Source organism: Cydia strobilella, chromosome 9 (genome assembly GCF_947568885.1).
Source record: "Cydia strobilella chromosome 9, ilCydStro3.1, whole genome shotgun sequence".
Taxonomy (NCBI): domain Eukaryota; kingdom Metazoa; phylum Arthropoda; class Insecta; order Lepidoptera; family Tortricidae; genus Cydia; species Cydia strobilella.
In genome coordinates this window covers 17999532-18058156 of record NC_086049.1, presented here as the reverse complement: position 1 = coordinate 18058156, position 58625 = coordinate 17999532, and the positions used below count along the sequence as shown (strand labels likewise).

Here is a 58625-nt window from a genome sequence, read left to right as displayed (position 1 = left end):
TCAGATCCGGATATTTCGAATATTAAAATTTGACGAATCCGGATATACGGATAATACGGATATATATAAAAAAAGTTACGTTCTACAAGGATTCGGTATAAAAATGCTATTTTCATGGATAGTAGGATTTATTTGAAATTCACGTACTGAAATCGGTGTAGAAAAGTATGACATTTAATTACAAATTAACAATTAAATAATAACAATCAGTCTTTATAGATTTTTTTTACAATGCTATTATATAGCACATCAAGCACGTGTTATTCATTTTAACAGAAGATGGGGAACCGACACGATAACACAAAAAAGTCAATGATAACAACACGACACGCACAAGCACTAATGACATTCCAGGTAGACGACCCACAGGCGACTGGGCGAAAGCCTGATAACAATAGGGTATTCTACTACCTAGTCAAATCAGTTTCTTTTTTTAAACTGTCAAAACGATTTGCTAATATAGAATTTATATAAAAAATTACATCGTGCCGTCACGGTTAACTAACCTACTTTTTATACTTCAATCCAATTAATTAAATAGAAATTGTGTTTACAAAATAACTGATATCTATGTTTTTTCTAATAATTATCTGGTGCTTTATTTCATGCATGGTGTGAAATAATTTATTTTAAATACAGTGTAATACCCTATTACTTTAAAACATACTAATACTTACCCTTATTCCAGTCAGATGGTATCCAGATAGCTAGCTTTAAATGTTACTAGTACTACTGTTTCGTTAAAGCAATATTTGTATTTATTTTATGACGTTATCGCGTGATGTACCTAGCTTGAGGTATTTGAATTTAAACTAAATAAATGTACAATAATGTTTTTTTATGACAAAATGTACGAAATCATTCATTAATTTTATTCGTAAGTTGTTTGTGCTATAGGTCCATGAGTTCCATGACCAATATTTAACGGATCCGTGAGATCCGAAATATTCGGATCCTATGAGACGTTGGATCCGGATTCTAGATTCGACGGATATCCGGATATCCGGATTGCAAACCCTAGTTAAGAGACTTAGGAGAGACTCACCGCTTTAAAGTACGGCATGTTGGGGTCTAGCAGCCTGCCCTTAGGGAACTCGCCCTTCCAGTTGATCTCATCTAGGATATCTATGGTACCATCTCCAGCTCCAACTATTAAGCATCCGTCGGACATTATCAGGATTGCCTCCACCCCTGCAAGATGAGAAAATGAGATGTTCTTTAACACCGTTGGGTGATGTGCAGTTTGCAATAAATAACCTTAGAAAATATTATGACAGTGATGCACTTTGCAACCCCGAGTAGGGTTGCCGTACGTCAGGATTTGTCCGGACAAGTCAGGATTTTTGACCCTTTGTCCGGATTGCGCATTGGCAAGTGTCAGGATTTTTAGGAATGATCCACCGAAGAGCGCAGCGCGCCGCCGGGGCGTCTTTCAAGCTAAGTACTTTCTCTGTTACAAGAAATGTCAGGTTTTTTGGGGTGATGTCAGGATTTTTATGAGGACATTTATAGGTAATTCTTCCATGTGGCAACCCTAACCCCGAGGGGTGTTCTGGCAGAACAGATTCTTTAAAGGTACTAGCGTGTACTATCATATCGATCGTAGTGATCATACTGTTAATCAAACTAAAAAAAAACGTATTAAAAAGTAAATCTCCACGTTGTCGTCGCCGATAGTTGCTAAGCTAAAGTTGCCTTGCCTTCTCTGAGCCAAAAGTATGAAACACGTACATATAGGTACACCCCTCTTATCTTGGCTGCGATTGACTGCGAACATTGCGATTCTGGTCACTTCCCTTCCTTTCAAGGTCCACATTTAGCCAAACAACCTATAAGGGCCGGCTAGACACAAGGATAGACGATTGACAACCTAATAGTTAAGTGTATTAGAGTTGGTTTCACCTTGGCTGTAACACTGAGACTCCGGTCGCTTCCCTTTCTTCCAAGGTCCACATTTAGCCAAACAACCTATAAGAGCCGGCTTGCAGCCCGCTACATCTGCGCCTGGGTCGGAAGGGTACTTGATGGAGAATTTCACCATGTCTCCCGTCCTGAGAAATATAATAAAATCATTCCAATTAAAGAAATATAACATGTAAGCACTCCTAATAGTGATAGTTGCTCCTGTTTTAGTCTAAGGAAGTTGAAAGGGTGGGATCTATGTATCTTGATGGATAAATGGATGGATGGCGGGATGGATGGTTGGATGGATAGACTCACGTGGTCCCCGCAATGCCGTAGGAGTCGTCGCCACTGACTGCGATACATCGGACGCTTCTCCTTAGCTTGCCTAGCGCCACGTCCACCACGTCCAGCGCCTTGCTTTGGGCGCGGATGTTCCATACGCGAAGGTTTGCTGTAACACGTTATTATTAGAAGGTGCAGTGCCACAACGTCATGCCCCGAGATGCCTCGCGTCGAGGCTAATAGCAGGCGAAGCCATGCCAAGATGAATAAAATATAGATGTAATGTTGGATTACTAGATCGATAGGTGGGATGTGGATTGGAGTTAAATTGAGAGACAGAATCAGGAACAAGTACATTAGATCTAAAACACGTGTATAAGATGTAACCATTAAAGTTAAAACACTCAAATGGAGGTGGACACGACATATGATCAGGGGCAAAGAAAAATGGAGCAAGAGAATTATATGGTGGTTCCTGAAAGATAGAAAAAGAAAACAAGGACCACCAAAAATGAGATGGGAAGACGAAATTGTAAAATTCGCAGGGAGACGTTGGACCAGACTGGCGAGAGACAGGGAAAAATGGAAAGGGATGGAAGAGGCCTTTGCCAAACGGCACACAGACCAAACCGAAACCGATGTTGTCTGAAACATTAATATTATGTTAAATTTATACTTGGATAAGTTGTGTACAATAATATTTAAACTCTCAATTTGTAAAAAAAAATGTCTGAATAAAAGGCTTATATTATTTTTTATTTTTATTTTATTTTATTATGGCAACAAACAGTCATTACATAGAAAGATACAATAAATAGACTACAGAGAAGACAAACAGTGCCGAAATTTTTTACATGTGATATTATAGAAACATTATAAGAGTTGATACTGAGTGGTAGAGAGATTCATCGTGCAACCCAACGGACAGGTTTACAACATTTAAACTGATAACTGAGTACTTTGTATACATACGTATATGTAATGAATTTTGAAAACCTTCCACTGTCAGTTAAGTTGTCGACGAATCCGAGTAACAGTTTAATTAAATGACAATTTATAGGAAATACTTATTAAATGGAAAGTAGCAAACTGAAGGTTCTTAAAATCTATATCCTTATAATCGATAATACGATTATTATTTATGAACAGAACCCTATGGAGGAACCTGGTCTTCAGCAGAAGGACATGATGTCACGATCCTCAGTATTGAGGGACCGACTGAAGAAGAAGATTATTATTTATAGGTGGGATGTTTGGTGGACAGATGGATTGCTAGATGGAGAGTTGAATTGCTGGATAATAAGTTGGATTGATGGATACTCACAGTCCCCGCCAGTAATGAACGAGTTAGGCCGGCACGACAACGCAGTAAGAGTAACTGCATCCCCAGTAGTCAGTCGTGCAGCGGGCGCCGTGCCTGTCGCCGCGCCCGCGACGCAGTCCCAAAGGACTACGCAGCCGTCATCTCGGCCGCCTAGGGAGATCATGTAGCGCTCGTCCGAAGTGAACATTAGGGCTTCCACACGGACCTGAGAAAAACATTGAAGATATTGATAGCAGGACTAGGTCTTTGCTGCGCTTGTAAATTTTAGAGGCTTAGGTTTTCGTCACGTAGTTGATATCCTCTAGGGAAACATCATTTTTTGAGCTATGTTCAAATGCGGCGTGCAGCGCCTAGCGTGTAAAAAACTTGTAAAAAAAACCGGCCAAGTGCGAGTCGGACTCGCACGAAGGGTTCCGTACCATTACGAAAAAAAAAACAGCAAAAAAATCACGTTTGTTGTATGGGAGCCCCATTTAAATATTTATATTATTCTGTTTTTAGTATTTGTTGTTATAGCGGCAACAGAAATACATCATCTGTGAAAAATTCAACTGTCTAGCTATCACGGTTCATGAGATACAGCCTGGTGACAGACAGACAGACGGACTGCGGAGTCTTAGTAATAAGGTCCCGTTTTTACCCTTTGGGTACGGAACCCTAAAAAGTAGTTGACGTAGTATGAGTATGTTACCTAACATCTTCATAAAGTCACACTGCTTTACGCTCTTAAATCGTAGTTGAACTAGTTAATGACAAAGTAATAAAATAAGAGTAAGTATAATAAACGCAGCGTAAGTACCTTATGCAGTTCATGGCTCCCGAGTAACGTCTTCTTCTTAAAGTCCCACAGCTTCGCTGCTGCCTTGAATCCTACGTGGTTGATCTGACCTGAGCCAACGTATCGCCCGCCACTGGACACGCCCACCTGCTCAAAGTAGGTACATAATAGTTAGACAATGTGCAAACTGCAGCGATTTTGCTGTGCAAGTGTTATTTTAAACGTCAAACTTCGATGAAATTATGACGTTTAGAAATACACTTTTACAGTCTGTGCTATCAAAATCGTTGCAGAGTTAGCTTGGCCTGACTCTAGTGTTGACAAGACAGGGATTAAAGATCAGAATGGTAATCAATGTCATGAATTTACTATCACTTATTATTTACAAAATAAAAATAAAATACTAACCGTCGACTCGCTGTTGGTGTGTCCGCTTGCTGGTCCAGTGCTGGATGCAGACCTTGTTGCCCATCGGGTAGATATGCCACTGTCACTGTATTAACAAACAACACAACTAACCGCCGACACGCTGTTGGTGTGCCCGCTTAGGAACCACATCATCTGCTTGCTGGCCCAGTGCTGGATGCAGTATAGTTTAAAAACAACTAACCGCCGACACGCTGTTGGTGTGCCCGCTTAGGAACCACATCATCTGCTTGCTGGTCCAGTGCTGGATGCAGTATAGTTTAAAAACAACTAACCGCCGACACGCTGTTGGTATGCCCGCTCAGGAACCACATCTCTGCTTGCTGGATGCAGTAGTTACCCGTCACTGTATTAACCTACAAAACAACTAACCGCCGACACGCTGTTGGTGTGCCCGCTCAGGAACCACATCTGCTTGCTGGATGCATCAGTAGTTGCCCATCGGGTAGATGTGCCACTATCACTGTATTAACCTACAAAACAACTAACCGCCGACACGCTGTTGGTGTGTCCGCTCAGGAACCACATCTGCTTGCTGGATGCATCAGTAGTTGCCCATCGGGTAGATGTGCCACTGTCACTGTATTAACCTACAAAACAACTAACCGCCGACACGCTGTTGGTGTGTCCGCTCAGGAACCACATCTGCTTGCTGGATGCAGTAGTTGCCCATCGGCTAGATGTGCCACTGTCACTGTATTAACCTACAAAACAACTAACCGCCGACACGCTGTTGGTGTGCCCGCTCAGGAACCACATCTGCTTGCTGGTCCAGTGCTGGATGCAGACCTTGTTGCCCATCGGGTAGATGACATGGTCACCGTCGGGATGCACTTTCAGGCCACGGATCGCGGAACCTGATGAAATTGTGTAAGTCTCGACATCGTTGACGGAAAATTTTGATTGAAGTGCAATTTAGCTGTATTGTGTGATATGTTTATGTATGTATGTATGAATATATATATATATATTTATTGTATATATTACATTTATGCATGTATTGATATTGTTATATATTTAGTTGTGCTGATATATATTTTTTTCCTGTACTCGTTCTCCATTTATTTTTGCTACCCTTATACATATTTCTTCCTTGCGCTAATTTCTACTACCTGAAGGTTGTCTGGAAGAGATCGCTTTTAAGCGATAAGACCGCCTGTTGCTGCTTAGTTTTTTATGTTAATTTGCTGTATTTAATCATGTTTCATTGTGCACAATAAAGAATATTATTATTATTATTATATCTCCTTGGATATCACGGGCCTATAAATCCCGGTCTTTTGATAGGCTTGCGTGGGGATATAGATCCAACACGTAGAGGCCCCTTGGAGAGCTTTAATGTCATGTAGAACGCCTGCTGGAACCCGTTCACAGGCGCAACAATAGACACCCATGAACCGGTCGCAGCAGGCATTGGGACTATTGCAGAAAAAGTGAACAGTATACCGGTCTATGGATTGAAGTTTGGGTGGGCAATGAGACTGGGCTATTGTAAAGAACTCCGGACACCTGCCATAACAATGTTAATACACGTTATCGCGGCAGGTGGTGACTTGCCGCTGACTAGATGGGCCCCTGAAACTGCCGTCGTGAAGACGACCAGGAGCAACACCGGTGTGAGCGGCTCAGGGGTGTCGAGAGGTGTGCGCCGCTTTCTACCCAGTGACTGTTAACATGCCAACTCGTGTCTTATGCATCTTTCACTTCCACCCCTGGAGCATATAGCTCTTACGACTCCCCTCTGGACGGCCAATGAAGGCAAGCCAGAGCTGAGAGTCCTGCGGGTCCCCTTGGGGTCCACTCCGACCGACGAAGACACGCCGGAGACGGAGACCCTGACCGACTCTCTGGAGCACTCGGGTCCGTGGGGTCGTCACTCCCCAACAGCTCGCCACAAGCTGCCCTTATTATTATTATTATTATTTAGGGCGCTTTTTTACTCCACGTCAAAGGCATGTTTTACCTAATACTGTCACGATAAAGCAAGGAAAATACATAAGTATTAATAATTCCGAAAATCACCCAAAATTCCATCATATTGATATATCTAAACTTTGTCGGAATTTTCCGACTGTTTTCGATATTCGGAATTACCCGAATCGCCTTATATGAGATTGTCTGGATTGTAACTATAGGGTAGTGGACCCGGTAATGGGCGTGGAACCGGTAATGGGTCATAAAACTACAAATCTTGTAAAATAAGTATCTTAAACTAGTTTATAAACACTGGTAATATTTGACCATAAACAAGAGTCATAGAGCTGCTTAAGTTTGACTTTTTATGAAATTCGGTTATTATTTAAGGAATTGGCGCCAACCCAAAAGTTGTCGTGTCACTGAAAAAAGTAACGAGTGAGAATTCTTAACAACTTTGCTAAGAGAGGTGAGTTCATATATTTAATTTTAATTAATTATTAGTTGGTGTAAACTAGAATGTGTTTTGTTAATTGCATTCACCATGAGATAAGGTATACAACACACTATTTTCTGACTCCAGAGATGTAAAAAAATAGTAGTATTTTGCCCAATCCCATCATAGGAGCTGTAAAACTACATGCCTCCTATGATGGGACAATTTACATAATGATGCTTCCCATGCCGTCATTTCATGTTTAAACAATAAAATGTAGTATTGAAATTTGTCAGGAGGTATGCTCGGACTTCAGATAAAATTAATATAGTTTTTACAAACTATTATTAACTTGCCCTATTAGTTATAGACCGCGAGCCAGACGCAAATTTCGTCAGTCATCGCCTCCCGGGCGAAAACTCGTAGAGTAGAAGTGCTAGTTTCGAAAATGATGACCATTTTGGAATCCAAGATGGCGGACATGCACTATGTCATAAAAGTCGTCATGGATGTCGTTTTATAGGTTTAAGGGAGTGTAGATTTCAAAAATTATATCCATTTTGGAATCCAAGATGGCGGACATGCACTATGTCATAAAAGTCGTCATGGATGTCGTTTTATAGGTTTAAGGGAGTGCAGATTTCAAAAATTATGACCATTTTGGAATCCAAGATGGCGGACATGCACTATGTCATAAAAGTCGTCATGGATGTCGTTTTATAGGTTTAAGGGAGTGCAGATTTCAAAAATTATGACCATTTTGGAATCCAAGATGGCGGACATGCACTATGTCATAAAAGTCGTCATGGATGTCGTTTTATGGGTTTTAGGGAGTGCTAGTTTCGAAAATGATGACCATTTTGTAATCCAAGATGGCGGACATGCACTATGTCATAAAAGTCGTCATGGATGTCGTTATATGGGTTTTAGGGAGTGCAATAAGCGGCCATTACTGTAAAGTGGATACGCCTATTGGGGAAGATGTGGTAGATATTTAAACATAGAGGATTGATCTTCAATGTATTATTTTTTTCTCACAGGTTAGCTAATTGACAAATCATCTATACAGAATGACTGCCTCTTCAGGAATGGCGATCACGCACCCCCGTTCCATTTGACAGGGCGATACGATACTAAATTCAAAACGTGGCTGTCACCAGTTACTGATAAAAAAGGCTGTAAAGGTTACAAAACCTTTACAGTACCTATCAAAAGAAGCTATGTGTATGTAAAAAACGGATTAAGCAATATCAGACCAATTTGTCGCGGGGCCCTCTATGACATTTGGTCAAGCACCGTTCACCCATCTCGCACCGTTAAGAAGTTGCTATACAAAATAAGTGGTAATTTTTTCCATCTTGGAATTTAAAAAAAAAAAATTTTTATAGCAATCCATGGGACCCCGAGTTTCCGTGACCAACATTTAGCGCGCTAGGACAAACTTGAAAATCGGGCGCCATTTAGAATCAGCCATTTTGAAATAAAAATGGCGACGTCAGAAACTGCCAGGGTCCCTCTATGACATTTGGTCGAGCAAGCCCCACCTAATTTTGACCGTATGGCTGAGCCGTCGTAAATTTGCCATCTTGGATTCCAAAATGGTCATTGTAATGTCCTGTATTTACCACAGTAAATCATACGATGTAATGTATTTCCAACGGCTCGTCAACCCAAACATCACGTGATACGACTGCTCTGCTCGCGGTCTATCATCGACTAACACCTAACTGTCAGTGACGTCACTATGACGTAAGTGCTCGAGACGCCAATACACTAATCATCATTTTCGAAATCGACACTCCCCAAAACCCATATAACGACATCCATGACGACTTATGACATAGTGCATGTCCGCCATCTTGGATTCCAAAATGGTCATCATTTTTGAAATCTGCACTCCCTAAAACCCATAAAACGACATCCATGACGACTTAAACCTATAAAACGACATCCATGACGACTTTTATGACATAGTGCATGTCCGCCATCTTGGATTCCAAAATGGTCATCATTTTCGAAACTAGCACTCCCTAAAACCCATAAAACGACATCCATGACGACTTTTATGACATAGTGCATGTCCGCCATCTTGGATTCCAAAATGGTCATAATTTTTGAAATCTGCACTCGCTTAAACCTATAAAACGACATCCATGACGACTTTTATGACATAGTGCATGTCCGCCATCTTGGATTCCAAAATGGTCATCATTTTCGAAACTAGCACTCCCTAAAACCCATAAAACGCCATCCATGACGACTTTTATGACATAGTGCATGTCCGCCATCTTGGATTCCAAGATGGTTATCAGTTTCGAAATCCAGTCCCTAAAACCTATAAAACAACCATGATCATAATTATTCCTAAAATTAATCGAGACAAAATTATTCGATGTACATACGAGTTTTCGCTCGGGAGGCGATTGGTCATGGAAATCCGTTCCTGGCTCCCGGTCTATTAGTGTGGGTCAAATTTTGGAAGCTGAATTTGCCAAATCTTATTTCCTATTCCAATATTTTATACTCATAGGGATGCCCATTCTAGGGGCACCATTACTGGATCCACGCCCATTACCGGGGTACCATTACTGGAGCTTTGCCGACCATGACTGGAGAAAAAACACATAGTTTTAATTTGTTAATTATGTGGAAACTAATTGCTGAATTTTTGATACAACACGTCTGAAACATAAAAGACGGATGGGACATTCAACTTCTAACACGCAAGGCGGTAACATTTTACATGTATCAGGGAAATATCACAAATACTCCAAATTTCCTCTTACAAGTCCCATGACTGGTGCCGTTACTATACCTACTGTCCGCGCGCGAATTCCGTGCACGGCTGAAGAATGTTAGGAATGTTGGGCGTCATGAGCGAGTGGTGTCATTTTGTACGTACGGGCGCGGCGCACACCCTCCCACTTCCTCGACCTCCGAATGCACGGAATTGGCGCGCCGGACAGTACTTATAGTCACATGGACGTTGTACTTTCACCACCCTGATTCTTGCCATTCTGATTTTTCCTAATAAAACAAAGAAGTCCCCCGCCGCGCCTGTCTGTTTTTGTGTATGTATGTTCGCGATAAAGTCAAAAACTACCTACTGAATGGATTTTCATGCGGTTTCCACCTATCGATAGAGTGATTCTTGAGGAAGGTTTAAGTGTATAATTTGTATAATTCAAATTGTAACATTAAATAAGGTGAACCTACACGACACGAATGAAAACATTTTTTACAAATAAAATTACACTTACCATCAAATCCGATTATGGCATATGTCTCCAAATTCTTTACATCCATTGTTAACTATATTAATTCACTAGTTCATATACTAAATAAAATAAAAATATTAATAATTATGATTTCAAAAACAATTCTTTCTGTCAAATTTGATGCTGTTTATTTTTTTGGCGGTTGCTAGGAAACAGTTTGTATATTGATGTAACAAGTAGGTTGTTACGGCAATCGGTTTGTTTATGGTTACAAAGAGAACGGAGTATTTAGGTCAGGGGTTCCCAAAGTTGACTAGGCTCCGACCAAAGAGTAAAGTAAGTATATGGGAAATGCTGATTTAGGTAAATAAAATACCTAATGATTTGATAAGCAGGGGCGTAGCTAGAGGATATGGCGCCCGGGGCAGTCACCAAATTTGCGCCCCCTGACGACTGACAAAAGTTTCCCTGCTGCTGCCTTTTGCCCATTTTGGCGCCCCCCCCTGGATGGCGCCCGGGGCACTTGCCCCCTCTGCCCCCCCCCCCCCCTAGTAACGCCACTGTTGATAAGTAGTGCTTTTGGTGTTGTGCCATTCAATTTGAGCTTTAAATGCATATGTATATATAAACCATAATAATATGGCCCCATATGTGAAGATATATAGAAAAGAAAATATGTCTGCTTCCTAGATATCTTGTGACTTGTCCTAAACCAATTTACCATGTTTTATTTAATTTAAAACGTTTTAGGCTTCAAAAATATGATAAAAACCAATTATATTATAAATAATTCAGCCCAAAATGCCCTTGTATCTAAAGAAACAATAGTTTTAAAGTCATAATGAATTTATTAATATAAAATTATTCATTATTCAGTCATCTATTACTATAAAATTACAGTATACATATTCAGTTTATATTTAAAATACAATTATGTTTTGTTTGTATAGGTATCACACCACTTTAATTTGATGGAATCTAAGTAACACATACATGAAATGAACATGTCTTTAAGGTATTTGAGTACTATAGCTGGTCAAGCAAATCTTGTCAGTACAAAAAGGCGGCAAATTTAAAAAATGTAGGCGCGAAGAGATATCGTCCCATAGAAAATTTAAATTTCGCGCCTTTTTCTACCGACAAGATTTGCTTGACCAGCTATAATTATAGAGCAAATACAACTTAAGAGGAAAGGGGACAATCTATTCGCCATACAAACATAGTCCTCATTTTCCAACCTGGATATTGACATGATGAAAGTTAGGAACGAAAAACAGGTTTCATACAAATTTTTAAATAGAAGTATTTATAATAACTTATAATAATGAAAAAAAAATAAATGGCTATGATTAAAATACATCAAACTGTGTAAAATTATATTCAATAATGTTAATATCCAGAGGAAATGGGGACTATGTTAGTATGGAAAGGTAGTTTCGGGGCAGTCGTCCCAGTCTTAAAATTTAAATTAAATTTAACATGTTGAGAGTAGGGTGTGCCTTTGGTGGTTTTCTATACAAAATCAGTCGCTAAGAATTCCTGGTTCTTGCCCTAAAAATCCTAGTTAAAAAATTTACCAAACATAAATGTCCTTACCGGGATTTGAACCCAGGACCATCGGCGTCACAGGCAGGGTCACTACCCACTATGCCATGCCAAACCGGTCATCTAAAGAATGAATGGTTTTTGAAAGTCCTATTGCCGACGACTTTATGTCACCTTCAGTCACTTGATGGCTAGTTAACCTTTCATATGCCCATGTCAAAAAATTGCGATATAAATAGCAATCATGACAACTTCATGTTTAAGTTGAATATTCAATTGGACATATGGAGCAGATCTGCTCCTAAGCATACAAAAGGTTAATAAGCGACTGGATTAAAGCTTTAAGCAAGTTCTCCGTACTGTTTTGGCCTTATTGTCAAGTTGTGATTTGATGGCTTCAGCTTGTTGATTCAGCTCATTGATCATATACTGTTTTATCACAGACAGGAACTCTGAACACTGCAACAATCATTTTTTATTTTATTTTATTTTATTGATAAGAATGTTTACATGACATTACAGTAAAAAAAAAGAAATGTTTATTTAAAGATCTTACTTACAACTAAATACATATGTTCTTCTGCCAAACCACACAGTGGTTTGTTGGCAGACGAACCAATGTGTCACGAAACTAAAACTAACAGCAATAATAATACATAAAACAGCAACAATTATAACAACAATAATAGCACATTACATTAGTATAGACAGACAGACAAATTATATTGGAACAGTTGAGCACCTAGCATCCATCGCCTCACAGAATCGCAGGCATTCATTATACACTGCCGTCCATCGCCACGCATCATATTATAGTGTTAGTTTATAAATGGTCTCGCCGGATGATCAGCGCTGACTTTTGGGTTAGCATTATGCTGAGGCGGGTCCATTTCGTGGTAAACTATTTATTTCTTTTTATGTTTATATCTCTTTGTTGTTTTTATACTTTTGTATGTTATAGTTTATCACGAATAAATGCGATGATTTCTGATTTATAATACATTACTAACAGAATAACATCCGGCAATCTTGCAACAAATCATTGGGTACATCAATACAATTGAACTAATGCCAAGACCTTGTAATAACTAAACGTACAGTCGCCATCAGATATATCGGAGCGGACAAGGTGCTCACAAATATCTGAACACGCCTTTGTGTCAAGGTATTAGAGTGCCAGATTTTTGAACACCTTGGCGGCTCCGATATAGCTGATGGCGACTGTACGTACAGATAAGAACCTTTTAGAAACCTCGATTTCACATAATTTAAAACCTAAGTACATACTAGCTCAATTTTTAAAACTGACGAAATTAACTTGTTTACGTACCAAAAGTTCGTCTTCTGTCTTCCCAAGCTGTGCAAAAGCGCACTTTGGTGCGTGACTTTTGTGCTCCGACCAAGGGTCATCGTTGGGCTCCCAACCGTCCAGCTCCTTGCCGCAGAGAAAACACTTGGCGGCATCGGCATCGTCGTCTCCCGTAGAAACCGAATAAAATCCTGCTTCCGCCATGTTTCGGACGTTGCATCTGTTTTTATCGTTAAAGGGCCAGTTTTTAAAAGTTTTCAGTCTTACATCAACTGAGTATAATTTACTCCCTTGTATTTCGTTTGTTTTCATTTTAGCAAATTCACAACAAGATGAGTCCGATAGTCGTTTTCGGCAGTTAAAATTTTTGATTTGAATATACAGTTGTCAAATTCAAACATCAATAAAAAAAATAGCCGTCATATAAAATATTGTCTATGATGAATATTGTATAGGTCTCTCCACACTCGCATTCGCGGCTTTGCGCCGTGATTCGCGCATGAATGTGGAGGACCTTAAAGTTTGTCAAAGGACTGTCTCATTTCAAACATAGACAGAGAGACTCATACTATCTTTGTCTTATACTAGTACTAGCACCCAAAAGAAAAGGATGAGTATAGTTTATTTTGTTCTTATTTACTAACAGTTTGGTTTGACGAGGTTTGACCAACTATAAACTCAAAGAGTAGTATAATATATATGCTATAACTTCATCAGACAAATACAGCCACTGACTCATGGAGACTATATAAAGGAGCCAAATCTCTATGTATGAAAAGTGTCCATCAAAAAACACAGTGACAATTTTGTTCTTATTTACTGACAGTTTGGTTCTCAGAATAATGACTGTTTGGTTTGTCGAGGTTTGACCAACTATAACTCAAAGAGTAGTATAATATATAGTATAATATATAAGCTATAACTTCATCAGACAAATACAGCCACTGACTCATCATGGAGACTATATAGGGCCCTCCACACTCGTGCGCGAATCGCGGCGCGAAGCCGCGTAGTCTGGAGCGCAGCTTATAATCCATACACTGACTGTCAAAGTAAACCATAGAGCACAAAAAAAGTAGTTTACTTTTATCTTTTAGTTGCGAGGTTTTTTGCCAAGACATTTGAGACCTTGTTATAACTGTTGTATTTCTTTCACATTAAGGACAGATTTTATATGGCAATAATAATTCAACCAATCACCTTCTAGAGTCAGATTGGCCAATCACAGCGCTAGAGGAGACAATTTCCATGCAATTTCCGATTGTATTCCGAACCGAGCTTTGCCGAATCGCCGATCCGATTACCCGAAGACCCCGAAGTACCCGAACCGAACAATCGAGTCGAATACGAGCAGTTTAGCTGTCGCTGAAGTCTGCAAGCCTTTATTTGCGATTTAATTTCCATACAATCACATAAGATAGTAAAATCGTGCAAAACCAACTGATAAACCATTTCTATATTGTTCATATAGTCAGTATTTACGAGTTCTTCCTATAAAATAACGAACCAGTGCCTACCGTTTAGCTATCCTCTGTTATTTTTTGTAAATAATTAGCGCTTTCTTTTGTTTTCGTGTGTGTATTGTGATTCCCGCGGGTTCTGCGATGGTCGGAGCTGTTTTCTAGCACAGTCCGGGTTTCAAAAGTATTTTGGTGAGTACTTTAAAATATTTTTCACATTGTCGGTTCGTCATCTAGCTATAGACTGTAACGAATGTAAAAGGAAAAGTGTTAAATTTACATAAATTTAGTTTGTCCGTTTAGGCCGTAGCAAGTACTTATTATGTTTTCATAATTATGTAAAAGTATGTAGCGGTTAATTCAGAACACGTGCTATTTTGGCCCGTATTTATATTTATCTGTAGTTAGGGAATTCGGCCTTCCTTATGATTTGAAAAGCACTGCCACGAACTAATTAGATTTATGAGAAACGTTCATGACTTTTGTTTATATTTAAATCTCTTTAAGCTCAGGGCTCTGACTGTCTATTATTAGCTGCTTATCATGAATGACCTTAATTCTATGTCATTATGAATTTCTTTAAGCAAAATATTCCTTTTGTGAATTAAAAAAAAAATCTGGCTAAGTGCCATGCACTTGCTCCATCCCACTAACCGTTAACCCGTTGACCGGTTAAACCTGAGTTACCATGGTTACCAGTACAATTCCACAGTTCCACACTGGGTTAACGGTTTAACCGGTTAGTCCCGGGTTAGTGGAATGGTGCAAGTGGCACTAATAAGAACAATAGTTATCATGACAATTATTATAGCTTTAATTTTGGCTGTTCAAAAAAATTAAATGAACGGGAGTCCCCTTGACTGTACTATATCAGTCAAATCATAGGAGAGCTCATTCCACAGCTAAAGCACTTTTTAAGAGATTTTCTTTTACCACCGGGTTAGAATTTATAAGATATCCTACGTCTATCCACCATATGCTGACAATGGTTGCTGTCTTACTTTGGCCATGTCATGCGTAGAGGTATTGAAAGCTTGAAGAAAATGGTCGTGCTCAGAAAAGTGGAAGGCGTAAGACCGCAGGGCCCCCCACCAACTAGATGGTCCGACCAAGTTAAGAAGGCCACCTCAGGCAAACTCCATCAAGCGGTGAGGGCTACGGGAGATCGAGACTGATGGAGACAAATTACAGGAGCTGCAAAACCAAGTGGTCACGATCCTCAGTAATGAGGGACCGACAAGGAAGACAACTAGGAAGTAACATTCAGATACCTAAAAAAAAATTCAACTAAGTATACACAACCAATGGAGTGGTGACATTCAAGACTGATATAATACACATTTCTTTTTTTTAAAGCCTATAACTATCCATTAGTTGCAAAATGTGTCCAAATTGTCATGCCATCTCTCTCTGACTTACATTGTGACACCATGGCCACCTTTTTGGCCAGTTTAGCTAATCTCTGCGGGTGCATAGGTTGTATATGACCTGCCCAGTTTCTCTTTAGCCTAGTAGTTTTGCCCTAAGTCGACAATGCCTGTTTTGGAACACATTATTCATTGCAAATTTGAAAATAAAAACTTAATGAACCAGTGTTTTGAAAATTTGTGACGTTTTCAATCAAAAGGTACCACATTGTCGCTTACCATAACGACGAAAATTGCTTATATCTTCATACGAAAAACCTGTCAGAGCATCTTTATGGCGAGCGACAATGTGGAACCTTTTGCTTGAAAGTGACACATTTGTTTCTAAAACTACATACATAAATATTAAAATTTACACCTAGCAGTACCATTGTAGGTATTCTAATCTTTTAATCTATTGGCAGCTATTGATATTGGTAATAAAAATCCTAACATTAATTTGTTATTTGTTACTGTTTAGAACTGATAAGATTACAACTGCGAGGATTACATTGGATTAACTTTTTATTTGAAATGAATAATGAATAACTACTTTGAGTACCATAAAGTAGAAGCCATATTTTCTTTAGTCAACTTTTCAACCAGGAAAAGCATGTCTATTAGTATGAGGTGTGAGACCCCTTTCATTTTCAATTTGTGACATTCCACGGGTAAAGATACCTTATGGCGGTCGGCGCTTACGCTGTTACTAGCGACGCTCCAATACAAAAGTGGTGCTACGTGACGTATTAGACGTCAACCGCCATAAGGTACCTTTATCCGTGGAACGTCACAATTCACACACAAAGTTAGTAACTTTCTAGCCTGGCCTAGATAGAGATAGCTGTATATAAAAGAGTAAGAAGGGTTTTCTCACGTTAATCCTTTGTTTATTATACTACCTGAGCTTATCCTTTGTAACCCTGAACAATCTTTCATGTGTCAGAACAAATATTCACCAAAAACGAGTCATATTAAACGTGTTATTATTCGTGTTTTTATTTGAGTGGAATAAGCAAAATACTTAAATATTTTTCCTGAACTTATTCGAATCAAATAACGAATATTTAAATTATTCGTCATTCATCCGCGAATAAATTATTTTTGAATAAAAAAAACGTGAATTATTGTTTATTAGAATGATTATTCCGATAAAAATTATTCGAATAATGCCCATCTCCTGCGGCAGCTGACGTCCACGAGGGTTCATCATACATAGCTGTTAACCACTATACGAGTTATCGCCCGGAAGGCGATTGGTCATGGAAATCTGTTCCTGGCTCGCGGTCTATAAAACTATAGTTGTCAAACCTATTTTTTAATTTTTTTTTCTCACCTTTGTATGAAAGAGCGAATACCTCCTAACACAAGTGTCAAACTTAAAAGGAGGATTCGACACCCAGGATAAACCTTGTTAAAAAATAAACGAATTTTGAATTTTTGAATTTTATAAAAGCTATATGCATGCCAAGTTTCGTGCTTTCTGCCGGATGGGACCATACCTCCATACTAAATCGAGCTAAGGAGCCGCACTACAACGAATTATAAGAATAAGAACCTCCATCATAATCTTGAAGCCAGTTGAGCTAAAAAAACTGCATTTTTTTTATTCATGCACATAATTTTATACTTGTATTGTAATAAATATTTTTTTAATTTTTTATTATTTTTTAGGAGAACTTACAGCTAGAGTAACAAGTTAGGTAATAACATAGAAACACATTGATACACATTGAGTATTAATTTCAAGTTTTGTTGTACTTACTAACACTATGTATATGGATAAAAATGATTCGAAATAAGTAATTGAATTGAATTGAAACAGTTTCCACAGATAGATAATATCGTAGGTATAAAGCAAATCTGAATCCCCACGGAAACTACGATAAGTTGTCTAAGTTATTCCATTTGAGTCAACACTAAATCTGCGTGATTTATTTCTACGGCCCCACGTTAAAGTTCTATGTTGAACTCACAAATCTCACAATGGTAGGGATTCGAAAGCTTTTTCCAAATGTGAATCTTAAGATAATATTCCTGTAAAGGGGCCCACTGATTACCAGTCCGCCGGACGATATCGGCGATACTTATTACGATATATATATATACGATATTTATTGCACTAATCAACTCCTCGGTAAACTAGTTTTTCTTTGAGGTTCTAACCTTCATTAAACTTGAAGAAAAGAGAACCTCCATTTGTGTAATCATCATCATCATCATCATGTCAGCCGATAGACGTCCACTGCTGGACATAGCGTTACTTTGCGGAAATCCATAATATCCATTATAATTTAAAAAAGAAGTTATTTTGCAAATACGCAAATTTAACCCATGATTTAAATGCATGATTTTTTTCTTTTTGCCTGACATTAATATATGGCTTACATAATTGTTTACTGATTCTGAAAAAAAAAAAAATTCAAACATCGATTTTCACTGCTAAACCAGTGTTAGAATAGAATGTACATAATTTATGTAAATTTATATAATTATTGGTAAAAGATACATAAAAAATCTTACTACCATAAGAAATTTAAACTAATAATATTTAATTTAATTTATACTATTTGTAATATACCTATAATAAAGATTTTAAATATAAATAATTGCAAACCCCGAAAAAACCTCCTAAATTGCATACTAAAAATCATCAACTTTCCAAATTTTCCCAATTTTGCGCCATTTCGTCATAAAAGAAATGTAATTTTTTTAAACTTAAATAAGGCAAAGAATAAAACAACGGAAAATGTATTAATTTACGATAAAAATACAGGACCAAATTGATTTTATCTAATTATGCATGAAATTATATGTTTTTTGTTGTGTACATACATACATCACAATGCATATAAGGGTTAATTCTAGGGTTGCCACCTTTTTTCTATACACATATAGTATTTTTGTCAAAATATTGAAAAAATATAGTATTTACTGGGAAATTAAAAAAAAGTAGGACGCCGATTTGAGGCGAATTAAAAATCCAAGTCGCATACGATGCGATATCGGTGACATTTGTATACCCCATTCTTGAGTGATGAAAATATAGTATTTTTTGTACTATATCGCTTTTGTATAATATATTGTACAAGTGACTAAAATATAGTACGATACTATATATTATAGTATGGGTGGCAACCCTAGTTAATTCCATTCCACTTGCTCGAAAATCTTATTTTTAGGTGTACACATATGCATTTACGTTTTTTTAGACTTCTATGCTTCATAGTTACATAGGTAGGTACTATAATAGCTTCACAGTAGGTAATACTTATTGAGTCTTATTGCGAAGTAATTAAAGGTCCTCGCAATAATGCGACAAGGTCCTACCCGAGGTCCAATACGTGAACCATTTAACCCGTCTATATTGTCCAAAGGACCTTTGCTAAGGTTAAATTACACGTCCAATTGTTTGTTCCATGTTCCATATATCAGGCCGAAATTAGGTACATCAAGTGTATAAATATCGGTGCACTCATCATACTCAAAAATATGTCCCAATTGTCCCATAGCTCTTATGTCAGCGAATTAATAACTATGGGATATATATTTGAGTAAGTTGTACCAAATGGATGCCAGAAGAGGGGCCCGGCAGGCCCAGACGGAGATGGCGGGACGACCTGGACACCTTTCTCAACAACTGGCCGGAGGAGGCACTATATCGGGAGTCGTGGAAGACAAGGGGAGAGGCCTTTGCCCAGCAGTGGCACACCATAATAGGCTAGTAAAAAAAAAAAGTTGTATGCACCCATATTTTTACACTTACGATGTTTTTAGGGTTCTTTACCCAAACGGTAAAAACGGGACCCTATTACTAAGACTCCACTGTCTGTCTGTCTTTTTACCTGTGCAATTGAACTGTACAGGCAAAACTGCATACCCTCTAGTGTGTACTGTGTATGGCCAGCTTAATGTAATAAATGCGAGTAAATCCATGGTATAGTACACTCCGCCAGGTACTCTCTTCCGAGACTCGCGAACCACGTGATTGACACAAGCGACGTAGGCTTGTGTCAATCACGTGGTTCGCGAGTCTCGGAAGAGAGTACCAGGCGGAGTATATTATTATACCATAAGTAAATCCTATTTCACATTTCACTGCAGCTCTTTAACGCTGTAGCAGATCCGACTGAGACATTTTCTTGATTCATAAACGTACAACCGCCGCGGACACTCGTTCCCAAAGAATCCGAAACATGTCGCCAAAAGCGACTAAAAATAATAGTGAGTAAAAACCGTACTGATAAATATTTTGTCATAAATGTCATAATACCAATCAACCCACCAACCTAATACCAACCAACCGATATACGTAAGTGTAAGTGACAATTTTCTTCGTTACTGTATACTACCTATGCACGTGTAACAATAAATATCCAACACCATATTGTGCAAACATTTCTTTATTACTCTTTGTTACTACCACTTTATATGAAGTAATTGATAGAGCATGTACGGAGCTGATCAGTTGCAACTTTGTACCTTAGTATTATGGGCATAAGTTTTAGTTTACATAAAATAAACCTATGACCTATGACGTTAGATAATGTAATTATGCTTTGTTTACTTTCGGACGGTACAGTCGCCGTCAGATATATCGGAGCGGCCGAGGTGCTCAAAAATATCTGAACACGCACTCTAGCGTCTTGACAATAGTGGCGTGTCTGGCGTGTACAGATATTTGTGAGCACCTAGGCCACTCAGATTCTAATATAAAAGGCAACAAATGTTTCTTTGTACACAAGTTGCGGTTTCGCGAAATTGTACTTATTAGTAACATGATAATAAAGACCGAGGTCAGTGACATCACGAAACTATACTTCATAAATCATAATATATGTTCACAAGTCGTCAGGCCAATTCGAGTTTTAGTTATTCGATCTGTTTCCGGTATGATACTATATATAAAACCGAGCACAAGTATTTTATATTTATAAAATACCTGTGCTGTGACAGAAGACCCCGCTCTTTCATAACATCACGTGATATAAACAATAAAATCTTTGAAGTGGCATACGTCATGTGAGAGTTGAAGGAATTTCGATTTTAATTTAATTAATCAAATTCCAAATTTAAATGACGTTAATTGTCCCCGAGGCGGTTCCTGCCACTTCAAGAAGTATATAAATAACACTTTTACAAAATGTAGGTAATTAAAAATTAAAACTACAATCATTTACCTATCTTCAAATTTTCCTTTAGCTTTGATACACAAACGCCGTTGTTAAACTTATCAACTACTAAATTTCGCCAGCGACTTCGTCTGCGTGGAGTTAGTAATTTGCGTAGTTTATTTTTTACCCTGCAATCTGCTTTTTATCGATTCCCCATACAAACTTCCACCCCTCTTTTCACCCTCTTAAAGGATGATTTCTGGGATAAAAACTACCCTATGTCCTTCCCCGGGACTCAAACTATCTCTATACCAAATTTCAACTAAATCAGACAAACAAAAATGGACCTTGTTGTAAATACCATGCCGCGCGACACTGTGCGGCGTAAGCGCCAACGACAATAAGGTTTTCATAGAAAATGCCCCATATTAGTATGGATGTATATGCTGCAGAAAATCGTTCCCGACCCCGTACTCCTTTACAATGTCACCGAAAAATCACAGACCTCTGATAGGACCTCATTCACAGACCTGCATATCTGGCACTGGTACGCTTGTTTGCCATCGTGGTATAAAAAACCGGACAAGTGCGAGTCGGACTCGCCCACAGAGGGTTTCGTACTTTTTAGTATTTGTTGTTGTAGCGGCAACAGAAATACATCGTCTGTGAAAATTTCAACTGTCTAGCTATCACGGTTCATGAGATACAGCCTGGTGACAGACAGACAGACGGACAGCGGAGTCTTAGTAATAGGGTCACGTTTTTACCCTTTGGGTACGGAACCCTAAAAAGGAGCAACCCTGTATGAGGTAAACAGTGCTCCCTGGATGATACGGGACAGCGCGATCGATGCGGCCGCCGCACTGCGGCTCGCACTACGATTACGGCAGCTTGGCCATTTACACATTACGACTTTTATTTAATTTTAATAAAATGCATAGTTTCACAAAAAAAAATTGTTGTTTTATAAATTTTGGCTGGGCCTTTTTCTATGGGAGGGTTTTTTTTTTCGCGATTTCGTGGTTGGTCCAATAGTAAAAGTTGCTCAGTATAATCTCAAAACCTCCTTGGTAACGGGAATGCACTTATTTATAAGCCACCCTGTATAGGTACAAATGCCAATCACAATCCACTAGTCACTATCTTTTTAATCTCTGAATGGCCGAGTGACAGTCTCGAAAAATAACAATATCACATCAGCACCGGAATGTGATGTATTTGCAAGTAGTTGGATGGATCTATGTATAGAGTATTACAACCAATGCTTGATTTTTGGTTGATTCCTCCACGTCTCGTTTCCTTTCATCTCCGCCTCAGTAGAAAGGTAGACTATTTCTCGCATTTCAGAACACCTATGCTGTGTTAATCACATGCCTGGCATTCGACCAATCAATTGCCTGCTAATAGACCAATTGGCCCCCGACCCCCGACCCGAACCAATGCCAACACGACGGACAAAATTAAAAACAATCAAACGACCAATCGCGTTCTTGCAATGATAATTAAAATCTTGTCACAAAACCGTATGTTGTCATTTTACGGACTTCCCCAGCAGTTCCACATCACCAAATGTTGCTTTCCGACAGAAAATGTACGGGTTTACATAATAAATACAAAACCTTGTATAATAGTTGAAGAGTTCAGATACAAATGATGACAAATAAGTCCTGGCCTTCCGGCATCTTCGAAAAATCTGGAATAATGCATAAAAAACTGAGATCTCAACGATTTAAGGATCTCCTGCGAATGCTTATAATCGGGTAATAAGTAATTGAAAACTTCGCGCGTATCTCAAGATATGGCCAGTTTTTCGTGATAATGTCACTTACTTGCCTGTTTGCAGTCCTTGAGGCTGAAAATTGTCAGGTAAAATGTTTCAGAATTTCTTGACCATTTTTAAAGTCAATGTAAATCGTGTTGTACCTATTAATATCACCACTATCTGCTTGGTTTGGTATATTTTTAAGACCCACTCTCCGTATTTTGATTAGTTATACATGCGATGCGACAAGATGCGATCATTGAATGAGATACATGTGTTCCATTAAATGGCATCGTTTAAGCCTCAAAGACTTTCATAAGCAAATATAGCACTTGCACACTGAAAATATTAAGGCTACACTGTCAAATTCTCGATTTCAAATTACACCACGTGTTAATTGCAGTACTGACAATATATCCTTTATTCAAAATTTGTTTTCCATTCCACTTATGACTCACAAACACATATCGACCTTGATTGAAAACACAAGCCTCTCAATCAAGATTTCCTCGGACATGTGCTTGTAATGGATCCCTGCTGCGTTGCGGCGTCGCTAATAGCTTTTCCTGGTTGAGCTTGCGTTATAAATGACTGGGATTAGGAAAGCTGTAACTGCTTATGACCCAATACGGAGCAGTGTGTGTAAAATAACCGTCGAAAGAACCTGAATGGGCCAAACATAGAAAAAAAGAGCCGCGGCAAAAATGCCGGGACAACGCGAGGAAGATGATGACACAAAACGGAAAAAAACACCCCCCTCCGGATACTAGAAAAAACGATGGATATGTACTGGAGCCTAGTACCGGTACTGATACTGACATAGTTTTCATTTCATCATTAGGGAGTATCAAAATTGTAGGCATTTATATTAAGAAAGAACTACTTTCGCATACAGAAAACACATGTAAACGCTAAATCAGCGCATGACCGTAGAATTAAAAAAAATACTTTATCATTAATTTTTGGCTAGAATCTGATGATTGATCGTTGTGCTCTTGAAAAGGAAAGTTCTAAGTAGGTAATCAAAATAGCAGACTATCCAACTAACTCAGGTTAATTATCCCTAAACTAAGACACTTAACCACCAAAACTCAAAAACAATCCAAAAACCACACGTCGAACGCTAAAACAATTGACCTACATGCAGAAGCGTATTTTAAAGATTTGGCGCCCCGGGCTAGTTAGATTTGTCGCCCCATTAAGTAATGATAATGTATCTCATATCTCATATAAGGAAAAAAAATCCTATTTTGCCGCCCCGGGCCATGGCCCCCGACATGTGGCATGTGGCATATCTGGACAATGGAACTAATATCAAAGCCTAATCAAATAAAGCCGATAGGAATAGCTGACCCAGATCCAGGCCTCGATTTTATGTAGATCCGCTGAGAGGCTGTCCGCTTAAATGGAGTGTATTGAGCGCTTTGAGTTTCATTTGATATAAAGCTTTATGGAGACAATTATTCAACGAGTTTTGTCGTTAGAATAGGGTATTTTATTTATTGTCAATTTGATTTCTGTGTCGCTTCGTGGGTCAAACACATTTCAGAAAAAGGTCACTTCTGTAAACAATTCAATAAAAGTTAACGACCCTGGTATGCACCATAATATGTGGTATTTTATATAAAAAGGGACCTTATTGTCGATGGCGCTTACGCTGTTACTCGTATAAACGATGCTTCGATATAAATACAATGCCGCGCGACGCTGTGCGGCGTAAGCGCCATCGACAATAAGGTCCCTTTTCATAGAAAATGCCCCGTATTATGTGTACACATTCCTCTTATTTGAGTCTCAAGTACTGAATAAATGCTTGTGCACCATAATTCCATCTGAAACCTGTAGTTTCTTCTGCGATTGTAAAAAATTGGCGGGGGCACTCCCGTGCCCCCAGATTTGAAGGAGTTTTTGAGATCTTGTAAAAACGGGACCCTATTACTAAGACTCCTCTGTCCGTCTCTCTGTCACCAGGCTGTATCTCATCAACCGTGATAGCTAGACAGCTGAAATTTTCACTGATGATGTATTTCTGTTGCCGCTATAACAACAAATACTAAAAAGTACGGAACCCTCGGTGGGCGAGTGAGACATTTGATAAAGTGGAACTGCTGTGTTGTGAACCTTTTTTTTGTTAAAGGTTATTTAGTTAAAAACTAAAAGTAAAAGCTTCAAACTTTTTGTGTTGTTGCACAGTGCACACCTTGTTATTGGTGCAAAAATATTATGTGTCCACTATATTTATGTTACTTGCTTACATTGTTTAAATGTGTCTTTTAAAATAAAAGAAAACACGACATAAACACGTCGTTGAAATATAAAGTCTTTCAGACATCGCAGTTTTACAAATACCGAATGAACAAACTCGTCAGTTACTCGCCATTCAAGAGATACCCATTGTTCTGTTACTGGCATTAAACATGGCCTCATTGTCTGCTCACAATAACACTGCTGTTTTAAGTATGTATTCAGAGGCGAATCGATTGACTGACCCATCTTTGCGTCTTGAAAATAATCTAACTGCTTTTATTTATTTATTTTATTTATTGGGGGCATCAACAGCAATACAAAAAATAATACAAAGCATAGTAAACAGAAAATATAGCCAATAACAGATGTCCACAAAAGAACAACTAACATGCAATAACTAAGTGTTTAAGTGTGTTTTAAGTAGATTCGTTACTATGTGACAGCACAGAATAATAGTATTAGGTACAGAAGATTCACTCTCTAATAAAACGCGTCTACTACGCGCAAGGCGGCGCAAGCGCGTGCAGGCGTCCGTTCCGTAGCGGTGCGCGGCAATTACTATGGCAAAACCCCAAAATTGGGGCGGCCGCAGGTACTTGTAGCGACGCGACGAAATCGCGGAGTGAGACACGCCTGCCCTTAGAGGCATTTCTCAAGAAGATCTACTTTGTGGGGGTCGGGGACGCGGCGCGTATAGTAGTAGCTTATGGTAGAAATCTGTATTATATACCTACCGTTGAGTTTAAAGCTGTTTCATAGATAACTTACAAATTTACTAATACAGTAAAGGTTCACTCACGTTAGAACGTTCAGGGCACAGAATAAGTAATAGTATTATCATACAGAACGTCCACGCACCGCCCCGCCCCGGAGATGACACCTGACACCCTACCCATCGCGTTTGAAAAATACTATAGATAATTGGGACTTGAGACCGAGACTAGTCCCACTCTATTGTAATTGAAAGTCCCGGTAAAAGAGCACATCAAACATTTTAACACTCCAGCAGTTCTCAATTAGCGATAACTAGCTACTAGAACTACAACGGTAGATATGAGAGGTACCGTGCCTTCCTATTGAGGTCACGGAGCTATTTCCACGGAGTTCACTGTCAGCCGCCGTTGCGAGAATAGACGCGCAGAATCAGGTCAGATCCAGTCTGAGGAAAATGCAGCGAAGTTTCACACATACATGGTATGGTAACGATAGATAATCATTTGAGTACTTGATAGGTTTGTAGATAATCCAGGGGGCCTAGCCTCTTGGCACAACCGTATACTGGCAATAGTAAACTTAAATAATGTGATTTCCGTAGCATAAAACAACTTCCTGTGTGATTAGTCTAGGGATCATAATTACCCCCTTATAACCACATTCCATGAATCCCAACAACGCAACGGAATTCGATCGTCCCATTAGGTGTAAAGCCTGACCAGTAATATATGATCATTGTCAAGAGGGCGCTGTTGTTGTGCATGTATAGGGTGACAGTTCAGTATAGAATGAAAAAATTAGTTCCAGTGAAATTCCGCAACATGGCGCGTGATCATATATTCCTGGTCAGGCTTTACGTGTCTGTTCTTGGCGTTCATGTGATGCAAACATAAACTTTGATTGTGAATATTTGTAAAGTCTAGTTAAATATAGAAAAGAAAGTGAAGGACACGAAGTTTTTTTTTTAATAAACATGTATGGTCTTTAAGTCTTCAGAACATGCGATCATATTTCATAAATCCTTTACAGAAAACCGCAAATAACAGACTAATCTAACATCGAAATGACGCATAATCTAAGCATTATGTTCATTTCTCACGACCCCATGACGCGATAACTGGCCACTTTCTCCGTTAAACATTGCGTAACCTTTATTAAACTACGTTCTAACCACTTCCAAGAACCTTAATCCACAAAGATTCTTAACTATGACCTCATAACTAGCTCTGCTTGAACCTCCTGATTCAGTTAGAGTAGCGCTACCTCGTTTCACGCAAAATAGGCACATTGGATGTCGAGTTGCGGAAAATGCCCAGCAAAACTAACTAACTAACTAACCTCCTGATTCATAACATCAATATGGAATCAAGTTTCTGGTTTATAACTGGTACTTCTGAGACAGATCACACTAGAAGTGTTCGGATGTCAACAGCAATTAACATGTGTTTTGTTGTGGCCAGCTATGCTGCCAAAGCTTCTTGGATGTTGTTATCTGCATTTTTCGTAGCGGAAGTTTATCATTATCTGTCGGCTGTGCTTAAAGTACTTGAGAATCATTTGGGGTTGCAGTCACCTTATACAAATATTTAAAATCTAGCTGCATTCGGTACCAACGCGTTACGATTTGTAAGCTATCCTTTTCTTTCACCCTCTTGTATCTTAATTCTTTTGGGTTCCTTATTGTTCGCTTATCTTTTTTACATTCCCCTCTTTCAGCAATACACGCAAACTAAAGCCCTTCCCAGATCAAGGTAACGAATGTGTTTACTAACGAATGATGTGAAATAATTCTTGAAACATGTTCTTGCTTAAACGTTAGCAAAATGGACTTTTCCCTCAAGGACCGTAAGAAAAGGCGCTATTCGCTTGCTGCCAAAGTGTGTTGATTCTTCAATGTTATTATCTGCATTCTTCGTAAAGAATTTTTATCATTATCTTTCAACATGTGCTTAACATCGTTGGGATACAATTGGAGTGGCAGTCTCCATACCTATCATTGTTAAAATATACCATAAGCTACATTCGCTACGAATTGTAGACCATGCATTTCTTACGAGCACCCTCTTATGTCCTAATTCTTTTGGAATGTAATGATGTAATTGTAAACAAACTAACGTCCGTTCCAACCAAGGCAATTGATTAATATGTTTACTTACTAACAAATGACGTGAAAGAATTCTTGAAACATGTCCTTGGTAAAATAGTAGTAGCAAAATACTCAAGGGCTGTAAGATAAGGACAAGGACTATGGACGTGTCCTTCCTTTCATTGAAGGACGACAGCCCTAATTATAGTTGCTTCTATTGTGTCTCGCTTGAAGAATTCTTAATTAGGAGCTTTTTGTGCAGGGTCAGTCATGCAACCTTTAAAATGTACGATGATTTTTGTTGTACTACACTCTACACTACGGTATTGATTGCCATTTTTATATGGAGTAGCTGTCACGTAAAATGTTTGTAGACATTTTTTGGAAGGAATATAAAAATACGGTGAAAACATGTTTCTTCAACGTGGCTTTCCATACCTAAAGGGTCCTTATGCTCCATGTGTTTCTTTTGCCAATAATGTTCACATACCAAGATGCTACGACAAGCATAGCCTTCCCGAGTCGGTGCAAACTTGGCGTAGGTATATTGATGGACTCTAGGTAATTATTTTGGCGAATAAGCAAAACATACCTGCGTAGGAATTTCAAAAAATAATTTCAAATGTGAAATATAACAGATAGAGCACCATGGGGTCAATCCCGATTCCCTTTTGTCTACCAAGAGACCCAATGCTCGGCACTATAAATCAAAGCAATCTTATTCCTTATATGATTCCTTATGTGTTTTAAAATTGCAATGTTTGTACTCTAGATTATCATTATGGTCCAAGGGCCTGACAATCTTTGATAGAGAAAGATAGTCTTATTGCGATTCCTATAACAGAAAAGAGAAAATAGTGCCATGCTTTGTCTTTATAACCAACCGGGAGGCATCATAGGTAGGAGGCGATGCCGAAATACCGAAATTTATAACAGTGAAAAAGAAAAAATCCTATGCTGCCCAAATTTTATATGAATATTCTTTCTCGGTGGCGCGTCTATAACTACTTGTATATACTATGTCTATGTTATGGTCATATTAATTGTCACAACAGATAGCTACTGTGGTATGTTACGCAAGAATACACAGTAATATCGGGTTGCGACGTGATTCAGTGATTCACGACCGCGTAGTAATCAAGTCGGGGATGATTTATAACAACCGCAGCTGGATTCAGCAGAATTGTGCTTTCCGAGTTGGGTATAAAAAGAGAAAAAGTTTCAGGTTTAACTGTTCCTTATGGAACGAATACTGCCATCGGGCAATTATATGTCTGTACATATTATGCGCTGTTACCCACGAGGGTGCCACTGCAGGTGAAATCCGTCGCACGCGTCAGCGCCAGTTACGATGCGATGCGTCTTACGTAAGCGAAGAACTCGCGAACGCGAAGCGAAGCGGCGCGGCGGGCCCACGGCGTTCGCGTTCGCAACGAGATCGCCCACGTAGGACATACTTCTATAGGTATCTAAGGATTGATTCTCCGCGCTCCGCGCCGCGCCGCTTCGCGTTTGCGTGTCGTTCGCCTACGTAGTACGCTGCGTAAGAATAAATTATATATTTAGCGATAGAGTGACAACAGCGATTTGTTACGTTTTCTGCAAAAGTTTGTCATCTTATCTAGGCCCTATGGTCTGCATAAAACTGGCGTCCTTCAGGGATCGGAACCGGTTTTTTGCAAAAACTTCGAAAGAACCATATATTTCTAATTATTTTATACTCTAAATGTAGGACTCGTATTTTTAGATTGCCCAATTAGAAATGAAATATATAACAAAGAACGAAAAAATACCGGTATTTTTTGTACGGGATACAAAAAATACCGGTATCCGATCCCTGTTTCAGAGCGCCTTGGCCGCGGTTCAGCGGTCGCCGGCGACTGTACCGCCCACAGTCCGACGACCCGTATTTATACATTTAGCTGCATGGGTGCGCAATTAACACATCTCCTATAGTTACGCGCACTGCCTTGATCTTGCAAATGTCAACGACTTCGTTGGGTTTGGGATTATTTATCATTTCTATTTTTTCCGCAGTTAAATTGGGAAGGACTCTGGATTTTTTCGAACTAGCCAAAGATACTTTTACTATTAGATTATCGACAAAAGCAATAGAAACGTAACCGATGTGCGTGAACTCGTTTGAACATAAATGAAATAAAGAATAGTTCAAGAATAGACTCAACTTGTACGTTCAGAATTATATTCAACATCATTATAAAAAAACAAATGTTTCTTATGGAATTTTAAGGTTAAATAAAGCTAAATTGGTATTTTTAAAGGATATTAATATCGAACGAACCATTATTATAAGCGTTTTACGTTTTGTTATCTGTCAAAAGCTACACACTCCATCCAAGGTCTAATTACTTTCCCCACTAGTGGATAAAATGCGTTTTTACCCGCTTGTCTTAAAGGATAAAAGACGGTTTTCCGAGCTAGTGAGGGGAAAAGGCAATTCTTTACATGCTTGGTGCATGGTGGTGGCATTACATGGTGGTGTGTTCAATGAAATGAAATTCTTTATTTTCAGGCAACTATTGGCCCATAGATAAATACCTTATAACTAGCGCACATATTATTATAAAATATATCTTAAAACTAAAAACTAAAACCACACAATTATATAGCTGCGATGCAGTTCGCAACAATCGCAACCCCGCAGTGTCAGGGACTTACCGCCGGGTCCGCCGGTACTTGACACTCTTCGGCCAGAACTCCTCCTTGGTGAAGGTCGCTAGATGTTCAGTCAAAACGCTCACCACAAAAGAATTAAAATTCACACTGTGTCGAGATTCCAACTTCACGACCCTCAGGATGAATCCGGACTTGACTTGACTCGTATATACCTACTTTACGATGCAATGCAGCTAGGGCATCCAATATCGGATTATTCTCAATACCAGTATTATTGTCCGATACTGGATACTGTTCCACAATACCGGAATTCCTAAATTAATACCGGCATTGAACATATCCACCCAAAATATTTTAATCAAGTGACAATAATCCACATTGAGCTAATTCCTTTTTTTTCTACTTATTTCATTTTTGTCTAATGCTTTTTTCTTATTTCAGGTAAGTCGCTGTTTTAATTCCGAGAACGTTCTTAAACGATGAAAAGGTTGGTTGGTGAACTGAGGGCCATCTTTCTCTTTTACTCCAATTAAGGCGTAATTAGAGTGACAGAGATGGGTCTCTATTGTTTCCCATAAAGTTAAGTCATAATGTATTGTTTGTCCGCATTAACGTTAGTCATAATTTGGTTTTTCTAAGAAACGCGTAACCTTTCAGGATTGCCATAAAACAAACCTAACCTATCTATAGGATAACCTTACGAAAATCCTGAAAAGTTAACGGTTTCAGAATTATGACTAATGAAAATCAGACTATCATTACATTATGACTTTCAATGATTATGTCAAACAAAGAGACCCCGACAGGGATAGATGCTCGCAGTTTGCGAACTTCAGTGTTCTTAGTAGGGCTTCTGGTGTGTATCATGCTGTATTCAGCAGGATAAATTATATTACGCGTAAAACGTTGTTAGTATGTAATAGATATACCAAATAAAGTTTTTGTTATTTAAAGGTATACCTCAGGGTAATTTCTGACTCCCAAATGTTTAATGACCTAAACCATTGTCACGCTCGATAAAGCTGAGCAAACAGTAATTTGAAAACGTTTCAATGGAACGGCTCTAGACTGGAAAATGAGGTCAAATTAATCATTTAGAATGTCAAACAAATGAATTGGAATAATTCTTAAATGTTCGCTCTTTGTTCACTTGATTATTTGGACGCGATTTGATCAAATTGAAAGGACATAATCTGAGACAAGATTGGGGATAACGAGATAACGAGATAGATGATTAAAATGAGGTCTATCGTCGTAGATAAAATTAAATTTTACGTCTGTTTTAACCTAGCTCAAATAAGTTTAATTAAAATTAATCACGTACCATGGATGAATCCTGAAATAATGTTATTAGGTTTAATTTAAACTTGGCGGGTTGCACCGATAACATTCGACGGACTGGGTGCCATAGAAAACTGTCACACTTTCCGATACAATATTTTTTCAAATGAATTTATCCACTGTTGATGACACGAGTCATGACGCAACCGGTCCGTAATGCACCAATTTATCACAAGAAATGCAAACAATACCTATATAATTGGAAATTATTTGGTTTTGGCCAATAATTTAATAATTAATAATTTTAGGTTTTATAAAAGTAACATCAAATTAAAAAGTACCTACCTAAAATTACCTAAAGGACAATCAAACTTAGAGTCAAGTAAACTTTTAAGAGTCCCGGGCAAGCTAGGCCAAATTGCACCTTCCCATACAAACGTAGTTCCGCTCTCATTACGTGTTGGATTGTAATGAAACTTTGCACATACAATGACATGAGGTATACCTAGAAATTAGTTTATATATAGCTCCAGTTTATAAAACAAACGAAATAAGCGAATAGATTTAATTCACCATTCAGGTCAGGAGCTCGTGTAAAGCATGACATAGATACAGCCAACACAGTCTTGCCGTATTGCCGTCCTTACCTTACACAATGTGTTTAACATCTACCCCAGCTGACCTTGACCTCGCCCGGGCGAGCTCGGCATGGAGTTCTTTCTAACATAATAATAAATGTATTGAGCGAGTTACATCACCCTTGATTTCCACTTTTACTGTTTTTGGAGAAAACAACCAAATTTTTTCCTAAAAGAAGCCTCTACAAGCGACAATAGGTACTTAAAATTGCTATCTTACACACTACACCCGAATTTTGCGTAAACATTCACGCGGATTTGGTACGCTCAGAAAAAGATCACTCATTTAAGGGAGTTTTAGGACGTCTTTTCCGAATTTTATCTCCTCTAGTTTATTATTTTTTCAAGAATTGTTCGCGAAAGTTGTCGATCACGAAATTCGGATTTTATCGGATAACTTAGAATATAAGATGCTCTCCGAATATTATTTGTCCTTGAAGGTTTTCAACAACTATTCAAGAGTACATTTCAAAGTCTAATATCTTAAAACTGTAAATTTTAGATTTGAATTTTTTATAAACCATAGTAGATTAAGATAGAGATTTCTTATTAACACATTCACTGCGGCACTGGGCCGAAAGACCTGATGCAAAGTATGGTTAATTAGAAGATACACTTCTTGTCAAAGCGAACGTACTTAGAAGTTTGATTCTCTTTACATCTGAAAGAGTATCTTTTGTACAATATGCTGAGATTAGCAATAATTCGATATCAAAGTTAGGTATTTACTTTTAATTGAAGACGACGCATTTGTATATACTTAGTCCGTACCAGTTGCTGATTTTGCTGAATAATCAAGGAAATTGTATCCTTCCCGAGGACATCAATCGTCCTCCAAGATCTGTTTTCGTGATTTGTCAGCCGTTCCATTTCCTAAATCGTTTTCCGGCTTTTGCCAAGTCAGACATTGCTCCGCCAACCTTCCTGTCGCTACGTGCCGAGCCTCGCAAGGGATTCTTAATGCTGTAAGAAGCCCTTAGTTCCTCAAATCCTCATTCGATAAGTGTAGCGAAGCTGTAACCAGAGTCTAAGTCCATTTGGCTCACGATTTCACTGTTGAATATTTGCTAAAAGCGTTTAGTCCTAGAATAGCGTAAAATATCATGTGAACTTCAGCCATTACTATAACTTCCAATCCAAGGAGAGATTTATGGGAAGGTTATATTTTCTGATGACAGCATTTTTTTATACCTAACTTTCATTTGTTTATTTTTACACATTATAAATTTCTTATTCAAATAAAACAATGGTTGGTTTAAATCATTCCAGTTTTTCGGCCGTTCAAATAATGTTATCAAAACTTAATTAGACATGTTCTCGATTGATTAATGCGCTGTGTATCGTTATCACACTTGACGACATTTATCATTAGTATGTATGTCGGTTACGGACCTCGCGTCGCGCGTCGGCATGGTGAGTAAACGATAGTATGATTGACATTAGGCCGATAGTCAAATTGACAAATCTTAAGACTGTTCAACTGAGATTGAGACGGGAAAACCTTTTAGAAAAGTCAGAATTGGAGAGCCGATTACTATAAAGCAAAATATAACAAGTATTTCAGGTATTTGAGTAGAGTTATTCTTATTCTGTAAAAAAGGAGCCGGGGCAAAATGCCGTGACAACGCGAGGAAGTCTGTAAAAAAGGAAACAAAATTGTTCAGCGACTCGAACTCATTATTATTCTATTCTATTCAACTCAATACATCATTTAGGGCCACTTGTGTTAAATGTAATGGAACTAAACATGGAGTTACCATGGTTACCAGTACATTTTGACACTGGGTTAACGGTTTAACCCCAGGTTAGTAGGATGGTGCAAGTGGCGCTTACAAGTTAAAAAAAATTTATGTTTTACAATTATAATGAATTCCAAACTTTAATTGCCCTGTGTCTTGAATGTATTGTTGTGCATTTTCTGAATGTCCACGTGTAATCTGCTGTATAAAAACACAATACTTTTTTGAAAAAAAAAAAAAAAACAATCCAGTTAAGGAATTGCTGATCTCCTTCAGACGATACCTACCCGATCACATGACCAACTACTCGCAGCTCCATTCAGCGATAGATACGTAATTTACAGTCGTATATTGACCGAGGACGACTCAATAGATAATCTTTTATCTGACTATTAAATAATGAGTGGTCGCAAACGCGTCCGTGCCACTGGTCACTTCGCGCGCGCCGTCTTAGCCATACGCGCGCCAAAAACTTCACTTGATGATTACGTGAATAGATCATCAAAAAAGACGGTTTTTGCACCTAGTTTAGTAAAAACTTCATCTTTATATGTGACATAGTTGTGACTATTTATAGTGTTAATAAAATCAACAGTTTTCTCAGTGTTAGTGTTTACTTCAGTGAATGTATATCTGTGTGAAATGCTGTTTTTAAGAATATCGGATCTTGGCAAGCCCATGATCGACGGGGACGTTGCCAAAATGTCATGCGAGGTGCGTCTTGTTTATATTTTAGCGTCTTTCCGTGCATCATGTGATTCACGTGTCTAGAAATAAATATACCTACAGTTACTCGAAAAAAATCACGTTCATAAGTAAAAGGTAAATATAGTAAGATCTTAATAATATGGCACTTCGTAGGTTCGGTACATATATTATAGTCTATCACTAAAATAGGAGTGCAACTAGTGCACATGTTTTCTATCTGCACTTACGTCATCACACTGACCTCTCTTTGTAAACAGCTAAAATTCAGATACCACCGATTTTTTTAAATATAATATTTTAGTTAAGTGCATTTCTATGATAGTTACTTATACTTAAAAACACGTCAAAATATATGCACATTTCTTCTAACTCCAAGTAGTCCGAATCTTCCACTAATCATGATTGTACTGCATGTAATGCATCAGCATCATAGAAGAGTGTTTATTTATTTGTCTTAATAATTACATATTTTAAATTGTTAAATAACTAACTTGCCCATTTATTCGTACGATTCTCCTAATAATAAATGATTAGAAGGAGGCTAATTAAATCGCAAATTATTAAGAGTTCACATATTTATATCTAAATTTGTGACGTTTTCAACCAAAAGGTACCACATTGTCGCTTGTCTATAAGGTTGATTAGCGATAAGCCTTATTGACAAACGACAATAAGTACCCTTTTGGTTGAAAATGGCACATTTAAGAATTTGTGAGTGCTCTAACTAAAACAGACTTTCATTTTCGATATATTTGTTTACACTCCCTAAATCAGTTCTGATTCGTGGTTTACCAAACATAATTAACAATTTACATTAATTTGCAATTAGGGTATTTGAATATTAAACAGTACCTAGTCGGCTCATAAGTTCTGTCATATACATAGTATCAAATAAAATCAAAAGTTTAAGTTTATTCCGTATAATTTGTACAGCGTTTGAAAGCTTATAAACTAGAGAATCTAAATGTATAACATTTATTCAAAATGACCGCCATAATTATCTACACAGGCTTGAAGTCTTCGTGGCCAGTCGTCAATGGATTCACGCACCACTTTCATGTCGATATTGGCCACTGCCGTAGCAAGAGATTTTTTCAGCGAGTCTAGATTTGCATGAGGTTTTGAGCACACCTTTTCCTCTAAATACTGCCATATTTTATAGTCTAAAGGATTAAGATCTGGGCTAAAGGAGGGCCAATCTTCATGCCGTATAAAGTCGATTTTATTGGAGGCGAGCCAGGCTTGTGTAGACTTTGCCTTATGGGCTGGAGCAGAGTCCTGCTGGAAAACCCAATGCTGGTTTAGAAACATCGTATGGGATAGTGGTTTCACAATATTAGTCAACACCGTGTCTTGGTACACTTTGGCACTAGTTTTTACTCCTTTCTCACAAAAATGCATACTAGTGACGCCCGCATAAGAAACTCCCAGCCAAACCATCACAGATGAAGGGTGATGACCTCTTTGAATACGGGGAATGCTATTAGACGCTTCTTTACTATTGCGAGCGTACACTCTATCATTTTGTTTATTACAGTTTTCTTCTATGTCAAAAATTTTCTCGTCCGAAAACAGTATACAACGGTGCTTATTTTTAGCGTACTTCTTCAATAAAGCTTTAGATCTTTTAAGCCTTAAAGCTTTAAGCCGACCATTGAGAAGATGGCCAGTTTTTCGTTTATAAGCACGAAGTCTCAGGTCTTGATTAAGCACTCTTTTCACCGTGTTTTTGCTCAAACCCATCTGGAGGGCCATAACTTTTTGTTTCCTAGCGGGATTTCTGGCAATGCGTGCCCTAATTGCTTGTACAACCGCTGGAGTCCTAGCTGTACGCGGACGACCGCTTCTTTTCTTGTCATTTAAACTAGAGACCTCACTGTATCTTTATATGGTACGATACACAAATCTTAGAGAATTTTAAATTTTCAAGTAGCTTAAAAATTTTAGTCGGCGAGTGACCACAACGATATAGTGCAATTATTGCGGTACGGCTATCTTTAAGCGTCCACTCCATGTTGAAGAAAACAGAAAATTGCAAAATTATACTACTCAAATATTTAATAAAGATTCGAAATTCAAATGCAGAACGGTTTTTGTTTTAGGAGTTCCAAATTTAAATTTTAAAGGCCAGTGACAGAACTTATGAGCCGACTAGGTATACATACTTAATTACTCATTACTCATTAATCGTGATTGCAAATGCCTAATAATAGTAACAGATTACATCTACTTATTATTTAATCAGCAGATCCATTACAGTTACGTATCTAATTGCCACTTAAGTAATATCATCAACGACATGTGTTGGAAAGTTAACATGTGTCATTTATGCCTTAATTATCGTCTCTAAACGTATTACGTACTTACGTGTTTGTTTTGTGAGACATCACTCGTTCTCGTTACCTTCACTTCAACTGAATGTTGCCAATTAAGTCCTCTCCAAGGCTCTTAACGAGAAGCGTTGTTTACTTCATTACGTGTTTCATTTGTAGCGTCTTTTTAAAATTGTTATGTAAAGATATTGGATTTGCATAAGTAAAAAAAGGAAACTACTAAGAGTTAGACAATTTCACATTACAAATGCTTTTCTTAACAAAACTTTGAAGTCAATGACAATCTCAATTTTTTATTTTTATTAGCCTACTTTGGTGTCCCACTGCTGGGCAAAGGCCTCCCCTCGTTTTCTCCACTCGACCCTGTCATCGGCATTTTCCCACCATTTGGGGTAGAATGCGTCCAAGTCGTCCCGCCATCTCCTTTTTGGTCTGCCCGAACCCCGGCCTGCACCGTCTATGGTGCTCCGTGGGTCCCACTCAGTAACCATTTTGGCCCACCTTTCCGGGTGCATGCGACAGACATTTCTAAAATACCTCATAATTTTTTCCTTGTTTTTAACCAGATGGAACTCTGTTAAAATAAAAAATTACTTTTCCGAATTCTTCTAGCTTCATTTAAAACACGAAAACATTGCGTGTTATTTAATAGAATGGGCATCGAACCGAGACTTGCGTCCCGCCTCGTGTCCAGATAACCACTGCGCTATCGGTGACGACGGTGACCCGACCCCGGTAGATTACAATTTGTACCGTGTGAATAATGCGGATAACTTCTTTTTTACGTCTATAATGTAAATGAACTTAGTTTTTGCGTTCTTGTTGCGATTATATGCCAGTTCAGGTTCATAAAGACGGGCGAGTACTCGCATGTGAGTGTAGTGAGGACTTGGCCGACTACTTAAATAGGTGCAAAAAATTCAATCGACTGATGATCAAATGACATGTATCGAAAATCGCATGCGATTCTATCGGTGACCCGACCCCGTGAATAATGCTGATAACTTCTCTTTTTTACGTCGATAATGTAAATGAACTTAGTTTTTGCGTTCTTGTTGCGATTATATGCCAGTTCAGGTGAACCTATGAATAAAAACGGGCGAGTACTCGCATCGCATGTGAGTGTAGTGAGGACTTGCCGACTACTTAAATAGGTGCAAAATATTCAATCGACTGATGATTAAATGACATGTATCGAAAATCGCATGCGATTCTATCGGTGACCCTACCCCGGTAGATTAAAATTTGTACCGTGTGAATAATGCGGATAACTTCTTTTTTGTACGTCGATAATGTAAATGAACTTAGTTTGTGCGTTCTTGTTGCGATTATATGCCAGTTCAGGTTCATAAAGACGGGCGAGTACTCGCATGTGAGTGTAGTGAGGACTTGCCGACTACTTAAATAGGTGCAAAAAATTCAATCGACTGATGATCAAATGACATGTATCGAAAGCCGCATGCGATTCTATCGGTGACCCGACCCCGGTAGATTAAAATTTGTACCGTGTGAATAATGCGGATAACTTCTTTTTTTTACGTCGATAATGTAAATGAATTTAGTTTGTGCGTTCTTGTTGCGATTATATGCCAGTTAAGGTTCATAAAGGCTGGCGAGTACTCGCATGTGTGTAGTGAGGACTTGCCGAATACTAGGTGCAAAAAATTCAATCGACTGATGATCAAATGACATGTATCGAAAATCGCATGCGATTAGTTGCAAGGTGAGTGGAGCCCATTTCATTGCCGACTACTGAGTGCCTACTGAGGTATAGGAAATTCAACCAATCAATCATATACTGTTATTTAACGAAACTGGCATTGGAGTGTTCGCCCAGTCTAGCTAGTTAAATGAAAATAGTGATGTTGGTTACAACGGCGTGTTTTATCAGCAACTTGTTCTTATCAGTGTAATACTTATTTTGGTTTTATATTGATTCAAACTTTGTCAATTCTTATATATTAACATACTGTTTATATATTGGGTTTTATCATGATTTAACTTTTTCCCCAATCCGCTGCTTAAAATCACTGACTGTGACTGGGTTCAACTAACGATATTTTTATAGTTCGTTCTCAAATTTTACCTACAAAACATGATTTGCTTTTCAAATGAGATTCAACAGCAGTTCAGGTCCAAAAGTTCACTTCATTTTCATCTCTTAGATGTGCAATGTTTTAATCATAATCTTCATAAAGTTTGTTATGACTTTCTTTATTGCATCTGGGGGATTGTGATTAAGAACCGAATGTAATGAAAATAAAATTGATGACCACACTTTATCATTTAGTGTCTCGTTACTCTCGCCTTTGTTATGGCTATCCCAATTAAGTGTCGCGATCTCGTGATTATTTTGTCTGGTTATGTACTTATTGACTTCCAATTTCAATTTCATGCCCGAAAACTTTGGCCTTTGTGTGGCCGACCCTGCCCCATAGAAAAAATGTTTTCTCCGCATCAAAAAAGTCTTTCTTCAACTTTTTCCTAATCAGAACACGATACTGAATTTGCCCTTAAAGGGATCCCCACTATTTTACATATTTACAATTTATTTACACCTTGTACAACAATTTTTCAATTTCGTAGTTTGATTTTGTTGCGTGGGGGTTATATTTACATACGCAATAAAAATTGATCAGAGATTTACATGGCCGCCTAAAAATACACCTAACCGCCTGTAGGCTGTAATCATACTAACGTTCACAAAATTTATAGCAATTTTGACTTGGCCTATGAATTGGGGTTAGTGTTACTGGCCTTTGACTTTGACTACGTTTATCCTAAATACTAAAATGGGACATCTTCTATGAAAAGGGACCTTATTGTCGATGGCGCTTACGCCGCACAGCGTCGCGCGGCATTGTATTTATATCGGAGCATCGTTAATAATGGCGTAAGCGCCACCGACAATAAGGTCCCTTTTTATAGAAAATACCACAAATGACCGTTCTGACTGGCCATTCTACTACATATTAGGTACGTAGTACTGTCATTTTTTGTACTAAAATGATCTAATTGTCATTAAAGGCTATAAAAACAGCGGATAGATAAATTACCTGCTCAATCTCATTCTCCATGTATAACCTGAACATGTGACCACCCAGTGCGCACTGAAGATCCATCAGAATTATCCTATAACGCAATTCGTCAAATAAAATTATCCATTCAGATGGCTTGTTACACTAGTCATAAGGGCGACAATTGAGCGACAAGCGACATCCCGTCGTCAACAGGATAATTTGACGGACGACAAGCGCCGGCGTTTGGTCTAATGGCTTTTATATTGTTTTATGTCTATGAGGCATTTTCGAGTTTTCTATTTTGTGTGATTACCTTGTGCTTTTAAAGTCGCCAGAGTTAATAGCAAATATAAAATTGGCTTCGAGACATTTTTTGCAAGCCCTTGTCCACCTCCACATCCACTTTCTTCCTCGACTCAAAAATCCACTCCACTTAATTTGAAAAGTGATCGCACTTGGACATGCAGTGGTTATGAGTAGGTTCAAGCAGTATTGGTAGACTGACAGTCTTTAAGCCGAAGCCTGAATACTTTTAAACTTGTTATTTACAGACGGATTTTTGTAGATTCGAGTCCCTTCTAGAAAATTCCCTTGAGATAGTTCTTAGCTATGTTTAGTAATAATAAAAGTTAGTAACTCGAGATCCTGTACCTTTAAGTACATATTAAAGCAATATATGAAAAAGCTAGTATTATTTTATGTAATTTGTTTGTGAATGGAAGACACAACAAAGATTATAGGTAAAACAACAATAGGGTACTTAACAAAATTTTAGTAGTATTTTTGTGAGATAAATAAATTCTGTTTATGTTGGTTAAACAAGAGGTCCTTGTACTCCAATAGGACAATACTCTGCCGCAGGCATATCTATGCTTTATTCTAAATTCACAATAGGTTGTTTTGATTCTCTACAATCTACTTTTTAACTACAACACAGCTTTTTTATACACGACAATATGCCGTTGTGGTGGTTTATGTTATGTGTATTAAATAACAATAATTTCTGTTTTACTTAAAGTAAGTAATTAATGTAATTATTTATTTTAGTTTGACAGAGATTTGAATGCATCTGCTATAACAAGATTTTCGCGATTCGTCTTAATTCTGTCACAGCTGACAACGCCTAAGCATTTGACAAAATTGGAGGTCTTTGCTCTTGTATTATTATTATCTTTACCTCGATATTGAGATTCTGGCCCTCTGACCCGAATGTGTTAGTTAGATAATAATTATAAACGCCAATTGGAATTGCATCATCTTTATCAATTACGATCCCATATGGAATCATCCAATTTTTAATTTAAAATATTAATAAAAATAAAGAAACCTATACAAAAAATAAAATTTGTTAGATATCATTATTTAGTACATTGTCTGTGAACAACGACGCAGCCTTCTTCAAATGGGCACAAACATAAATCAGCTACAGTCTTCGCCACCTACCAACAAATGATGTAATCCGCAACAGGCTTTGTCCATTCTAACCACTACGTAAAATGTCACCCGTAGTCGGTCCCAGCGTCGCCATGACACTGGCAGCGTCGCCACGGCAGGCCTATGGAACTCTCCGCGCGAGCTCAGATTTATACCTACGAATCGCCTCCCGTTCACGGTAGAAAAGCAAGCCAGTTGGTTGCCACACGCGCTCACGCACGCACGTCACCGCGCGCCGCACTGGCAATTTTTACGATAGTTACAAGCTACGTAGGTACTTACTATTGAATTTCTTTCATTAAACATGTAGTGTTTATTACGACAAATTTATAGTTACAAAGTAAAACAGTTGTAAATGAATGATTGAATGACTAAAATACATAATTTAAGATTTACATTCATTTTATTTCACTCCGCTGTTAGAAATGATAAATACCTATTGGTATTTATCATTTCTAATGATTCTCATGATAAATACCTATTGGTGTTTATCATTTCTAAGCGTCGGCAACCCTAGCGTTGAGCCGGTGCGGGCGGTGCGGGGAGCGGCCCGCCGAAGGTCACTCCATTGTATTTTTGTGTAGGTATCAAAACGGTAAAAAATTTGCGTTTTCTTTTAGAGATAAGGATCTGTTCGTAAGAACTATTATATAATCTGTGGCCACGGTGATTTGCCAAGAGATCTGTTAGATCAGAAGGCCTACCATGAACACCGAGGTTGGCAAATTTCGGGCATCTTACTCTTTTACTCCAATGAAGGCGTAATTAGAGTGTGAGTGTTGCTCGAAATTTACGAACTTCAAATAAAATAATAAATCGCCTCCCAACTCGCTGCTGACGGGTAAAAGGATTGCATTGCCTCGTTGAATACCGATAGAATAGAATAGAGGTCCGATCAAATTTATAACCTGGTTTTTCATTTAAAATATACGCTCGCGGCTAACTCATGTATTTCATGTAATTTGGGTCAAAGAACATGGTGAAAATGAAGACACTTAAACGCCGCAGTTAAAGTGCTCAAATAATCCCAATGGCCAGTTTCGTGTTAAAATTTCCTCTCCATTTGTAAAATGAGCATGGATCCGCTAAGGCCTCATTATGTATTCAGCGGTGTTAGTAACCCTTCAAATTGTTAAAATCGTTAACAGTCTATTAAATTAATTTGGCAAGTTAAGCATTCATTTTAAGGCACCATTCATGAGATTCTATGGAAAACGAATTTAAATGAGATTTATTATTTTCATTTAATTCAGGTATGATGAATTGATGTAAAGATAGATATCTAAAGATTTTTTTTTGGAAAAAATGGAAATGGAAGATAATTACTTTAAGTTTTCATTTCATACTATCTGGTCATTCAAATTCTAACTAAAAACAGCTCATCAGTTACTCTTCTACGATGGCATTTTCAACAGTGCCAAAATATCGGCAACTTGCGGTATTTCCGGACGATGCGACCCCGAAATTCATCCTCCAAGGGGTTAACAATTTAATACCCACGAGGGTACGAAGTGACAAAAGGCCGAAGACGCGGGCCGAGTCTAGTATGCAATAATTTTGCTTCCAGACATATTACTTGTCCCAACAATATCCCGTCTGGAGAACAGCACAATCCATCACTCAGGACGGCAGTGAAGTCTCACTTACATCTTTAGCGCTTTCGAGTCGGTTGAGCCAATTTCCTGCAAGGTTTGTTGCCTTTTTACCCGATTACAGTGGAGCTAAAAGGAGGTTATGATTTTCATTTTCAATTAAAGGCAGTCCACGGTAATGTCGAAACTACTGAGCCGATTTATGTCAACCGATGAATGTTTTCGGAAATAATCGCTCCGAATGAAAAAAAAATGTGTCCCACCCCCGTTCTAACTTTGAACCATGGGTCAAAAAATTATGAAAAAATCGTAGAAATAGAGCTTAAGAAAAACATTAAATGAAAACTATAGCGAACATGATCAGTTTAGCCGTTTTTCAGTTATCGCAAAAAGTCTCCCCTTCAATGGTTAATAATAACCTGAATAGAATAGACTAAATCTGAACTGAAGAGACTGAATACTGCAATAGTAACACAGGAGAAACGAGTGATTGGTTCAGATATTCTAAATTAGATCTCCCTTCACATTTATCTCCGCCACCAGTAAGCCAGAAACCTTAATTAAAATCTCAACCACTAATAGGGGGGCATTAAGTCCATAAAGTATCCCTACCGGTCCATTTTACCCCGTTCCTTTATCCATCCTAATTAAAAGCCTAACTAGACTAACTAGGTTGCTAGTTATCAAGTTAACATTTTGTAACTTTAGCCAATTTGGTGTTTGTGGGAGTTTTTTAAGTACTTTGTCTAAATGAATTCCTCTTACTATGATTTTGTAGAGACGTATAAATTTGATCTGGATTTGTTGTGGATATGATCTATCAATGTCAAAAGTGACGTTTCTGGTTAAAGAAATGACAGATGGATGTGATCTGTCACCCCACAAATCTAGATCAAATCCATTAGTAACTTGTTATTACAGAATACGCCTTCTGTTTATCGAAAGACTTTTTAACGATTCTCAATTCCAGGTGTTTATGTTAATTTGTCGCTTTTGGGTCCAAGTTGAAAACAATCCAAATCGGTCTAGGGTGCCTATCCAACGTGTCAATCGTTTACGCCACTCGTACCCTTTTGAAAGTATTAGGTACCATATGGCGAAGAATTGCCGACGAAGACGATTACATTATGACATCAGACTATTATATGAAGTCGGTTCTTATTTGTTAAATATTATTAAATTTTTAAACAAAATATTTATCAGTACGGTTTTTACTCACTATTATTTTTAGTCGCTTTTGGCGACATGTTTCGGTCAAAAGCGACTAAAAATAATAGCGAGTAAAAACCGTCATCATCTTCATCTTCCTCGCGTTATCCCGGCATTTTGCCACGGCTCATGGGAGCCTGGGGTCCGCTTGACAACTAATCCTAAGAATTGACGTAGGCACTAGTTTTTACGAAAGCGATTGCCATCTGACCTTCCAACCCAGAGGGGGAAAAACTAGGCCTTGTTAGGATTAGTCCGGTTTCCTCACGATGTTCCGGATTGAAAGTCGCACGTAGGCCACCAGCGCTTGCGCCAGTGAGTAAAAACCGTACTGATAAATATTTTGAAATATGTCTCACGATAGTTTGTGCGATTAATTTTTAAACACTCAATTGTCACGGGACTACCAAAATAACTGAGCATCATACCGAACTAGTTGACAAAGTAATTACTTTCCTGAACTTTACGCCCTCTTGAGACTCAAATGTCACCGGCAAAACAATAACGGCGACCTTTTGCCCTTGCGTAACTTAGGGCTTCCTATTTCAAGCTCACAGCATTCTTGCTTTGCCCGGGCCACTTACATTCATAGTTTCCTTACTGATTCCTAAAATGTGCGAAGGTTTTATTCATTCGCGAATTCAGAGCGCTAGTGGGTTCGCGAATAGATTCATAGATGATTTATGGTAGAAGGCTACACGAAGGTTCGGGGTTCGCGTCCCAATGGACGCGAACCTTGAACCTTCGTGTAGCCTTCAAATCTGCGTCAAAAAGACACGACTCGGAAAATCACAAAAAAAGTACCGTACCTACAAAAAAAAGTACCGTAGGTTCCGTACCTACGGAAAACCATGAATGTCAAGAAACACACACGCGGGTTAGCCTATTCGCACGATTTTATGTTATCGAGGTGTCAATAAATAGTACATTGTATTGTCTTCGGTTACCGCGATAGTTACTCATGAAATAAAGACTCACCCGTTGACCACGAACGCTGTAAAGAGTTCGAAACGTCGGGATGTATTATAAATTCAATATACGCGATATAATCCGTTTTCATAGTTTTATTTCAAATAGTACATTGATGAAGAGATTAGAAAGTGACCAATAGAAGGACGAGTTGGTTTGAGGGCCGAGGGTTAAATTTTAATCAATCAGTGAGTGGAAAGCAGGGCTCGGAACCGGTATTTTTTTTAAACCCAGAAATAGCCCAATATTTTGAATTTTTTTATGCTCATTACGTAGGACTGAATCATGTATTTAGGAAACAATTTTGCATTATTAAAACGTCCCATTAAAAATGAAATTATAAACAAAAGAACGAAAAAGAACGTAATAATACCGGTATTTTGTATGGAGCAAATACCGGTTTCCGACCCCTGGTGGAAAGTAAACAGAACTTTACACCGAATTAAATCACTTATCAGATAATCGTCATTTCACGCAATAAATGGATAATGATATGGTGACAAAAGCATGCCCTGCAGGTGTACATCTAAGCGCTACTTTCTAGTCAAGATTTGGTCCAGACGGTCAAATATTTGTCTTGTATTGTATCATTCCCATGAATAGCATAATTAAGGAACATTGTAGCCTAGTGGACTGCCAAACGACATATATTTGCGACAAAATAGTTCTAGAATGTTCGGCCATACCATACGCCAGTTTTGGCTTATTGGGTATGTCGCCAAATTTCCCGATTATTTATAATGTTTGACGTAAACTCGTCTGGATAGTAGCCAGTCGCGCCATACTATTTGTTAAAGTGTGTACGTTTATGTTTTTTTTTTTGGCGTAGACATTCGATTGTTTTTATTTTCTTTACGCTTGATTTATTTGTTTTGCTTTGCAGTTTACGTGTTTATGTAACTGTTGTATTTTTGCGGCCTTCGAAGAGTAACATAATATGGTGGGCTTTCTTCTTTTTCATTGACCTTAATTTGTCAAAAACTGTCAAAAATCGTCTTAATCGTAATAAATGAATGGCAGATAAAGATCTGGCAGTGGCTCGTTACTAAATAAAACATTCACATTCATTTACGTTTCATGCTATCTATATGGGTCAGGCATGCATTGCAGATGCGAATATAAAGGAAAAACTTAATGGGAATTTTGTGAAAACTCGCGGGAACACTAAGCTTCAGGGAGATAAGTTTTAAGGAACGAATTTGGGGCATTTTCTATGAAAAGGGACCTTATTGTCGATGGCGCTTACGCCGCACAGCGTCGCGCGGCATTGTATTTATATCGGAGCATCGTTAATAATGGTTTAAGCGCCATCGACAATAAGGTCCCTTTTTATAGAAAATACCACATTTGATAATGGCTTGTATTGTGTGTACGAGCTTTTGTGAATTGTATAGTTTTCCTGTCGCTACAAGTGTAAGTTGAGCTGTAATCATCTAATGAAAAAAAAAAAACATTTTCCCCTCACTAGCTCGGAAAGTTGTCGTTTATCCTTCAATACAAGCGGGGAAAAACACGTTTTATCCACTAGTGGGGAAAGTAATTTGACCTTGGATGGAGCGTGTTTAAGTAGCTTGACAGATAACAAAACGTAAAACGCTCATGATAATGGTTCGTTCGATATTAATTATCATTAAATAAATGGTTTGAGAATCTAATAAAAAATACCAAATTTAGCTTTATTTAATGATTTTAAGTCATAAACCTTAAAATTCCATAAGAAACGTTTGTTTTTTATAATGATGTTAAATATAATTCTGAACGCACAATTTGAGTCGATGCAATTTCAAAACGCATCGTTGACATTTCATACATCAGAAATGTCAACATTGTCAACAATTTTTTTACTTAAAACCTTCTCACCGACTCGCGTAAAAATACATAACTTCCAGAGTTTTCTGTTATAATATCGTAAAGAAATGAGTGATTCCAGTGATGAAGATGATCTAACGCCTGTGGATGTTGCACTTTCCTCGCTATAGTGAGGTGAAAAGTTTTGTGTTACACACGGCCGCAAATGTATTTTACTTCTCGTGTGTTGAAACACTCGCGGGTAAAATACAACTTTGCACCCTTGTATAACAAATAACTATTTCACGCAAGATGCAATATGATAAAGCGTATAGGAGTTTACTTTTGTTACCTGTGTGAGATATTTATAATTATAAATTTAAGCAGTGATTTTATATACTTAAAATCTGACAGTTATGATATACAGTCAGCAGTTGAAGCTACTAAGCGGGCGAGGTGTTCAAAATATACTTAACACAACTTTATTAACAAGTTTGGGAACAAATCAATTTTTTTTTTTTAATATTACAACTTTATTGTTAAGAGAATAAAAGTGTGTGAAGGTCATTTTGAACACCACTGTACCTCGGCAAAATAAAGTTCCATAAATGTTGCTATTATGTTATGTTATGTCTGAATCGAATTAATGCTTAACATATCCGATTACATCAGTTCATGTGACATAATTCTTATCGATAAATCTTTTAATCATGATTTTCTACTGCGTCGTAAAGCCTAATACTATATCGTGTATAAATCTGTTAAATATTGTTATCATCCAATGCCATTGTCAGTGGAATTGTTCAGCTTTTATAATATCTAATTAGATAAAATAATTATATATTGAATTGAATTGAATGTACTGATAACGCAGAAATGATACAATATCAATAAAGATTTAGATATTTGTTTTAAATTGTTTTAGGCCACAGAATGAAATGTGTGTGTTGTGTTTGCGACTTAGGTATATCTCTCGCGTCGAATGTTGGTTCTTATGACAGTTTCTTTTATATGTATGTAATGTACGGGTCAAATCTTGCAAGTTAAATTTGACCCAGTTCCCGACTACCAATGAAGCTGAAAATTTGCATAATATGTAAGTCAGGTGACAATGCAATATTATGGTATGACAGGAGGTGGCCATAGGAACACTGTGTTAAAACAACAAAACCTAATTGTGTTTAGGGGTTTTTAGAATTGTCTCGATGAGTATTAGTTGCCTGTGGAAAGAAAAGTACAGTGAGCGATAAAAGTTTGTACCAAAAATGTAATATATTTTTTGCCAAAAACTTATTTAAATTAAGTCCAACAAAAGGAGACCATCATCCGACGCGAGAGGTTCTACAAAAACGGCAGTCAAATTCTAACGTCAAGTTACAATCGCTACTTAGACACTCGTCTATAAATACACTGAGCCTCTTATTGTGTTCCAATCACCAGTGCAGAAGCGATTGGGCACTTTGGGCATCCGCTGCAGACCTGCCATTATTCTGGCTTCCTCTGACTAACTGGCTTTCGTAACCATGTACGTTTGAGTGGGCTGATTTTAAACGGCGAATCTTTGCGTTTGCTGGCTAGGTAAAATGGTGTCGTTGAAAGTATAAATGGAACAATTACAGAAAAATGTATGGATTTCCATTACTCGACTTGGAGTTTGAGTTTCAAAAGCGCTCTCGAGGCCCACAGATCAATGTGCCATTTGCTTCTCACTTCGTGTTTCTTAATTAGAAATATGTATATGAAGTCTAAGGGCCCTCCCCCTCGGGGGCGATAGGGACGTTACGTGTAGTTTGGATCGGAAAGGTTTTTAACATGTGTTTTTTTTGTTTCCAGCATGAGGTCACGTCGGGTGCGCGGAGCCCGCATGGAAGCCGGGCGAGCTGGTGACCCCCTGCAGAGTTGCCGCACCCCGGCATGGCCGCGCCCGTGTCGCCGCCGCCGCGCGGTGGGCCGCTGCAAGCGCCAGCCGGCCCGGCGCCGCCCCAACCCGGCCTAGAGCCCGGCGCCGCGCCCCAGCGCCTCGCGCCCATCCCGGAGCAAGAACCGCTGCTCCGCGATGCCAGTGTTCCGCGGAAACCGAACGCGAGGACGCTCCACGTCCAGTTCGACGCGCAGTCGCCGCCGGCGCCCGGCTCCGTCAGCAGTTCCAGCTCGTCCAGCTCCTCGGACGACGAGGAGCTCTCGTTGGCCGAGGCCCGCCCGCCCGACGGCGGCTGGGGCTGGGTTGTCGTGTTCGCGTCGTTTATGGTGAACTTAATCGCTGACGGCATCACGTTCAGCTTCGGCGTATTTTTCCCGTATTTCTTAGAGTATTTCGGGGAAGGTAAAGGAAAGACGGCATGGATAGCCGGCATTTTCATGGCGATGCCGCTCCTGTCGGGGCCCATCGCCAGCTTCCTGACGGACCGGTACGGCTGTCGGCTCATGACTATATTCGGCTCAGTATTAGCGGCCATCGGGTTCGTGATATCGACGTTTGTAGAAAATATGGAAACGCTGTTCCTCACGTTTGGGATCATGGCCGGATTTGGACTAAGCTTATGCTACGTGGCGGCGGTAGTGATTGTCGCCTACTATTTTGAGAAGAAGCGATCGCTCGCGACAGGCATATCGGTTTGTGGGAGCGGGATCGGTACTTTCATATTCGCGCCGCTCACCAACGTGTTGCTAGACGAGTATGGCTGGCGAGGGACGACGCTAATCCTAGCCGGATTTTTCCTAAACATGGCCGTTTGTGGGCTATTATTTAGAGATCTTCCATGGACAACTACGATGAATGCTGAAAAAGCGAAAGAAAGGAAGCGAAAACGAGAAAGAAAGCGGAACAAACGTTTTGGGTCTTCGGCAGACAGTTTTTCAGACAGCAAAAGCAGCGCTGCCGGTTCCGCAAAGATAACTGAAACAGTAGATGTTGAAGCCGTGGCGTCTCCTATCGTGCCACAGTTCAGTTCCTTAGTAGACTTGCCAACGTTCATGACTGGAGGAGAGAGTGTTTCTTTAGAAGTGTTCGAGTTAATGTCCAACAAAGGTCGCGCCTATGCGATTCTCGCCCAGAATTATCCGGGAGTGATGCTTCCTTCGAGAAGCTTCAGCGACAGTGGGCGTTTGCATGAGCAATCTCCACCGAGGGCTTTAATGTCTCCTGACACTTTATCCCCTGGTGCTTTGTCACCTACATCAGCGCCCAGGACTCAAGAAAACCGAGCATTAAGCGACAAGACAGCTCTGTCTCTCTGGTTAAAGAGACAGGCCGCTACCGGGACAACAGGAGCTGTGAAGAGGCCGCCAGCATTCTTGAAGGACTTGAGGGTGCATCGGCATTCGCTGACGTACAGAGGCGCCATGTTGAATATCAACAGGTATCGGCTCCGAGCGTCGTCGTGTCCCAATATCTTCAGGAATTCTATGACTACCATTGCTAAAGAAAAGGTAAGCAAAGATTTTTTATGCTTATAATATGTTGGGAAGTACATTCATTAATAGTCCAAATCTATAAATCACAGCCAAGGCGTTGCATTCTCAAATTCTACGAGAAGTTATGAGTTTAACAACTTACTCTAACCGTTTACCTGAAATTAATTAGTATTTAAAAACAGACTATTTATGTACCATTTAAAATGTAAGAATTGTAAGGATCATGCCGTGTTAAATCGTAAAGTTTGTTATGTTTACAACTTTTGACATGATAATAACAGGAAAACAGCTGTTATGTTCTGTGAACGTTGGTTGTTTATCATCCGATTAACAAGTGCACTACACTACATGTTTGTTTACACATGGCATAAACTACTGAAAGTTAAATAATGTAGGTGTTCGTCGACGTACGATTGTCATCTTCTAACCCCCCTTTTCCCCTTCCAGCTCCAATGGTACGCCGGCCTCTGGGACTTCTGGGACCTCGCCGTGGACGTCCTCGACTTCTCCCACTTCAAGAACCCAGCATTCCTAGTGTTCGCGTTCTCGAACTTTCTACTCTACATGTGGTACGACGTCCCATACGTGTACATCGCTGACAGCGGCATGAGCATGGGCTTCGACAAGAACGAGGCATCCATGCTGATCTCTATTATTGGGATCCTGAACATGTTTGGAGAGGTGAGTCATAAATAAAATAGCCTTTCTTTCTCTTTTTGGTTAAATTTCGTTTTAACTATAAAACTCCCGTGAGACTCAAACATATTAAAATTATTTTAAAACGGGTCACTCACGTATTATTAAGTTGAATAGCTCGACATGTTTCGATCCAATTTACGAGGATCCTCTTCACGGAGCAACGACACGTCTTCACTGGTCGAGGGCGCGCCGTGTATTGCGGCCAAAGCCCGACTCGCACGGTCGCTCACAAAAGGCTTACGACAGAGGGATACGTGAGTGATCCGTTCTAAAAAAATGTATTTTTAATATGAATTTCGTTTTATTTATACTTAGTGGAAATCTACCAGATTATATGTCATACCTTCAAAAAGTTTAAGCTGTGCATTATCTGTCGGGGCAAAGATAGATATAACTCCGTAATAGATGGATACAGTAAGAAAAAAACGTGCCTCGAAAATCAAGAAAATTTGATTCTCGTTCAGAGGGCGCTACTAGCTTTGGCCTACTGTCGTATAGATGGCGTTGACGGTATCGTTTGTTATTTAACAATTTTAACGCATGTCAGTGAAAAAACATGGGTCAAAATCATAAAAATAATTAATGCAAATAAAAAAAATCATTTATCCATATTTAAATACATTTTATCGTATTTTTATAAATCTTTATTTTTAGTTTTAAAGTGTGTCGATAGATGGCAGTGAATTTTCTGTGGTTACAAAATTTACTACGACAGTACCGCTCTAGTATAAGTTACTCTATGGTCGGGGTTATAAGAGTACTATATACCGCAACTAAGTTATACATTTGTATATCGTGAATCCATAATTCTTGGGGTTAGTTGCCAGAACCCCCGACTTCCATTAGCCGTGGTAAAAAACCAAGACAACGCCAGGAAGATGATGATGAAGAATACTTCTAGTTACAACTAGCACAGAATAAGTAATCTAAAACGCGTCTATTATGACAGATATGACCGCTAGGTGGCGCTGGCGCGAACAGGCGTCTGTTCCGTAGCGGTGCGCGGCAACTACTATGGCTAGACACCAAAACTGGTGTGGGCCGCATGTACTTGTAGCTACGCGACGAAATCGAGGAGTGAGCCACGCCTGAAACTAGTTAAACTCATACCTATTATAACTTATAACAATGACACAAATCATTTATCTAAAGCAGTAAGTTAACTTGACCCGCTCCAATCTGTCGCGGCGTGATACGAGCTGATAAGAGTTGATAATTATTTATCCGGTTTTATCCTTTTAGATATTCTATTTTATCGTACATTTACAGGAGATATGACTACCAACTGCTAAATGCTAATTAGAAGTAACTGTGGTTTGTTGAGGAAAATAATACAAGGAAAATTAAAGTGCTGTAGGTAGCTAGCTGTAGATAAAACGGACAAGTGCGAGTCAGACTCGCCCACCGAGGGTTCCGACCATTTTAGTATTTGTTGTTATAGCGGCATCAGAAATACATTATCTGTGAAAATTTCAACTGTCTAGCTATCACGGTTGGTGAGATACAGCCTGGTGACAGACAGACGGACAGAGGAGTCTTAGTAATAAGGTTCCGTTTTTACCATTTGGGTATGGAACCCTAAAAAGTTAAGTTACTCTTTGTATGTATGAAAGTGATAGACATTCAATATTAAATTTGAAATCGTAATATAGCTGAAGGTGTGCAAGCACATTATTTATAAGCCTGAAGTTTGATTCCTGTCCACTTATAATTTAATTGTCATAGTGCAATTTAGAATATCCCTTATGACAATCGGAATCTTTAGAAGTTTAGATCAATTACTTATGTAATCACATACTTATAAGCGATTAAAAGAGTGAATACAACATTTCAAGGTTATGTGTCATGACTATATTACATATTTAATTTGGATAAAAAATTACTCGTTCTGTAAGAATTTTGGTGGACCTAGAAGGCTAAACTGGAAATAAAAAAACGGGAAGCACGAAAACCCAGTTAGGGTTTTCGTGCTTCCCGTTCCCCTTTGATAAAATGTCTAAGAACCACCGCTAGAAGCTGCTTTCAAATATATAAAAACCGCATCCAAATCGGTTCACCCGTTGAGCTATTTTCGGTGGGTACCTGACTTAAAACTAAGCTAGAACTAAATTAAAAGTAAACGAGTGACAATACACATGTCAAACATAGATTACAGAATACCGACACAATAAACAAAATAAAATAAACTTAATTTGGCGGTAGATAGAATTTTAACATTTTTTTATTTTGAAATCCCCATTTTCCTTTTATTTGCCATAGCTATGGCACTGGTTATATAACAGACTCGTGCGCATGTCACAGCTTAACTGATAACGGCCTCATAAACTGGGATCGCAGTGTAAACCTCGCTTTATTTGCCCAGATAACAATACGGTGACAGATTTAAGGGAACAATCAAAATATTTGTTTGAGCGTGTAGGTACATATTTGTTGTGTTAATTGATTTAAACATCTAGTTATATTTGTGCACACAAAAATATTGGAAAGGCAATTTTAAGAACGATACTGAATTACGTAGGTTCTAAGTTCTAAGTGTTATTTTAAACATAATATTGTCTTCGGTTACCGCGATAGTTACTCATAAAATAAAACTATGAAAACGGATTATATCGCGTATACCTATATTGACTTTTTTTATCGCGTATATATATATATCTTTACTTGAAAATAATTGTAGTGTATAACTAGCCTTATGAACCGATTTTGCATGTACAACCAGCCTTAAAGTTTATAGTCTATGATTGTTCATTATTTTTAGTATGTGGGTATTTTTGCACTTTGTAATTTTTCCTCAGTCACCCGTTGACCACGAACGCTGTAAAGGGTTCGAAACGTCGGGATGTATTATAAATTCAATATACGCGATATAATCCGTTTTCAAAGTTTTATATCATGTTATTTTAAACGTCAAACTTCTATGAAATTATGACGTATAAATAACGCACTGCGTGTGCTATCAAAATCGCTGCAGATTTTTCTTGGTCTTACTATATCTTGTTTCATTGGTTGTTGGTACAGTCAAGGGCATAAATATATATGTATACATTCCCAAAGTTTCACAAATATGTGTACGCTCTTACACCTTAGACAATAAAGTAGTTTTTACATATTTTGAGCCATTTGTCTGGATCGATATTAGGTGCTATCACATGCTATAGACGTGGCTGGAATATATTACTTATCTATAATTTTCTGATTTCCAGATACTCCTGGGCTGGGTGGGCGACTGGGAGTGCGTAAATCCGAGCCTCGTGTACGCGGCCTGCATGTTACTATGTGGTTTCGTCACCTGCCTCATGCCGCTGCTGCCCACATACTTAGGACTAGGTATGCATATGACTACTTCCAAGTCGCTACATAATGAATATATACGCGCAGAATGAACGAATTTTACCTTGATCATACTTGTATTAAAAGAGTTCCCCTGATTTCCCATCATCAGATCCTGACCTGCCATGATAGCCATTTATGCGAAATCGGGAAAAAAAGAGACCAATGAATTAAACATCTTCGAAATCTTGAACTTGAACTCTGTTAACTCGTACTCAATAAGATTCCTTCACATTTCAGCGTCAGCATCGGGCCTATTCGGGGCGTTCATCGCAGCCAACTATTCCCTGACGTCCATTATCCTGGTGGAGCAGATCACGCTGGAGAAGTTCACCAACGCGTACGGCCTGCTATTGCTAATGCAGGGCGTCGCCAACCTCATCGGACCGCCCTTAGCAGGTGAGATGAGACCTAACCTAGACCTAACAGACATCGGGTCTACTCAGCCACCTATTCCCTGACGTCCATCATCCTGGTGGAGTAGATCACGCTGGAGAAGTTCACCAATGCGTAAGCAACCTTTAAGACATCAGGACATCACTGGAAAAGATTATGCAAGTTCGCCAACTTTATCGAACCCCCCTAGCAGGTGAGATGATGAGATGGTAACTGTATCAGCAGACTTACCTAACTTACCCAAATGGCCAATGTCATCATTTCAATCTGGGAGTCGACACTATCATGGAAAAGATCTAGGGAGTCGCTGGTTGGACTTTTCTTGAATCTCTTGAATCTCATACTCGACGACTGCGCGACGAGCGACAGTACGCGACGCGCAGCTATCTTGAGCGCTATCATGCACTGTTAGTGCTTGAGAATGGAGACCAAGGCTCTCTGAAACATGTAAACCTAAAAACAAGAGAGAAACCGTAAAATTAGCATAATGTCAGATGACTCCCGACTTAGATAATACGTTTTGTTTTAGTTAAATGATTGTAGACTTAATTTTTAACGACATTTTGTTCAAGAAAAATATTCCGAAAAAACATTTTTAACATATTTGGGATAGCTTTTAGAACTATGCTATTCATACATCTATTTTCCTCGGGGTCCCTTTGTTTGACAGTTATTGAAAGTCATAATGTAATGATTGATTGTCATAATTCTGAAACCGTTAACTTTTCAGGATTTTCGTAAGGTTATCAATTTATCATATAGATAGGTTAGGTTTGTTTTATGGCAATCCTGAAAAGTTACGTTTTTCTGAGAAAAAACAAATTATGACTAACGAAAATGCGGATAAAAAATACATTATGACTTAAAACTTTATGGGAAACATTAGAGACCCATTTTCCTCACATGACTTGCCATGTTCATATATTAACTTGTCATCATCTCATTCCAGGGTGGGTGTTCGATATGACCAACTCCTACGACCTGTCCTTCTACATGGCCGGCGTGTTCATCGCCATATCCGGAGTCGTCCTGCTCGTCCTGCCCGTCTACAACCGGGCCCGCAAGTATAACGAGATGCGGAAACCCCCCGCAGAACAAGCTAAACAACCCCCCACAGAACAAGCTAAACAATCCCCCACAGAACAAGCCAAACAACCCCCTGAGGAGCCTGAAGTTAATGGGGTTATTAAACAGAATGGGAAATTAGGTGTCTAGAAGCGACTTCAAATTTCTAAATAAATGGAGTCAAATATAATGGAAAAAATGGCGTCTAAAAATGTCTCAATTAATGAATCGAAACGAGCCAATATATCTTTTTCTAACGCCAAAATAAGAGCTTCGACCTGACCGGTGTTTATCGGTATCTCGAGTCACAAGTATAACGAGATGCGGAAACCTAAACAACCGCTGACCCTAAAGCCAATGGGTTTTAAAAAAATGGGAAATTAGGCGTCTAAAAATATCTGTACGATTGTATTTGACAAGTTTTTACCAGCGCTTATATCTTGTATCTATATCTTGGGATTTAACGAAACCAACTACAGATAAACCTATACTATCTATCTTTCGCATAATATTATTTGGCAGAAAACCCTAACCTACTTAGAAAATTCTACCAAATGAATATTATGCGAAATTACTATTATGGCAAGTATTTATTTATGCGAAAGTATCTTTCGACTAAGATTTTCTGCGATACGTGTTATACGAAGTGTATTTCTGACAAATAATATTCTGCCAGAGGGTAACCCGCCTTGATCATATTACAAGCAATAATTGACCGAAATAAATATAAGTATTGAGAGAACAGTCGCCATCACATATATCGGAGCGGCGATGGCGCTCACAAATATCTGAACACGCCTCTATTGCTTCAAAGTGCGTGTTCAGATACTTTTGAGCACCCCGGCCGCGCCGATGGCGACTGAACGCGAAACTTAGATAATTTGTGTTGTAAACGAACAATTACTACCTCGTCGGTGTCTTCAATTGATGTGAATTAGATATTTAAAGTGTCATTAGGTGTTTTTGTGAAAATCGAGAAAAATATATGACCTATTAATTATATTAAACCGGGTCACTCACACATGTTAAATTATTTTAAAACGGGTCACTCACAACCCTTGAAGACGATCCTCGTAAATTGGATCGAAACATGTCGAGATGTTCAAATTAATAATACGTTAGTGACCCGTTTTCCCTGGTCACTCATGTTTATAAAGTCGATGATTGCTCGACATGTTGCGCTCCATAACGAGAAGCATTTTAAAAGAGCGCATTTTCAAATGTTTGACTTGTTTGACGTGCACGCACACGGCGCGATGTGTGCCGTCTCTCATAACACATTCAGCTAACAATTCAGTATCGGCTGTGGCCCTATATGAAGTATAGAAATGACAGCGACAACGTGTATGAACATACATTAAATAATAATACGAAACGTATATATTTTACTCTAATGTAGACGTGGTTTTTACAGCTAAACTAGATGGCACTGCACGTTTTGCAGTATTTGGTTTATCAAACGTGAACGATTGGTAACGATACCCTTACAAACGAGTTTTTGCGTAACTTTGTGCAATGTATGTCTTATATTTCCTTTTTCTACGTAATATCTCGGCCACATACTCGACGAGTGGCATGGAAGTAGCGAGGGAAGTAGGCAGAGACGTAGTGTGGCCGCCATACTGCCCTGCATACTTCCCTCACTACTTCCCATGCCACTCGTCGAGTATGTGGCCGAGGTATAAGAAAGAAAGACGATCGGAAGGACGAAAAGTTTGGTGTAGTAATTTGTGGCGTGTGAGTACTTATTGCCGGTTGTCAATAAAACGCTATTTCCATAAAGCTTCAAAATTAAATCGACCTAATCGACAACCGACAATGTGGTACCTTTTAGTTGAAAACGTCACATTTGATCCAAACTCGATAATATTGTTAACTGAATTTGACTGTAATGAATGGATATAGTGGTTAAGTAGAAAGTGAACTCTTAACAAAATACAAATAATCAATCAATTATACATTTCTACAATGAGTACAGTCAAGACTTATAATGTAGATGTGTACATATTTTTGTCAAAATTATCTATATTAAGTATGTCAGATCTTGATTGTACTGTTTAAGGGTCATTCTCTGAGAATATGTCTGCGGTCGCGTCTAAATGCCATGACTCTTTTCATACATTTTGTATGGGTCGCGGCAATTAGACCGCAAACGTATTTTTTGGGAATGCCCCTAAAACTATGTATTACTGAATAGATGTACCATTTTTAAACTGCCTACTACCTATGGACACATCTAAAATAGGTAATCTTATATAAGCATCACACAAAAACAACAAAAGTACAGATTTTTGTTGTGTACATCTTTAGATTTTGAGGTGCCTTTGAAAGGCGCACAAAAATCAATTAACTCAATGGTTTATCTGTTTATATCTGTTGCCACCAAGTTTTTACCATTATTATTAACTGAGAAAAAACACTAAAGGTAACAACTTCGTGGTAACAGT

The 58625-nt window shown here is 38.6% G+C and overlaps 2 protein-coding genes across 3 annotated transcripts; one reads left to right on the top strand and one right to left on the bottom strand.

The window, feature by feature from the left end:
• Positions 1-12145: 12145 nt before the first annotated feature.
• LOC134743932 (baculoviral IAP repeat-containing protein 5.2-B) lies at positions 12146-13505 on the bottom strand. Its single transcript, XM_063677563.1, has 2 exons — positions 13159-13505; positions 12146-12287 (listed from the first exon to the last, which is right to left on the bottom strand). Exons 1-2 carry the CDS (start codon positions 13447-13449, stop codon positions 12162-12164), a joined length of 417 nt encoding a protein of 138 aa, XP_063533633.1. The 5' UTR covers positions 13450-13505; the 3' UTR covers positions 12146-12161.
• A 955-nt stretch (positions 13506-14460) lies between these two features.
• On the top strand, positions 14461-57131 carry LOC134744448 (uncharacterized). 2 transcript variants are annotated; one of them, XM_063678260.1, is made up of 6 exons: positions 14461-14789; positions 49108-50703; positions 51136-51369; positions 54591-54714; positions 54958-55116; positions 56063-57131. In XM_063678260.1, exons 2-6 carry the CDS (start codon positions 49189-49191, stop codon positions 56326-56328), a joined length of 2298 nt encoding a protein of 765 aa, XP_063534330.1. In that variant the 5' UTR covers positions 14461-14789; positions 49108-49188; the 3' UTR covers positions 56329-57131. The 2 variants fall into 2 exon arrangements, with proteins under 2 accessions (XP_063534330.1, XP_063534331.1); XM_063678261.1 differs by lacking the exon at positions 14461-14789 and adding an exon at positions 34512-34935.
• Positions 57132-58625: the final 1494 nt, after the last annotated feature.

What these genes read in the sequence shown, in the direction of transcription:
- LOC134743932 (XM_063677563.1), bottom strand. Translation starts at nt 13,449, where the DNA reads ATGAAAACAAACGAAATACAAGGGAGTAAATTATACTCAGTTGATGTA. An exon ending in AGACAGAAGACGAACTTTTG is followed by an intron (nt 12,288 to 13,158) that starts GTACGTAAACAA and finishes TGATTGTTGCAG; the next exon opens with TGTTCAGAGTTCCTGTCTGT.
- LOC134744448 (XM_063678260.1), top strand. Translation starts at nt 49,189, where the DNA reads ATGGCCGCGCCCGTGTCGCCGCCGCCGCGCGGTGGGCCGCTGCAAGCG. An exon ending in TCCTGAACATGTTTGGAGAG is followed by an intron (nt 51,370 to 54,590) that starts GTGAGTCATAAA and finishes TCTGATTTCCAG; the next exon opens with ATACTCCTGGGCTGGGTGGG. An exon ending in CATCGGACCGCCCTTAGCAG is followed by an intron (nt 55,117 to 56,062) that starts GTGAGATGAGAC and finishes ATCTCATTCCAG; the next exon opens with GGTGGGTGTTCGATATGACC.